Here is a 72,089-nt window from a genome sequence, read left to right as displayed (position 1 = left end):
GACTGACTCGTTAGACAAACACCCGTTTATCTTATCGAGTGTAAAATATGTTTTGATTGGTTGAAAAGGTTAATGTATTCACGTTATAAAAGGTTTGAACGTATTCACCTGTGATTGTCTGTTCTGAATGATTGGTGATCTCGTTTGAAACCTTGACTGTGAATGACTGATTGATTGATTGATGATTGGCCTATTATAAAATAGGTTTATATAAATATCCAGATCGTTACTTGATCCGGCTACAGACCCTTAGTCTGGTTTTGATAGCTTTAAACCTTGATTGATCATTTGTTTGAATAAAATATTGAGACATATAGTGTTTTTATTTATTTACAAAATCATATGCTGAGTTTCTTCTTCATGAAGAAATATCTATAATCTGTTTCTTCTTCAAGAAGAAACATTCATTGACTGCAAGTATTGAATGTAAAATCTTATGTTTCTTAATCATAAAGAAACAATATTTTAATTATATTCCATGAATATAAAATCCTATGTTTCTTAATTGTGAAGAAACTATATTCTTACTATATCCTTATGAATGAAAAATTATGTGTTTCTTAATTGGAAAGAAACATTACTATAATTCTTTGTATATTTAAAGCTTATAATTATGATCAATGTTTGGGCTATACCCCTGACTATGGTTTAAGCATATAATAAAATATTGACTTAGGCAGAACCCCTACCTTACAGGGGTATTCGAAGTTCTATTACTAAGGTTGATCGAGCAGCACTTCCACTCTCTATCGCATTCTACGGCTTAAACTGTTAGAACCTCAGAGCTTGGCACGCACAATGATGCTTGGCACGCAAAACGAGGCGACATATGGTGGTCGTCGTGTTGTGCACGTACTTCGAGATATATTGTCGGGTTATCTTCGATGACACGCACTTCGAGGTTTCGTCGGTGTATGGCACGGATTACGAGGTGACGATTGTCGGGTCGGCACGGAAACCGAGGTAGTGAGAGAGTAAATCTATAGAGAGAGACAATTTGGTGTGAGATGGGAAAGAGCCGTGACCCCTCTATTTATAGGCTGATCTTGCATCCCATCGCGATACGCGATGGGTCTTGGTAACCCCATTGCGTATCGCGACGTCGCAAAAATGACACCGCCATACTACAAGCTGACATGTGTCCGCTGACTCATCAAGGTCCATCGCGATACGCGATTACCTGTGCCCTAGACTCATCGCGTAGCGCGATGGGTCCCTGAAATCAATTTTTCACTTTTAGTCCCTTGTCTTTTGTTAGCTTGTCAATTCTGGTCTATCTCCCATTGTCCAGTGCGCCATCAAAGCGCCACATTGCGCTCATCGCCCAACGTCCTTCGCCCGTGCCCGTGCGCGTCGGGTTCTTCGCACCCTCTTCTAGGACCACTGGTGCATGTTAGGCATATAAGAATATTATAATGGAAATTCTCTTACTTATAAAGAGCTTCCATTTCTTTACCACTTTCCATGTGGGATGGAATCTAACTTTCTTATTTATATCCATGTGAAATGCTTCCACTTTCTTACATATTTCAATGTGGGATGGAATTTCCTTATTCATATCCTTAACATAAGATAACTTTATTTATGATATATATATATATATATATATATATATTTAATTTCCTTGTAGAATAATCTTGTTTTCTTTATTTAAATTTTCCCAATACTTATTATAGGGAATAATTTTGATCCTTCAACTTTACTTAGTTGTCAAAATATGGATCGAAATTTTGGGGATGTTACATCTTCCCCACATTGGAATGAATCTCGTCCTCGAGATTCGTTGTGAATGATTTCTTACTTCTCTATTTATGATCAGATTCTATCAAATCTGTTTCTTGAGTTTAACTAAAGTTGTTCGAATGATTTAGAATCATGTTTAGTTGTTAACTCACATCTTTGGATGATGTGTTCAATTAATAGTTCAGAATGTCATAAGTAATTGTAAATTGCCAAACACAGTGGCCATTGTGTTTAATTATTTACCTTATCTTGTATATTCTAAACTTTTACTAATGTTAACTCGATTGTATCTTGAATTCAATTTACTGAATCCTTTTAATTTATCCATCTCGATAACTTTCAAGATATCCATTCTTGAATCATGTAATCCCTTACTTCATGATCTTGACGGATTCCTTCCGTTTATTAATGATACCTTCAAACTTTCGAAGTTCGGATATTCTTATGTCTTAGTTTTTCATCTTTCTATTAGATGCTGATTGAGTAACAAAGTTACTTGTATTTCGAGAACTTTCGAAATTTAACTACCTCTTTTCCAAGTGTAAAGATAGTACATCTATGCTAATATATTTCTTTATATACATTAGGGATTTAAATACCCTTTTTCTATTACAAAACTTCTCGTTCAAACACGAGTTTACAAACAGTTACAAGAGTTGACTAACTATTTCTTATCCTCTTGTTCGCTTTTATACTTAGTTATCAGATGATCCTTGTTTTTCCTCCTTTTTATTGTTGATGTTGCCGATCCTTTCAACATTCACTTTTAAAATGTCCTTTTTTCTCCACATTTGAAGCATACAACTGCTTTCATTCTACAATCTTCTTCAAAATGACCGTTTTTGTTGCAGAAAGTACATGTGATTGATATATTGTTCTTGTTCTGTTTACGACATTTTTCATAATGTCGTTTATCACAGTTCTGACAGAGTGGTTTTTTGAATTTAAATGTTTTATCCTTGATAATCTTCTTTATTTGTTTGACTTTTCCTTTTTCTTTCTTTCTCATACCATTGTACTATAGGAAATTGTACTATAGGAAATAGGATTATACAAGAGATATTTACTGGGTTATTTGTAGTTTACATTTTTTTTTGCCATAAATAAGCAAGTGACTTTAAATAGTCTATTAATATTATTTGTCACACGGATGAAAAACAATTGTGTTTTGTCCCTGCAGCTTATTATCATTTGGTTTGAAGTTCTACATGATTTGACTTATCTTTGAAGCATGCCTTGAGGTGCGTTTGTGATTTTGATTAAAGTTTGGATTTATATAAATTTGGAAACCCGGACTGGGACTATGGGCAGACAGCTAAAGATCTATAGAGCCTCGTGTTTCTTCTAATAATCTTTCATCCTCTTAAGTTTTATTGTATCATTATTGTATTGTGGTTGTTACTAAAGTTCACAGGACTCACTTACTCACACTTGTATTATTCAATTGACTCATGCAATTTTAAAAGCTACAGAAAATCTTGATACACCTGAAATACTTGAGCAACACCATGACACTAAATTCTTGGGAACTAAATGAACAACTTTTTAGTGTTTTGATAACAAAACAAAACAAACCATTGAAATATATGCCTAAGTTTTTAGTGATTTTAATCACACATACATTGAGATATAGAAAAAAATTTTAAATAGGAAAACCATGAAGCATAAAATGGATTATAGGAGAGAAAAAAGATGTATTAGAAAAATAGGAGATCCGCCATTTGAAATGGCAGATGTCAACAAACATGTAGGGCCCATCAGATCTTGTCTGGTGAGGTGGACGACAACCAGGAGATCCGTCATTTCAAATGGCGGATCACGAGTATTTTATTCGTGTTCCGCCATATGAAATGGCAGATGTCAACTTTGGTGATCCGCCAGTTTGACTGGCAGGTCACAGATTTCAAGGTAGGCTGCCCCTATTTGTAAAAGTGAATTTTGTTGGACGTCCGCCATTTGAAATGAAAGATATCATATTGACATCCGCCATTTCAAATGGCGGATGTGAATAGTGATTTTGACAGACTTGACATAACAACAAACCAGTCCCTTTACAGAGTGGGTTGGGTTAGGTGTAAAATTAGTTTATAATATTTACCATTACAATTATAATTTTTAAGTAGACTTTTATTTTATTTTATAACTATGTATCTATAATATATATAAACGAAAACATAAAAATCCAACGTGTCGTGATGTGGTCACTCCCCCTTGTTTTGGAGTCACCAGATTTGCTTGATCTTTAAATGGAGGCTTCTCATGCATTTGACCCGAATTAATGGATATGGGTCTTACCAAACCCAGATATTCCTTAAACGGGTTATAACATGTCATTAAATTAAAATTATTCTCACTAAATTATAGATGTAAAAATCCTATAAAATAGGATATACTAAAATTAATATCTTATTTATTTTTAAAAAGATATATATTATTTAAATTAAAAAACCAATTTAATAGTAAAAGAAATAAACGGGTCTTGGGTCTCATCAAACCATAAGTATATTATAAACTTTCATAAATATTATTTATAATTAAAAAACCAATTTTATAGTAAAAAAAATAAACGGGTCTTGGGTCTCATCAAAACCATATAACTTTTAAACCGGGTTATAACATCTCATTTATTTGTAAAACAATTTATCATCAAACCATAAGTATATTATTAACTTTCATACAATAGAAAATATAAATTCAAAAAATAATTAAATATTAGAACAAATAATATAAAACAACCCCCGTAATACGGGGGATAAAAACTAGTATGTATATATACACATATGTATCAACTCATAAATAATATGTTTCTTTTAATTAAAAAGCATCCCAACCCAATCCATGGCCCACCACTCTGTCAAAAACTTGTTTTTACATATTCCTGTGAAAGAACTTCCCCCAAAAATTGTTAATCACAATAGGGTTAATAACCAAAAACTTATAGCTAGGACTCAAGAATGCAAAATAATATGTTATTGGAGATGGTTTTATTATTTATTAGTTTTCTAAATGTTATTATTTAAAAAAAATACAAAATGTAATATTCAAAAGATTTTTATTTGATAAAAAAACCATGTTCTAATATTTTGATGGACATCCGTCATTTGAAATGGAAGATGTCATATTGACATCCGTCATTTGAAATGACGGATGTGAATAGTGTACTTTCTGGCTGATTTGACAACACACTAACTTTTTCTTTTTTATTTTTACTTATTTTCCTAAATTAACAAATAAAAATTTAATATCAAGAAATATATTTTTTTTATTAAAATCACCTAATATATGTAATTTAAAAATACATTTTTTTATTATTTATTATTTTCAAAATAACATTATATAAAAAAATAAAAAATTTAGTATTAAAAACACTAATATATGTAATTTAAGAAATACATTTTTCAAACATCCGCCATTTGAAATGGCATATCTGAACAATAACTCTACTATCATTATAAATAGACTCACAATCAAGAAGACATATCAAAACCATACTGCAATGCTTCTCCATACTTAATTTCGTATGGTGATTTCATTGCTACATCACGTCCGCCCCAAAAACTACCTGATTATGACTTCCACTCTTTTCATTGTTGGAATTAGTGGCCTCGGAAATAGGATGCGTGTCCTCTGGAATAGGGACAACTGTCTGTAAGGGTTAAATCCCAGAAAACCACTACCGGTGGGGTAGAGTTTTTGCTAGAGTTCAAGTGTATTATATTTGTATTCAAGTGTAATTTATCATGTAATTTAGAGAAGTTGTTCCCAAATATTAAATGACATAAGTTACCGTTTTAAAGAAGTTGTTCCAAAAGATTATATTTGTATTCAAGTGTAATTATCATGTAATTATGTTAGATATTTTATATGTTTAAATAAAAATTACGACATACTTTTTAAACTATTTATTTATTAGTTTCTGAAACATCATTATTTAAAAAAATACAAAATTTAAAATTAAAAATATTGTTTTATTAAAAACACTAACATGCGTAATTTTAATATTTTGATGGATATCCACCATTTGACATCTTCCATTTCAAATGCGGATATCCTTCAAAATATTAAAACATGGTGTTTTTATTAAAAAAAATCTTTTTAATATTACATTTTGTAAATTTTTAAATAATGACATCTAGAAAACTAATAAATAATAAAGAGACAAACGTATTTTAAAAACGTTATTTGTTAAATACACTTTTTATTTGTTAAATAAGGTATTTAAAAAAGGTTATTAAGTAAATAATAAAAAGAAAAAAGTAAATAATATAAAGAAAAAGGGACTGGTGTGATCAAATCAGTCACTATTCACATCCGCCATTTGAAATGGCGGATGTCAAGATGACATCTTTCATTTCAAATGGCGGACGTCCAACAAAATTCACTTTTACACATAGGGGCAGCCTTCCTTGAAATATGTGACATGCCAGTCAAACTTAGAGATGGCCAAAAAAACCCGTTGGGGAACAGGTTTACCGGTTTAAACCGGAAACCGGTTTTTACGAAAACCGGTTTTTTAAAAACCGGTTTGACCGGTTTACAAACCGCCGGTTCGTCTTTCGGTTACAAGTTCTAGATCCAAAACCGGTTAACGAACCAGTTAATGGAAAAACCGGTTTTTTTTATTAACCGGTTATGGAAAAACCGGTTAACCGGTTTATAAAAAAACTGGTTTTTGACCGTTGTGGAAAAACCGGTTAACCGGTTTCTCCATAACCGGTTAACCGGTTAAAAACCGGTTTTTGAACGTTGTATAACGGCTATATGCCCGTTTTTTTTTGTTTTTGGACCGTTTTTTTTTTTACCATTTTACCCCCACAAACATCTATATATAGTTTAGGTTGGGTATTGGTTAGTTCACACTCGATTATACAACTCCAAACGCTCTAAACGTTTATTTCATACGCGATTATTTTGTTATCTCACGCTCAATTATACCACATTACCACTCCATACGCTCTTATTTCGTAGTCGTTTATTTCATACTCGAGTATACCACTCTTATTTCGTAGTCGATTATCATAGCCTCCCAAAGTGCTGCTTCATCCGCCAACATGGGTGCCTCGAACACGGGAGAAACGGTCGTTCGGGTCATCCCCACGAAACGAAACCATGATGTTTGGCAACATTTCGACCTATGCGAAATGTCTAACGGTAGCCAAAAAGCTCGATGCAAACATTGTTTGAAGTTTTATGACAAAGATGCAAACTCCACTTTAAAAGCGCATGTACAAAGGCCCTTTTGCAAGGCCTTGAAGGACGAATCGGGAAGTAGTTCGCAGCCGGAGATGACGAATCAAGGAGCGGTGTTTACGTACGACGTTGAAGCGGTACGTCAACAGTTTTCAAACTTTGTGATTCAACAAACACTTCCTTTCAACCACTTCGACAACCCTCAATTCACGGAGATGATGCAAAACTATGTTCAACCACGCTACCAACACGTAAGTCGTTCGACCCTTAGAAGAGATTGTCTTAAAGCATGGAAAAACGCTAAATCCGAACTAATTTCATACTTTTCAAACTTACAAACTGGTGTAAACTTAACAACGGATGTGTGGTCGGTACCTCATGGTTCGCCCGACTCATACATTTGTGTGACGGCTCATTGGGTTGACCCCGAGTCGTGGCAAATGATGAAACGAACCGTTGCGTTTCAATTGTTTGATTACCCGCACACGGGTAGAAATATTTTTCAAATCTTGGATAAAGTCATTCGACAATACAAGATTGAACATAAAATCTTTTCAATTTCGTTTGATAACGCGTCCAACAATACGGCCGCGGTTGGCCATTTAAAATTAAAGTATAAACCTATTTGTGATGGAGCGTTTTTCATAGCCGATGCATTGCACATATTATCAACTTGGCCGTGCAAGATGGGTTAAACGTGATCGAAACGCAAAGAAACAATTTTAAAAGAATGTTACGAGATGTTTTTAGCAACAATAAAACATTTTCAAGATACAAAAAATTTTGTGTAGAAGCTAATTGTCAATGGTTGGGGCCAAATTGGGATTGTCCAACAAGATGGAACTCGACTTGTAATATGTTTGAGAAAGCCATCCAACAAAAAGAATCATTAATTGCGTTTCATCAAATTTTGTCAAGTAGGGGTAAATGTGCACCGTACGATTCTAGAAACTGGTTATTGATTGAGATCGTTACGGAGGTCCTTCAAATTTTTAAATCTTGCACAACTAGTTTATCCGGGGTTTACTATCCAACAAGCCCCATTGCTTTACCAAAAATTGCTGTCATGTGCACAAAGTTGAGTGAACTTCATTGTAGGGGTGCACCTTATTTTGATATGGGTGTAAAAATGAAAGAAAAATTTAGAAAATATTTTCAAGAACTACCCGCTGTTTTGACATGTGCTGCTGCGTTAAACCCTTGCATCAATGTTGGTGGTGTTGAAGCTTTAATAGAAAAAATTTGTGATGAGCTAGGGTTAAACGACGATCAAAACCCCTATTATAGCCAAACTTTAAAGAATGATTTCAACACCACCTTGTCAAACATGTATGATGTCTACCTTACAAAATACGGGTCGTCTTCCCAAATTCATGACTCGTTAAGAGCTGTTGCCCAATCCCAATCCCAAACCGACCTTGAAATGGGATGTACTACATGATTTGGGAAGACGCCGGTAAACGTCAAAAGGTAAACACCCCAAGCAGTGAACTTGGAAGGTATGGTGGTACCAACTTTGTGAAACACATGACTCCGGATGAATTTAGAAGTCTTGATTTGCTGGCTTGGTGGAGAGGTAAGGAGGATGAGTTTCCGATCCTCGCCGCCAAGGCCAAAGATTTACTAACGGTCCAAGCTTCCACGGTAGCTTCGGAGTCTGCTTTTTCTGTTTCTGGCAGGGTTATATCGATTAGGAGGACTCGACTCACTGCACCAGCTATAGAGATGTCGATTTGCTACAAGGATTACTTGGACTCTTTAGATAGGGCACAACATCAACGCTCACTCGAGGGGGAAATGGAGTATGAAGCGGGCTTGTATGAAGACGAGGTCAATGAAGGACACACTCAACCAATGACCGATGAAGAAGCCGCGTACGACGATTACCTAAGAAATAGCTCGGGATCGGGTAGCGAAGAAAATTAGTTAAAGAAACAGCAAACATGGAGGCAAATCATGAGTAAGAAACAGCAAGTTGTTCATGTAATCGTGTCTAATCGTGTCTAAGCATTGTTCATGTAATTGTTTTAGTACTAATCAATAGGAAGTATTAAGTATTATGTTTATTTTCAATGTAAAAAAAAGTTAGAGATTCAATGTTCTAATTATTATGTATTGAGTAAAAAAAAAGTTAGTGGTGTATATAGTTGGTTATTTCATTGTTTACTTAGTATGTATGTAATAAGGAGAATCGGATCGTTTGAGCTACTTTCAATATTCTCATTTGTTAGTGCACGGTTTTGCGTCTAAAGTCTTTGTATTTATCGTTAATGTTTTATTTATTACTTAATGTAATAATTAATGTTTATTATTAACTAGTTCGTTAAGGTTAAGTCTAGTTCGCTAGGGATGTTAGCGAACTAAGACATTATAATGTATTCCCTCCTGATTCGTTTGGGGATGTTAACGAATCAGGGGATGGTTCGTTATGTTAATTTATGTAACGAAGGGGAAGCTGGTTCGCTAGGGGATGTTTGCGAACCAGATCCCCTTCAATATAGAGTGAATACCTGTTCACTTTAATGTAAGTCTTTGAAAAAGAGCTTTTGAGTGTTAATTAACCAATTGCTCTCTCTGAAGCTTCACCTTAACATTATTCATCTAATATATTGATAATATATACACGTACTTATAACACTGAATCGGTTAATTATGAGCGAGATCCTTAATAGTACTAATCGGATATTCATAGATCTGAGATTTGTTATTGTTCGTGATTATTGATACGGGGTCCAACAAGTGGTATCTGAGCCGTTGGTGCTCGTTTTACACTTGATTTGGTGTTTTAATTATTTCGTTATTGTTAGTTTTCGGTCAGTCCGTTTTGCCTTGTAGTTACCGTTTTGCCTTGTAGTTACCGGTTTGTTTATACTGTGAAAAAATAATGGTCTTCATTAAGTACAAAATATAAAAAACAAATATTCGTATTTGAAACCGCGAAATTTAAAAAAAAAAAAAAAAAAAAAAAACCGGTTAATAAAAAAACCGGTTAATAAAAAAACCGGTTTATTAACCGGTTTCTAAACCGGTCCTAACCGGTTAGACCGGTTAGGGTTTTGACAGCAAAAAACCGGTTATTAACCGAACCGGTTTTTTTCCGGGCAAAAAAAAACCGGTCCGGTTAATAACCGAACCGGTTTTTTTTAAAAAAACCGGTTTGTGCACCTCTAGTCAAACTGGTGGATCACCAAAGTTGACATCCGCCATTTCAAATGACGGAACACGAATAAAATATTCGTGATCCGCCATTTGAAATGGCGGATCTCCTGGTTGTCGTCCACCTCACCAGAAAAGATCTAACAGGCCCTACATGTTTGTTGACATCCGCCATTTCAAACGGCGAATCTCCTATTTTTCTAATACATCTTTTCTCTCTCCTATAATCCATTTTATCATTCATGGATTTCCTATTTTAAATTTTTTTTCTTGAGATATCTTACAGGTTATATGATGTTTGGCAGTAAGACAAAAGCATACGACTCATTCACATATACATATTACATAGTGAAGCGAGAAACAACTCCAAAAGATACCAATTAACACGTCGAAATGCAACCTTGCATAAACTTATTGTTCCCTACGTAATCGGCATCTCATCCAGATTCGGTATTCATGTTACTGAATTAATGTAGTTATATTCCTGTGTTAATATTCCCGTTCACCGGACGGATAAAATACTAGTTGAATGAGACGAATGCCATATACATATTTCACAGAAAAATGGTGATTAATGAATCTTGTGCTTTACATCAGATTACTAACCATTTAAATTGTTTTGTGAATTGGCTAACAGGAGACCCACAGATAATTAGACTTTTCGCAACACAAGACTATTATTATAATGGGCTAAATTAAAATAGATAAGGGTTTAATTATATTATTAGTAGGGATGGCGATGGGTCGGGTTTGGTTTGGGTTTAGGAATCCCATACCCGGTTATGAAAGTCTGTCTCAAACCCGTACCAAACCCGTCGGGTTTTAATCGAGTAATTACCCGACGGGTTTCGGGTTTTCCCGTCGGGTTTCGGGTTTCTTATCGGGTTTTGATAAAATACTCATTAGGTATACCCGGCTCAAAACCCGTTAGGTTTCTACCGGGTTTTGACAAAATATAACTAATTGATTACAAATATGGTTACCATAAAGATAAAATGTCACAAATAATTGACATAAACAAGTTTCGACAAATAAAATATTTGAAATATAATATATATATATATAATATATAATAAGCTATATTGGGTACATCGGGTATATAATCGGGTAAATGGGTTTATGTTATCGGGTATATTAGAAATCCCAAACCCGCGAAAAATTTCAAAACTAATCCCAAACTCATCCCAAACCCTAATGGGTCGGGTATTACCCGTCCCATTTATGTCATGTTTCGGGTTTTCCCATCGAGTCCGGGTTTCATTACCATCCCTAATTATTAGGTCTATGAGAGGACTAGACCGACAGAAGAAAAAAAATATAGAGAGATTTTATAGAAAAGGTGTCGGCAAGATTTCTTGAAGAAAAAGTTAGGGTTGACATTATTAGTTTATTTTTGGTTGCGGTTGGCTGACTAGGGAGATAAGTATAACCCTACATAAGGCATAGGAGTTGGAAATATTTTGAGAGGTTCCACGTTGAAATTCAAAGGAGGAAGGAAGCTGGTATACAAGCTCAAAGTCCACTGTTGACCTTTTGAGTTCGACAAGGAAAAAAAGAGAAAGGAGCAGGCTCACAAGTAGGTCAAGAAATTTGAAAAGAACTAGCACGTAGGTTGGTCAAAAAAAGTCTACGACGTTCGGAATTAAAGAAGCAAGAAGGCTAGCTCCTTAATTAATTTAAGCCAGCAGGCTAGTAGCTTAACTATTTTAATTCTTTTTCAATGAATCGTATTATTTATTTTATGTTTTTGAGCATGATTGTTGGCTAAACCTTATTTGTTATCTAGGCTTGGATGATGTTTTGTTGATTGTTTGTGGTTTTAAACAGTTTTCGGGATTTGTTTACGGGTTTTTGATTAATTAAAAGTCTTGATCAGATTTGTTGGATGTGTTCATGTGATTTTACTTCTGATTTGTTTATCAATTGAATGTTTCACATGCTTTTTGGTTGATTATTGATTGCATGTTAGGTCGTTTACTTTGTGTTTATGACTTGTTTCTGATTTGCTGAGCTCGTAGACCATAGGAACTGATTTTGATTTATAATTAAAAGTTTAATTACATACTTGCTTAAATAATCTACGGGTGATAAGTTGTCGGGTTTGTATGTGTTGTTAGGGTTTTAGGTTAAGTTGTTTGACTTTGCCTTGGTTTCATTGTTTACCTGTGTCCTTTAGACTGTTTCTAGACCACCACGTGTATTTAGGTGCATTGAGATAGTGAAACCGACAGGTTAGCTATTTTTTAGGGTAATTAATCATATTTGGTGAGCCGATATGTGAACCAATAAACCGGTATGTTTACACGACCTCTAGGATTTCCACTTGGGTGACACATTGGGAGTGATTAGGGATCCGTTAGGTTTTCTAGGGTTTCATAACTTTAGATTCCCGGTTCCCAAAACAGATAAAAGCCCGAGTTGTCACAATTCGGATTCTTTGCCTATGTAACCTTTGCTCATTCTTGAATTTGTTAAAGTCTCATTCGGTAATATAGTTTCCTAGTTTAATTTACTTTAAATAATAATTAGTCTTTAAATAAAATAAATAAAAATCCAAAAATAATCTTTTTCTAAACTATTAATTTAATTAGCTTTTAGAATTTAGTTTTGTTAATTTAATAATTATCTCTAGGGTTCAATATTTTCGGTCTTCCCATAGCTATACTGCACCCGCTTCACTTGCCTGTTGCTAATGATTTGGTTTAAGGTATTTTAGGTTTTTATTATTCGTTGTGCTTGATTAATTGCTATATTTTTATACGCAACTTGTTGCACATCAATCACCATATGGCCTATTTGGCTAAAAGAGGTGTAGTGATGGAGTTCATTCAAATCATTACCTCACATTTATCAACAAAAAAAATAAAAATAAAAATAAAAATAAACAAGCCCACCAATCACTTTCCACCTTTTCCCCCCATTCCGGCGCTTTGTGAGAAGGCTCTCAAAGCATCCAAGGGAGCGTTTGATGCTGGATCACGATAATCTTTTATTTTTATTCAAAATTCGAATTCCTTTATTTTGGGCTTTATTTTAGTATTTTACTATTTTAGTTTGAGATCCTTTTAGACTATTATAAACAGGGGGATTGTACACTTGAAAAGTCAGTTGATTATTTTTTGTTATGAATTAGAATTCAGTTTTTCTTGAGTTTCACTATGAGAATCTTGATCTAATTTGATTGCTAAGAAAAACTGCATCAGTTGGTATCAGAGCTCAGTGATGGCTCTATATGAAGACGGGTGTTTTCTTGTTCGAAGAGTCGCCGACCGAGACATCGACGAAAACAACATTGGTGGTTCACGTGCTCGTGGAGATCGATTCAACTGTGATCGTAGATCTGCCGACCGAGGCAACGGGATCAGATGTCGTGACCCACGAGATATTATTAAGATCAAACGGCTCCGACAACGAGTCCGAGATCTTGAAGAGATCAGCCGGCTCCGTCAACGAGTCCGAGATCTCGAGTTGAAAAGGGAGATGCGCAACACGGAAACCGAGTCGAGTGCCATCGTCTGGGACGAGGGTGACGACGGAGAGGAGAATCCGTTTGGCGATCACCCACCACGGTTCTATGAACCAACTATCTATCTGGAGTGTCCATTAGAAGATATACCAAGATTTGATGAAACTGTAATTGAAGTTGACGAAGAAGAATGTTTATTCGTGCAAGCGGCTATCAACAGATATTTCATTCGAGAAGACAATGAGGGTGATGCAATAGCTACGGAAAGTGAGCAAGTGATAGCAGATGGCGTACAATCAGTTGGAGATGATGGTCAACATTTTACCCCTATGAACAAGGAAAGTCAATCGAAAAAGGTTAAACTTTTTGACAATTTAAATTTAAATTTTATAAATAAGTTAATGAGTGAGGAGGATAGGGATCATGGTCAAGAGGAGGATAAGGTTGAAGGTGATGGTGGAAAACACATGCAACACATGCATCATTTACGTGGATTATCTGATAACCTAAAACAATCAGTTGATATTATGATGCAAATTCAACCACATGAGCCTGTTGTATTAATTGAGATAACGACTAAAAATGGCCAGAAAGTGGAGGATGAACAAATTAGGTTGATGTATGCTCCGTCTCATGTTCGTGTCAACAGTCATATATTGAACAGGAAATGGTTCAATGCTCCTTTCGATCCAGGAGGTACGGATTTGAAGTTGGGCGAAATGATCCGTAAAGCTAAGGTGTTTATACGAGTCATGATGATGATAATAATAAATGGGGATCGGGTTGATGTTCCTTTTGATCCAGGTGGTTTTTTTTTGGCGACAAAACTTGAGGACAAGTTTTTTTTCGAAGAGGAGGAGAATGATGCAGGATCACGATAATCTTTTATTTTTATTCAAAATTCGAATTCCTTTATTTTGGGCTTTATTTTAGTATTTTACTATTTTAGTTTGAGATCTTTTTAGACTATTATAAACAGGGGGATTGTAAACTTGAAAAGTCAGTTGATTATTTTTTGTTATGAATTAGAATTCAGTTTTTCTTGAGTTTCACTATGAGAATCTTGATCCAATTTGATTGCTAAGAAAAACTGCATCAGTGTTGTTCTCCGGCGCTTTGGAGGGGAAGCGCCCCACTACGCATGATCTAACATATAAAACAGTATGAGAAAGATAAGCGAGGAAAAAGTGAGAGATTATATTAACCGAATGCGTATTACAATGAGATACAATAATGTATATATAGAAGAGGAAAACTTAGAGAAAAAAACTAACATGATATATGATAACTATGGTAATAATAATATATATTTAGAAAAGGAAGTGCATAAACCCCCTTAAACCTAACCCCATCATCGCTTTGGAAAAACGAGAAATTGGTCGACTAACAATTGTAGGGTTTTTTTTTCTTGGAAGATTTGTGTGCCAAGGCATATTTTATTTCCAAACTGCATATTAGTTTTCTTTTTCTTGTTATTAGATCATGGAGCCAAAGCAGATTGCTTGTGATTGGTCATCTTGCACGCTCGCCGAATATGATTCATTTATTGCTCGGAACCTGGAATCTTATAATATACCCGGAATGAAAGAGCTACAGGGGAGACAAGTCCATGCATCTTTCCATGGCTGGGTGATCCTCTCCACTCCGGACCAAGTCTTGTGGCTCCTTTGGAACCCACTCACCTCTAAGTTGATTCGTCTCCCACCTTTGGTGTTTGATGATGATGATGATGATGATGATGATGATGATGATGATCTTACTTTTGTTGTTTGCCATCTCCTCCTGGTGAACAAGGTTCAGTCCTCCTGTTAGCACCCACCACAACTGATACCTTTGTTTTTTGTCGGCTAGAGTGTACAAGAAAAAAATATAAATGGACCGAAATGTCATATGCTGAACAGCTCTTGACCATGACCGGTGATAACACTGGCTTTGCAAGTGTAACTTGTTGCAATGGTAAGGTATACGCCCTAAGCTGGGACGTCTTTTATCCGTTTCTCATACAAGTTGACATTATGGTTAGAGGCAAAGAACTTGTCATAACTCTGCTGCCGTTTGTAGAACGACCTAAGTTTACCCTGGTAGTTACCCTGATGTGACTCGTTTTCTTATAGGATCTGATACAGAGTTGTTCTGCATTATATCATGCCCTAAGTGGAGAACGAAGACGACTGCTGATGTGTCTTTGTTTAAACTCAATGTTGCTAGCATGATGTTTGAGGAAATGGATGACCTAAACAATGCTGCATTTTTCCTCGATTTTACTAACGTTAGCTTTCCTTACGCGTTATACAAGTCTTCAGTTGCCTCAAACATAGAGGGTTATGTACACATTCTTGATGACATGAACCAAATATGCTCCTTCCGCGTCAAAGATAGAACCATGTCTCTACCTTCAAAATCTTGTATTGTACAAGAAAATCATGAGCTCATGTGGAAAATGCTTGCATACGGGTTTTGCTTCTATTTATTTTGAGATAATTGTTATCTGAATAGTGTTTACACTTTTTTCCCCATGTTTTGTGTAGGTTAGAAGCTCATAATTCTGAAAACATGCAAGAAAACGAGTACAAGGACAACAAGATATTAGTAAGACCGGTTAACCTTGAAGGTTATAGCACAACAAGGGAGTCCCGCCTGTTCAATATTCCGTTTCATATGTTGGAAACAGTTATGAAGCACTGCGTTGGTGTCGAATACTTGAAGTTCCGTGCTACATGCAATAGTTGTTGTTTAGCAGCACCTCTGACTCAATGGAGCTCCAAACCATCATTAAGGAGGCTGCGGACGCATTCATTAGTTTAACCTGCTTGGCTTCTGCTGTTTGATAATCATCGAGGCGTTATGACCTTTACAGATCCAGTATGCGGGGACAGGTATTATATAAAACCACCTCAAGAACTGAACAGGTACAACATATGTTGTTCGAGGTATGGCTGGCTATTGATGGTTAAAATCTTTTTCCCCATGGTGTTGTATGACCCATTTACAAGTGAGATCCGTAAGCTTCCAACGCTTCAGTATACTTGTGAATGTTATTGTTTTTCTGCACCGCCTACTTCCCCTGATTGAATGGTTGTTGCATTTAGTAAGATGTTTGTCTTCGTCCTCAATGTATCTCAATCTCAATCATCATGGCGTAGATACCGTTTCGGTTGTAAATTCTATTTTCACTTTCCAATAGTTAGTGGCCCGGATATTTATGTCTTGCGTGACAACAACAAAAGAATTGAAGCTTTTAGTGGCATGAACCATAATTTATCTAGAAGGATCGTTGTAGACAATGCCCCAAGCAGGTGTTCCAAATCTTCAAGAGATCAGTACTTTATGTCAAATTGTGATGAACATATTTTACTTGTTGTCGTGGGTGAGTCCGGAGGCTCGGTTGAGGTGTTCAAACTAAATGATTCTACAAAAGAGTGGGATAAATTAGATGGTTTAGGAAAACACATGATTTTTATTACCGATACATCATGTGTCTGCCTTGAAGCCATATTGCAAGAAATGGAGAACAAGATCTACTTTCCAAGATTGTTGCCTAAAGATGGCACGGATTTCGTGTTCTATTCTCTTGAAACATGCAGGTATCACACGTTTGATGAGAAAAGTATCCAAGAGAGTTTCGGTGGCGATTTACTGAAAACTATTAAGTATTGTTTCCCTCACGCATGGATTGAACCGAGTTGGCCGTTGTGACAACATAGACGTATGGCAATTTATGAGTTATTTATTCTTGCTTTATGCATTTTTTTAACGACCAACAAAACAACTTATATAAAAAACGCTAGCAAAAAGCTAGACGCACCACCACAAGTACAAACAAACAAGCACCAGAAACAGAAAGGCCGTGCAAGCGGGCCAAAAATGAAAAAAAAAACATAAGGAAACCGCACACGTCAAATACTAATCAACACACTACACCCGGAAGCCACGTCAATCTTGCCAAGACAAACCAAATCTGCGCAACCTGTTGTTAATCCGAAGGAAGCCCATCACATTTATCTCCTCTAAAAGAGTCGTGAGTTGAATAGGAGACCTGCTATGGACTAGCGCATTCCTCCTCTTTCACAAACACCATAACACGACCAAACATATTGCTTGGAAAATTTTTGTTTTATCTTTGTGCACCGAGATAAACGCATGTAAATCCACCAAATCACGAATAGAAAAGATAAACTGCATATTTTTTTAATATTATCTCATCTACTTAACAATAAACTAGACTTTTGTTCATTATTTTAAATATTATAATAATAATGTGGAATGTGATGATTAAATTTGTAAACTTTCGCTTACTAGATTCAGATGTTGAAAATAGAACCTCATAAAATCATTTTGTACGATGCCATTATGTTGTCATGGTCACATCTCCTTGTCACATGCCAAGGTCAACAACAATTCGGACAATTTTCATGAGGGTTTGAGGACACAATCCATTACATATATCAATTTATGTGTCCGTACCATATGTGACTCTTTTTGAGTTGGCCGAAACATAAAGGACATTTGTAGGAATTAAATGTTTAACATGTCAACCACAACTCTAAACTTCTACTCTATTGGCAATAGGTTACAAATGATCATGTATAACTGATGTGTCTGTGGTAACCCGTGAAGATGTATGTATCACCGGTCACATGAGTAGTTGATCCAAATGTTATGAACCAATATGTAGGGATTCAGAACACCTATGTACTCGTTCTAATTAATGACAATATATTACCCTACTAACTAACCTCCAATCCAGTACTTCTCGTTGGATATGCTCAATCGACTTTGTAATTTTGATTTTTGACACTCGCTGTCTCGCTTAGTCGAATTGAAGTCGTTAAATAGGTAACAAATATGCTTTTAAGCGTTAGTCAAATGTCTAAAATACCCTTCAATTTAAAAAATTCTTGTATACGGTCTCAAGCAGATTAGTTAAAGGATTTTAATGATTCTAAATTCTATACCTTTTTTTGCTATATGACTTTAATGGTTAAACTTATGCCGTCAAATTCGCATCTCTTGCATATTCTCTTCAAATTTTTAACACTGATTATTTTTCCTAAATTACACTAATTCTTTGTATAGATTATTTTAATTTATGTCAAACATTTAATGTATTTGTATCAATTCGGAAATTCAAAGATGTTCATTTGACATTCAAAATCCAAGTTTCCGCTTTCTAAAGTTAATGGTGTGGATTGCTGCAGGTGTTTTAGGTGTCTGCAGCAAGTGAAACATGACTATGAAGCCTTGTTCAGGGTACGTTACACGTGTAGTCGTCTACTGCTAAGATAATGATTTACATTATTACCCTTTGAACCGATTGAATTTACATTTTTACTCTTTGCATATGATACAGTTGGAGCAACAAATCTTGCAAGCTGGTGGATCGGTCCCCATGGTGGAATAGGGTTGTGACTTCCAAAAGTCCAACGCTTTGTTATGGAAATCTAGTTTGAAGATATCATGTGAAAGCATTACTGTTGTTTTTCATCTGAAAGTTTGTGTTTTGTGCTTTAGATATCAGTATTTGTTAAAAGAGCAACACTTGTGGGTTAAAGGGTGGTTTTATTTGATCCCAAATGGGTGGTTTGGAAGAGATCATAACCAAAAGAGACTTATAAGGAAATTTAAGTCATACTTGGTGGCTTTTAAGTATATATGTTTCCTTATTTTATAGGTTAAGAATTGGTGTAAAATATTTGATTCTTATTAGCTAAGTTTCCTTACTACTTAAGTTTTGTTAGCCTATATAAGACTTGTAAGGTTTAGTTGTTGAAATCATCAAGTCTATCTTGTATTGAGTATAAGTTTGTCTTATATCTACTCTTTATTATTTTCAAATAATAAGAAAATGTTCGTGTTTGAGCAAATATTGTTTGATCGTGTATTAAGTCTCGGATTTTTTTTACCGCTTCACTTGTTTTAAACGTAACAATATCAACTAATTGTTACATCTTTGACAATTTAAATAATAACTTTTGTGAATGGTGTTTTCTTTCACGTGGTGGTGGCGGGTGGCGGTTTTCTGGTTGTTTTTGGTGGAGGGGTTAATGATGATGGGTTGTGATTTTGAAAAATAAGTTTATTATTTGGTCATGATAAAAACGTGATTTTGAAGTTTAATTTTATTACTTGGTTTACAAATCCTTTGACAAAACTAGTGAAAAGAAAAAAAAATACATACAATGGTTCTCACAAAATGCTTCAAACACCTTTTAGGGTGGCAAATTGGAATTTGTTAAAAATATTTGGAATTTGAAGGAATTGGATTCTGATTGAAATTTGTGACACAATGAGCTTATGTGACAATCACACAGAAACTGAAATCTATCATTCACCTCCCAGTTTCCTCCTTCACCACCAACAATACGCACTAGTGGCCGCAAAGATTGATAGATAGTGGCAATTATGTAGGTGGCGGTGTGGGCAGCAACACACAGTTAATATTGATACTTGTTCTATTGCTCACCAGTTACTTATGGATTATTGGGTGCAGATTACTTCATATGTGAGTTAATGCTTCTCAGTTCTCACATACTTTCAAATAGAAAAACTTTTGATTTAAAATTTGAAATTATTAAAAGATGTTTAAAATTGAGGATGTTACATTTCACATAGAAGGTGGACAGAAACGCAAAACATTGAAGTGGTATATAACTAGAAGTATTTTAAGGATATTCTTTCCTAAGCCATATCAAGAACTTAGAGAGTGTGAAACACCCTCACACACACTTGTGTACATACTGTGGGCGATGGTAATGTGCGTTGTGATTGCACACATTGCACTTCACATCACTGCGGGCTGTTTGAGAGCTGCCTTTCATGTATATGACGTTTGGCTTGGCTTGGCTTGACTGCTCAGTTACCACCGAAAGACCTGTCAACACGAACTTCCTGCTAAACACACTTGCCATTGGCGAGTCAGATGCAGTCATTGTTGGAAGTTTTGGATATAAGTGTGCAGTGGTGAAGCTTGGACGAAGATGTCGAGGGGCCGGATGAACATACACATTAAAAATAACGAAAATTGTGGCTTATTTACGGAAGATGATTTACTTATTTTTGGATGATTTATTTCTTTTATTTTCTTGCCTTCATCTTCTCCTGTTAGTTCGCCTTTACTTAAGGTCTTTCTTTTTAGCTCACTTATATTTATAGGGATGTTCTCTGATGTTTTTTATATGAAGAATATCAATATACGTAACCATTTTCTTTGATTGCTTCTTTGCCATAATAATTTTATTATGGTATCAGAGTCATAAGAAAAGATCCTGCCAACTCAAACCAAAAACACTAATCACCATTCATCATGACTGGCGATAAAGAAAATAAAACCAATAAAGGTGTTGTTTTCAGTGGAAAGAGAACTTCATATACAACTGCCTTAAGGCTTTTGTACCCAAGAACCGAGATCAAAAAACAATCTCAAAGCAAACCACAAAAGGATGGACAACGAAGTGTTGGAGACCAAGTGGAATATTGCAACTTTTGTGGGAAAGATGGTCACAACAAGGATGAATGCTTCAAACGTATTGGGTATCCGGAGTGGTGGCTGAGCAAAGAAAAACAAGGAAAGACAAAGCCTTGGGCTGCTAGTGTGCAAGGAGAAACAAGTGAAATAGAAGGGTTGACAGCAGAGCAATTCCAACAACTTGTGAAATTGGTTGGTGCTATCAAACAAGAAAACACACTTATTTTGGATAACATGATAAATAATGGGGATAAAGGAGATATATGGGTTATTGACTCGGGTGCTACCGAGCACATAACCCATGATGATTCTTTTCTTAAAAAGAAAATCAGAAGGAATTTTGAGCCACCTGTCATCATACCTAACCGTACCTTCATAGCCGTTGAGGGACGTGGAGACTACATCCTACCCAATGGAATGAAAATAAACGAGGTTCTTCATGTTCCCAATTTTAAATGCAATTTGTTATTTGTAAGTAAATTATCAAATGATTTAAAATGTGTTGTAACCTTTTTTCCCGACTTCTGTGCCATGCAGGACTTGAAGTCAAGGACGTTGATTGGAGTGGGTAATTGCAAGAAGGGTCTATATGATTTTAGTCGTGCCATGTGGGTTGTCAAGGACGTTGATTGGAGTGGGTAATTTCAAGAACTTGATAATTTTAGCCGTGCCACGTGGGTGTTCCTCCTTAAACACAAGGATGAAGCAAGCACTTGTTTGGTATTTTTTTCATAAAATGGTTCAAACACAATTTGAGAAAAACATAAAGTGGATCCTTTGTGATAATGGAGGGGAGTTTACATCAAATCAAATTCTTGACTTTTATGCTAAGGAGGGAATTATTTTAGAAACAACCTGTCCACATACACCACAACAAAACGGCGTAGTTGAACGAAAGCACCAACACCTTTTAGAAATGGCACGAGCGTTAAAATTTGAGGCAAACTTACCCACAAAGATTTGGATAGAATGCATCCTCACGGCCACCTACATCATCAATTGTTGCCCTCCGATGTTATTGAAAACAAGACGCCCTATGAAATATTGTACGATCGGCAACCTGAGTATGAACACATGAGGGTTTTCGGTTGCCTCGCATATTATAGAAACACGGAAACAAAAGGTGATAAATTTGAACAAAGAGGAAGAATGGGGATATTTTTGGGCTACCCAACTGGCCAAAAAGGATACAAAATTTTCGATGCGCAACACAAAAAAATTATTGTATCACGTGACGTGAAATTTATTGAAAAGGTATTTCCTTTTGCAAAGGTTGGCACAACACAAGAGGAAACACTGGGTTAACGACCAGTCAAACATTGAAGAGGTTGGCTCACACCCAACCCATGAACATATTATTCCACATAAAGATGCCTTGGGCTAGCCAAACCAATTTTATCCAGAGAGGGGCCTCTAGCAAACGAATACCCAACTGCATAAAGCTCATCTCCATTTTAAACATCCATCCAACCCAAACCACAAATGAACAAGCACCCAGCAAGCCCAAGCTGAACACTCTACTAATGAGCCAATTATAGAGACTACTAGACCATCGGTTGAAAGTCCGCAACAGGAAGATGGTCTGAATTTTTTTTTGATGAATCCGAATCAACTGGGCCACAGCTGATAATGTTGAATACTCAAAAAGAACAAGATCTCGACCTAAACATCTCAATGATTATGAAGTCCAACTTCCCCCATCTATAGACCATGAGAAATCCACGTCCAATCAAGCGTCCACGGTACATCCTTTAGCACATTTTATTTCATACGATAAGTTTACTAACACTCATAAAGCGTTCTTAACGACCGTCACGTCAAATGATGAGCCAAAACACTATAAACAGGCTGTAAAAGACCCAAAATGGAGAGAATCAATGAAGAACAATATCAAAGCTCTTCAAGAGAATGAAACTTGGTTGCTTGAAAAGCTACCAAAAGGAAAACATGTTATAGACTCAAAGTGGGCGTATAAAATCAAGTATAAACCAAGCGGAGAGGTTGAAAGATACAAGGCGCGTTTGGTTGCAAAAGGATTTACACGGTTAGAAGGCATATATTACCACGAAACCTTTGCGCCGGTAACAAAACTCGTGGCCTTTCGAACACTTTTGACAGTGGCTGTAAAAAAAGGGTGGCACATTCATCAACTTGATGTGAATAACGCTTTTCTACATGGAGATCTACACGAGGATGTCTACATAAAGATACCCCAAGGATTTGGTAAACGAGATGAAGATAGAGTTTGAAAACTCAAGAAATCACTCTATAGGCTCAAACAAGCATCACAGAATTGGTATAAAAAATTTACCACATCCTTGCTTAAAATTGGTTTTAAACAAACTGAAGCTGATCCTTCTCTGTTTATTTTTAAAGAATAAGATGTGTTTTTTGTTGCGCTTATTTACGTCGATGATGTAATCATCATGGTTAACAAATCAAACAAAATTGAAAACACAAAGATTTACCTTGATAACAAATTCAGTATCAAGGACCTTGGGCCACCAAAATACCTTCTTGGCATCGAAGTGGCTCGAACATCTGAAGTCTTGATACTAAGTCAACGAAAATACATCCTTGATATCCTCTAAGACACATGTATGATGGGTTGTTGTCCAAACCAGTTTCCAATGGAACAAAACTTAATATTGGATAGGTGCGAGGAAGAACAATGGGTTAATGGCCAGCAGTACCAGAGACTAGTTGGAAGATTACTTTACCTACAGGCCACGAGACCCGACTTCACCTTTGCCGTGAATGTCTTAAGTCAGTTTGTAAGTGACCCAAGAGAAAGCCACATGGAGGCTGCTAATCGTGTTCTTTGTTACCTCAAAACTACTCCGGGACAAGGTATTCTTCTTCCTAAGGCAGGTGGAACTAATCTCATCATATACAATGATTCAGATTGGTTAGGGTGCTCGTTCAAGAGAAGGTCAAGGACCGGTTATGTGCTCCTATTGGGTGGGGCTCCCGTGTCATGGAAATCAAAAAAGAAGTCAGTTGTTTCACGATCATCGGCCGAAACCAAATACCGGGCTATGGTAATCATTGTTAGTGAGACACTTTGGATGAGATGGCTCTTAAAGGAGCTTGGAACTCCTCCAGATTGGCCCACATAGGTGTTTTTTTTTACAACAGGTGGTACGACATATAGCTAACAATATGGTGTATCATCAACGAACAAAGCATGTCGAAATGGACTATTATTTTGTTAGGGTACGGGTCGAGTCAAAGGAGATCCAAACCATGGAAATTGCTACAAATATGCAGGTTGCGGATATCCTCACAAAGCCTTTAGTAACACAATTACTTCAGAGATTACTTGTCAAGTTGGGCGTTTGCGCTCTTCATGCTCCAACTTGAGGGGGTAACGGAAATTGTGGCTCATTTACGGAAGATGATTTACTTATATTTGGATGATTTATTTCTTTTATTTTCTTGCCTTCATCTTCTGCTGTTAGTTTTCCTTTATTTAAGGTCTTTCTTTTTAGCTCCCTTGTATTTATAGGGATGTTCTTTGGTGTATTTTATATGAAGAATATCAATATACATACCCATCTTATTTATTGCTTCTTTGCCCTAATAATTTTGTTATGGTATCTGAGCTATAAGAAAAGATCATGCCAATTCAAAACAAAAACGCTAATCACCATTCATCATGACTGGGCGATAAAGAAAAATAACCAATGAAGGTGTTGTCAGCCGAAAACGGGTAAATTAACATTATTGCGCAAAAAACGGAGGGGGCGGGGCCACCTTTGGTCCCAAATATCCTTCGCCACTGTAAGTGTGAATGCATGTCTTAAATATAAAAGTGGTAAAAGTTTGCCCTATATCGATGTGAGAACAAAATGAGTAGTTGTTTATAAGGTAAAGTTTTTACTACTCCATTGAAGTTTTATGACCTGTTTTACCACAAGTCCTACGCAACTCGTGCAGCACGTGAGGACGGATTTTTTAGAAGATTGAGGAACCACCATGTGAACATACAAACATGGATTTGAAATGTAGCTGATGCAATACAATGATTAAAGGTAAATATAAAATCATTAAATAAACTTGTAATTAACTTCTCTAAAATACCTCTAGATTGTGTATTGTTTTATAATTAACTTGTAATTAAAAATTGGATTCAAATACGAGTTAAAAATAGTTGAAATTGAATGAGACATTTTTATTTTAGTTCTGTGGCATTTAGATATTTTGATGTGGTTACATGTTACAGAATTTACGGGTTAAACTTAGTAATTATGGTTTTTAGAAGAAACAAAAGCGAATAGTTGGGTTGACTAGGTTGACCGGACCGTCAAAGCTAGCTGTTTTTACCATTTAAGTATTAAAAGGGTTTAGGTAAAAATAGTGGGAAAAAAAACATAAAGAGTACAAACATAGTTTAACTTAAGCTGCCCAAAATGTTGCTCTTTAGAAGATTGTTGGTAATTTTTTTCTTAAAGGATTGTTGGATGGGTTATTTTTGCCTTAAAGATCGACTCCCTAGGCAATTTTCTCTTGAACGTGATAAACATTATCGGGTATACAATCATAGTTGGTACGTTTAGTAGTTGTGGGATTGGCGATGACCTATTTAAAGGGGTATTGAGGCTGCCCAATTGGCCAAGATGCTACTTAGAAGAGTGAACATTCTTTTCTGATGAATTTTGATTAACCGGATTCCTACTCATTCTAATCTAATTATTAAAGGCATGGATGTTCCTTCAGTTCTATGCCACTTTGTGATGTGGAGATAGAAAGACTACTAGATGGTTGGATTTAGCTTTATCGGCTTCAAAAACGCGAGTTGATCTTTGCTCTTGGTTGCTTTCCTTAAATCGTATGCGAATAAATGTTTGGTGGAAGTTGTTGCTAATTTGTTATGATTACTTTGTAGGGGGTGGGGGGGGGGGGGGGGGTTGTGGCGACTTTGAAACAATACTAATTTTCATGTTAACACGATTGTGAAGGAACAATTCTCGACTCTATTATTAATTATTTTTTTTTGTGATTTGCCGATAAAAATCATAAGTAAAACATTAGTTGTGTAGAGTGGCTGCCTAATCTTCTTTTTCACTTGTAACTATATTTCTTTTCTACTAATCTCTTACTAGTCAGTGTTTTATATAATTCTATCATTAAAAAAATATATTTATATTGTTAATCCAGAACCTATAAGTGTTATAATTGATTACTTAATTCTATCATAATGTCTACATTTTCTAAGCAAATTAATTTTAGTTATTATTTACTCCACATTTTGTATAAAAAAAAGCCAATTTAATTGGAAAAATCAACAATACCTCTCTACCCACTCAAAAAATAAAATAAAGAAAAAGTAATAATAGTTTCGAGTCACGATTTAGATGGCCCAGTGGCTAGGAGTGTTATGGGTTGATTTTGAAAATTAACTGATATATCGGTTAATAGACAACCATAACCATAACCGATCAGTTATGTAGGTTTCAGTTAATCGGTTATGAAAGTTATAACAGGTCGGTCATGAGTTAGGTAACGTGAATTCGGGCTTAGATAAAAGTTGGTCAAAGCAATATAATTGGACATTATATAGGCCTTAAAGTTTGTCCTTGAAATTATTTGACAATGAATTAAGTTGTTATTAAACATTTATATATATTACATTGCATTAAAAAGAAGACATAAATCTATAATATTAAAAAAATACAAATAAGTCGTTTGATTTTGGCGGTATGGGAACCTTGTTACCCACAACCAAGCCACTATTGATGATTTTAACAAATCATTAAACCAGCCCGCGGGTTTTAGGTATGATTCGGTAATATTGGTTCGCTTTCATTGGTTTTTGTGTACCTCTATCAGTGGCAGAGATAAACTCTCTTAAGCATCCAAAAGTCGTGGGTTCGAGTTCCACAATATATATCTTAATCTTAAATCTTAAATATATATATAAGGGAAATATTTAAAAGCTCTCTGGTTGATACATACATTCTCTTAAGCCACTAGATTGTTTTATCTGTAAATGGAGGTTTCTCATGCATTTGACCCATATTCACATGTATGGGTCTCACCAAACCCATATAGCCCTTAAACGAGTTATAACGTACATCTCGTTATATTTTAAAAATTAAACTCAACATATATTTGATAAAAACTCCTACAAAGTAGGAATATACTATAAATTAATATCCGATTTAAAAAAAAATCTTTTAAATAATTATAAAACAATTTTATAGTAAAAAAATAAGCGGGTCATGAGTCTCATCAAACCCATATGGTTTTTAAACTGGATTATAAAATCTCATTTAATTGTGAAATCATTTCATCATCAAATCCTAGGTATATTATTAGCTTCCTTACAATAAATAAAATTAAAATCCAAAAAATATGTAAATATTATAAACGAATAATATAAAAAACCTGGTAATGTGGGGGGGGGGCAAAATCTAGTGTATATATATGTAACAACTTGGATTTTAATTTATTATTTAATAACCGTGACCCGACCCGTTTCGATGTCGGGAAATTTTATCAATAAAAATATCGCATTTATCGATTAATTATATTTTATTTTTAATTGTTTATTATATTTATTTATTATATAAAAATTAAACTTTCAAACATATACATTTTTTGACCTTAAAATATACTTTAAACCTATTCTGTTTACACCCCTATCGTTCAGGGACTAAACTGAAAATAATTGAAAGATATATTATTCTTCTTAAACCCGTTAACCCCTTTTACACATACCCGTATCCATGTGCAACCCATGACCCATTTAAATCCCTTGAACCACAATTCTCGTTCTAATATAGGAATTGATCGGTGATTCTTGAATTCTCATGCCTTATACGTTCTGGCCGACACTCGTTAATATGTTAATTCGATCAAATTGATACGTATTGCTTAAATATACTAAACCGTATTTACTTGTTAAAAAATCTATAACATAACGAGCACCATAACACAATTAATATTGGCTGCACAATCCTTATTCCAACGACATCAAAACCCCTAAGTCTAATTTGATTATAGCAGCCTTAAAATACCCTGTTCGTCATCGTTCTTCGTCGGCCCTGTTCTTTCAAATTTAACCTCCGTTTAATCATCGTTAAGGTAATTATTTTATATGGATCAGTTCGTCTAAGAGTCTGGATCATTAAACCTATGGTTAATTGATCGTATATGAATGGGATTAAACGATTGATTTGTTATGGTTCATTTAGGTTTCTGGGTTCGCATATGTATGGTTAAAGAGAACTCGTTTCAAATTATAACCACTTAACACCCTAGCCCAGATGGCTAGGGTGGTGGTGTTAATGGTTTGAGCCGCTGGGGTGTTGTAACATCCTATTTTTGGTTATAATAATAAAATAAATTTCGTCTATTTTATAGTGGGTCGTTATCGGTTTAGATAAATAGAATATGAGTGGGGCGAGTGTTGGGTTAAATGGATATGGGTTATGGGCTTGGGTTATGAAAGAAAGAAGGAAAGACCATGGGCTTAAGCCCATGATCCCATAATTATATAAGCCATTAATCACCCATTTAATTCATTTTACACACTTTTCATACACCTCCCAAAACACATACTTGAGCTCTCTCTCTCTCTCTAGTATCTCTCTAGCCGAAAGATAGAAGAAGAACCGATTCCGGCCTAAGGTAATGATAGTATGATATTGTATGAGCTTAAACCGTTAGATATAGTCACGAAAAGACGAGCCGACACCGTTAAACCGTTTAAGCCACGAGATCCAGGTGGATTCAGGTATAAACCAAACCTAAGATGAGCTTAGGGATCACCCTAGCTCAGATCTGGATCAAACGGGGCGAAAAACAGTGAAAAAAACGAGTCAAAACTCGTTTTTTCGGCGAAACCGCGTTTTTCCGGCGATGGCGCCAGAAAAGATACGAGGTTAAGGGAATGTCAGAGAATGTTCTGACATTCTCTGACCTAACCCTAGTTCGTTAACGGAGGATTAACGAACTAGAGGCAATTCGTCAGCTGATTCGCTAAGGAAAGATTAACGAGCTAGCTTTAGTTCGTATCCAATTCGTTAAGGGGAAAAGATAACGAATCCCTTGATTTGTTATAGCCAGTTCGTTAGAAGAGATAACGAATTAGATGAACTAATTCGTTATATGGACTGGTTCTCTATGGACGGATTCGTTAAGAAGTCCAGTTCGTTAAAGGGGTCAATTCGCTATGAGAACCAGTTCGTTATGATAACCCAATTCGTTAAGAATAAGTAACGAACTAGAAGTTTACCAAAATGACATAATGGCCCCTGAACTTAGAAAAAGAATGATTTAATTACAAATAAGCCCTTGAACTTTTAAGTTAGCAATTTATTAATGATTCAAAATTCTAATGGAAAATGTGTTAAGACGGTTAATGGAAATAAAATTTTTCCAAGCTGACCTGGCAGCTTGACCCCAGCCAGGGGCTTTGCCCCTTGGACCCTGCTAGGGGCTGCCACCCCTAGACCCCTTGCCAAGGGCACTGCCCCGGACCCCCGTTCGTTGAGGGTTATAATTAGACCAGAAACGCGAGATGAGTAGTGATAGTTAATTGATGCATGTAATTATTATACAGTTAGCCATGCCCAACTGAAGAAAGGAATAACTATTAACGGTGAACGTAACCGACTTCAGGTGAGTTTCTAGCCCCACTTTCTTGTTATGTTTTCGGGGCTGTGTGCATACTCGATGTGATAGTTAATACACTTACTTTAAGTGGTAAGTGTATGCCTTGTATGATTTATGTATGATGATCGCTTGACGGTGCGTAACGATCTTCGGATATTGCATGTACCGTCAGGAGGTAGTTAAAGATATGATTGATATGTATAATGTAAGATATGATGTATGTATGAATATATATGATATATGCATAATGTATGTATGATATGTTGATGGTACGTTAACGCTCTTCGGAGATTGCACGTATTGTCAAAGAAAGTATGTAAGAACAGGTATGGGTTGCATGAAACAAAGGGACCAGACCCTAATAGTATCTGTGAGGATAGGGACCAGACCCTTATAATATCTGTGAGGATAGGGATCAGACCCTTATAATATCTGTGATGGTAGGGACTAGACCCTAATAATATCTGTGATACTTGGACCAGACCCTTATAATATCTGTGAGGTTATAGGGCGGAAGGCTCTTTATATAGTATGGATAGTTATGCAAGTAAAATAAAGTATGAATAATGTACACACCTTCGAGAACGTGTGCAAGTATGAGGACAGATTGTATGTTGTATGATTAACTAGAACTCACTCAGCGCAGCTGACTTTTAGTATGCACGCAGGTGAGTAGAATGAGGAAGATCGCTTGAGGGGAGGCACATGGCATGGACTTGAAGAAGCTGGCATCTCAAGGAAGTGTTATGTTATGATATTTAAAAGACAATGTTTTATGTTTAAATAATTTGAATGTTCGTTAAGACAAGGATTTACGGTCATGTAATGTAATGGTTCGAATGTTTATAATATTTCGCGAATGTTTTTATTAACTCTGATATTTAGAACGATGTTAATGAGTAAATCCAACGTTAAAGTAAGGCACCGGTAACGGGGCCTTACAGGTGTAAGGTCCCATTGCTGATGCCCTACATTGGACGTTGGATTTACTCACAAACATAGTTCTAAATATCAGAGTTAATAAAAAAACATTACGCGGAACATAAAAACTTTCATAAACATTACATAATAATCCATAACTTTGTCTTATCGGACATATTGTCTTTCAAATAAAAAACATTAGTTATAGAACGTCTTGAGTCTTCAGATGCCAGTCTCTTATTCATGTGCCACGTGTCCCCTCAAGCGAGCTGCTTCATCCTACTCACATGCGTGCATACTAAAAGTCAGCTACGCTAAGTGTTTTCTAGTAAATCATACAACATACAATACATTAATAACTACGTTCTTTCATACGTACCTTATACTTTCATATTTCATTCATATTATATATACTCACCTTCGTACTTTATTCTAATTTCTACTTTACTTTATTCTATTATGCCTCGGATATTATTAGGGTCCGGTCCCTTTTCTGCCTTGAGTATTATTAGGGCTCAGTCCCTTTCTGCCTCAAGATTTATAAAGGGCTCGGTCCATTTTCTGCCTCGGATATTATTAGGGTCTGGTCCCTTTCTACCTTGAGTATTATTAGGACTCAGTCCCTTTCTTCTGTACATGGCTATCTCTTACATTTATTCATAACATACGTACATATCATTCATACATTATACATAGCATTCATATCCATAATCATAACTTGACAGTGCGTGCAATATTCGAAGATCGTTCACGTACCGACAAGCAATCAATCATATCTTTCACATAATTCACATAAGGCATACATTTATCACTTAGGATAAGTTTATTAACAAATCACATCGAGTATGCATACAGTCCCGAAAACATAACAAGGAATAGGGCTAGAAACTCACCTGGATCTTATTTCTTTCTCCGTTAATAGTTAATCCCTTCTTTAATTGAGCTCGGCTAACTGTATATAAGTTACACGTATTAAAACTCGTCCTATTAGCATTTCAGCCGAAAATGGCTAAGTCTGGTGTAATCTATTGATATTGTTTTAGATTACTTTATACTTAAATTATTTTATTCCTTAAACCCTAGCATTTATGGTTCTCATTTACTTTATCATTCTTTCTCTTTCCTTTCTTCGGTGTACGTAAGCTTGGTTTGTATTAGATTACTTTAACGTTCTTTTTTTTTTGTATTCCACTAGGGTACAAGTCTATATGCAAGTTCATTGTTCAGGAATTGTATGCAAATCATCCATGTAATTGTATTTACATGTAAGGATTTCATTTGAGCCTACCTTAGTGCTCTGAGGCATGTGTTGTGTCCGAGTCCTCAATGTGAACGAGTCTACGGATATAAGCGGGTTTAAGCATGTGATCGAACACATATGTATACGAGTTCACATGATGTAATCGAATGTGTATAAGTACTCGAGTTTGGCACATGCATGCAAGTCATATAAATGTATTTGGGTTATCTTATTGTAATCGAGCTCCATTGTAAGCGATTATACAATTGTAACCGAGTCTTTTTGTGAGCAACTTCATCATTGAATGAGAGTTTTCTAGTGTAATCGGGTTTATAAGCTGTGAGCGAATTAAAATGTGATCGAACCCTTATGTAAGCATGTAATCGAGTAAGCATGTAATCAATGTCCATACTTGTAATCGAGTCCCAATGTAGTTGATCAGATGTATGAAGGCAGCTTGTAATCTCTCTCAATATTGTATGCGACACACTAACGTATGCGAGTTATAAGTAATCGATTTCTTCATATAAAAGTGAGAGAAGGGCAATATAATCGGGTATGACTTGTATGTGAGTGTGTGTGTGTGTGTGTATATGTATGTATATGTATAATTTTTTCAAGTCCAGTTTAGTGTAATCGAATATAGAGGAGTCGAACACATTGTAATCGATAGACATTGTAAACGAGCTGATCAATGTAAGCGAGTCTATATATATTTACATAAGTATTGTAATCAACCTTACTGTGATCGGGTAATATTGTAAGCGAGTTTGTATATATATATTGTAAGCGACTATATCCTTTGGAAGTGAACGAGCTGAACAACCTTGGCCACGGGTTGGACTTGTTAACATCATTATTTTACTCGTTTTTTACTCTAGCACCTTATTATGGTTTGGTAACATCTCATATCCATTTCCTTGACCATTTTCGGTTAGAACTTAGCCTATTCGCCCATAAAGTTTGAGACTTTATGAGTTAAACGTGCTTAGGCTAGATCTAGGGTTCTTTAAACGAGTCGTAACCCAAACCGGGTTCATCTTGTTCATTTTAGACGTCAAGTTTGTATTTTTAAGGCTTAATTGTACCCGATCTACTCTATGTCTAAGTTTCAAGACTAACCGTTCATAAAAACGTAAGCTTTAAGATCAAGAACATACCTTTACGTGTTCGTTTGGTCTCAGTTAGCTTGGTTATGAATCTTGAATCTTGTATCTATCTTGTATATTGAAGATCTATCTATATTTGCTTGATTTTGGTCTCGAATTCCTTCTTTCTCTCTTGCGGTCGTATATAGTAATATGTGTGTGTGTAGAGAATATGGAAAGATGGAATAAGGATCTAGGGTTTTAGGGTGGTTTATGGGGATATTTATACCCTCTTAAGCCCATGGACCTAAGGCCCATCTCATCATTTATTCCATCTTTAATTATCCAAATCCATAATTCTTTCTATATTTAATATTAATTAAATATTAACACATGATTCGAATCATAGACTTTCTTTTATTTATTATTAAAAATTTAGAATGTTACATGGGGGGGGGGGGGGGGGGCATGTTCAACCCCCCCCCCCCAGCCCTATTCTTTTGGAAAACAGTTTTATTATGTTTAATTTATGATATTTAATCATTATTTAATATATAAATATCATAAAACTTCATAATTAATCTATATTTTGTTAAAGCCCGACATACTAACTAGTTTATTTTTGAACCTCGGTTAAAAACCATATATATATGTATGTATGTATGTATGTATGTATGTATGTATGTATGTATGGTAGTGTTAATGTAAAAAACAATAGTTTTGTGAGAAACATAAGAATAAATGTACACCATTGGATCTAGGATCTAGTGGTTGAGATTGGTAGTTTCTAAAAGTTGTATAGTTTCATATGTACATGTTATAGTATCCTATTTAGGCGGTGTACTTTATTTTAAAGTCTTCTTACACTTCTCACAAAACAATTATTTTTTATTTGAGCTCTTTATATATATATATATATATATATCATAAAACTTCATAATTAATCTATATTTTGTTAAAACCCGACATACTAACTAGTTTATTTTTGAACCTCGGTTAAAAACCATATATATGTATGTATGGTAGTGTTAATGTAAAAAACAATAGTTTTGTGAGAAACATAAGAATAAATGTACCCCATTGGATCTAGGATCTAGTGGTTGAGATTGGTAGTTTCTAAAAGTTGTATAGTTTCTTATGTACATGTTATAGTATCCTATTTAGACGGTGTACTTTATTTTAAAGTCTTCTTACACTTCTCACAAAACAATTATTTTTTATTTGAGCTCTATATATATATATATATATATAATTATTTTTTATTTGAGCTCTTATATATATATATATATATATTAGATTACTAAAAATTGATAAAGGTTTTTATAATAAAGATTTTAAAAAGATTTTTATTTAATATACATAATATTATCTCGTTATTTAACATATTAAAATATAGTATATGTTAAGCATTTTATAATAGATTTTGGTTTATATAAATATTATTTATTATTTACATATTTATTTAAAAATAAATCGTTATTAATAATAAAAATATATATAAATACATTAAACGTATTTTTAGTTTAAATAAACATTTAAAACAAATCTTTTTATATAGTCTATCCAATATTTTATAAACATTTATTTAAGTATTTTATGTATTTTATATAATCATATTATTGATGATAAAACTTTGATAATAAAATTAATAATTAATCATGTAATATTTAACTTTTGCAAGGTCACACTCGATCATCAAATCCCGAACCTCTATCTAGTTTAAGGTTCGTTGTTGAATTCATATTTAATTTCCGTAATTATTGTAATTAGGATTTCTTGTCGGTAATTACCGAAGAGCTTGATCTACCTCTTTTTTTTAACGAATCATTATCTCTTGCTTAATTGCTAAGTTGAGTATATCACTCCCCTTTTTACTTATTTTAAATCTTTCGGGGACATATGTGTAAGTTACCTCTTTAATTATTATATAGTATTCAACTGCAACCGTTAATCCTTGTGTGTATATCAGTTTATGCATAACTTGCTATTTGCTTACTTGCTTTATTTTACCGCATTCGAAGAGGTCCATCATTAATAGTATGATCATACTACCGTCTTAGTGTCCGACGTCCAATTGCATGACAATGGTTTTACCGACAACCCATATTTGGTAACCAATGCCCGATTCGCATGGCAACGGTTTAGATCTTTCTTTATTATGTGTGTGAATTGTTTATATGTTATGGCTTAATTGTTTATCTCACAGGAACAGTTTGTGTTTTCTCTTATATATTATTATTGTAGTGTCAAAATCTAGTGTTATACTCACTCAACCATGTGTTGACAAAATTATTTCTACTTTATGCGCATATGCATGTTATCGTATGAATTGAATGCAAGTTGGTGAAAACTTAGTGATGAACTTACGTTAGAAGAATTTTAATCAAGATCATTAGAAATATAAATTTGTATTTGTTGTTTTTAATGGATTATGTACTTGTTTGTATTTGATTTATTTGAAAACTTAATTAAATTTAATAGATTTGGTCACCTTTAATATTGCATGATAGTACATTGAGAGTTGTGAACAATCAACTCATGCTCTGGCATTTCCGTCTTAGATTGGGGTGTGACAATATATATATATATATATATATATATATATATATATATATATATATATATAGGGGATGGTTCAAGAGAAAATTATATTACTGCAAGAAATGCGATAAATAAATATAGGCCACTGGTTTTGTTTTAAGTTTTAAATACTTAAATCTAAATAAAGAAAGTATTAATCATTATCTTTCTTCAATTAATATAACTAATAAACCATAATACTTATATACTTAATTAATATAACTAATTAAGTTATTATAATTGGAAATATTTAAGAACTCATTTATTTTTATAACTTATTTTGTTTGTCTTGAATTTTTATCCTACACAAGTATAATTTATTCATACATTAAAATCTCTTTCTATCCAAAACTAATTTCTTCCAGCTCAATATATTAATATCCATCAACACATACTTACATTATAATGAATAATACCAAAAAACTATTTTACATGTGTTTGCATTAGATATCAACAAAAAACATACAACCTACACAAAAACGTATAATCTACACTTGTTCTAAGAATAAGACAACATATAACCTACACACAAAAAACATATAACCTACAAACAACATCCATCATCAATAAAATACACACGCACACAAAAACATATAACCTACCCACAAAAAACATATAACCTACAAACGAAAATTTTATCTTACACAAATACAATTTATTCATACATTAATTTCTTTTTATTTAAAACCAATTTCTTCAAACTCAACATATCAATATCCATCAACACGTAGTTACATTGTGATAAATAAATACAAAAAACTATCTTACACATGTTTGCATTAAATTTCAATAAAAAATATACAACCTACACAAAAACATATAACTTACACGTGTTCTAAGAATAAGAAAACATATAGCTTACATACGAAAAACATATAACCTACGCATGTGTAAGATATGTGTATCTTTGTGTAGTTTATATAATTGTTGATGTCGAATTACATATGTAAGTTGTATGCTTTTTGTATGTTATACGTTTTTATTGCTCAAAACAAGTGTAGGTTATATAACTTTGTGTAAGTTGTATATTTATTGTTTACATTTAATGGACACATTTGCATGACATTTTTTTATTATTATTTATGACAATAATTTTTATAGACATACAAATTGAAAAAACTATATATATATATATATATATATATATATATATTGTGTTTTGATATTTAGTGTTAAAAAACACGTTGATATATGCTAATAAATTGAGTGGAAGTTATTTTTTTAATATAAAGAAATAGTATTATATAAATAAATTGTATTTATGTTGAATAAAATGAAAAATGTATAAATAAAAAATAAAACTAAAGTAGTGTTTTTATATTTTTAGTTATTACAGTTAATTAGTTAGATATATTAATTAGAAAGAGATTCATTATGGTTATATTAGTTGTATTAATTGGAGAGAAAGAGAGTGCATTTATTGTTGTATTTACATCTTTTTTATTTATTTTTAAATATTTAAATCTAAAATAAAACTAATGTCTCATATTCACTTCTCTCATTTCTTGCAATAATTTGATTTCTTTCTTGAACTTAAATATGTATATATTTGAGTTTTAAGAACTCGAAAGAACTCAGTGTAACGATTTTTTTTTCGAATTTTTTTACACATGCGTAATATATGTATGTTACATACACATTAAAAAATTACAGAATTTTTTACGCACCGAGTCAGATTTTTACACATGTGTAACGGACGTAAAAGTTAGTGTAACCACTTACATATTTATTATCTCTCCTACTTTGACTTTTTTGCTAGATTTAATCTCAACCACATATTTCAATCCATTTAATTAAATGTGTGGCCTAGAATTGAGTTCTTAAGTTCTTAAAACTCAACATGGTTCTCAAAATATCCCTCCCCTATATATCCTTTTTCTTTCAACCTTTTTATATGTTATTCTTTACCAAAATTTAAAAACAAAATAAAAAATGACGGTCGTAATATATATGTAATAAAATAGTATTATATATGTAATATTGTTATATTACATATATAGAATATAACAATATTGTTGTACTACATGTATCTAATATTATTGTATTACAACAATGTTATATTACACTTATGTTATACAACAAGATTGTTATAATACGTATATGTAATATAACACTATTATATACATGTAATATGTCAAATATTGCGATCAACTTTTTTTTTAAGAAAAGAAATGAGTTTTTTTTTAAATATATATGTTTAGGTGGAGTTTTCATGATTCTTTTAGCGATCTTTTTAAGAAAGAGCTTTCTTTAAGAGCAGATTTTCTCTTAATTATAAATTAGTATACTTAGAGAGTTTTGGTGTCACAAAGTTTTTTTAAGATATGACTTTAAGTATTTATGTAATTACTTTCAAGTATTATTTTAATTGTTAAGTTAGTTTTATGGTTGATGGAATGCTTCCTAATTCTTAATTAATATAGTTAATCATCCAAGTTCAAGTTCCCATTATAGCAACTTTTTATCTGGCTTCCTGTTGTATTATGTTTTTTTAATTATGATTTATTTTATTTTTTTTAAATATGACAAAATTTGTTTTTTAGGTTTAGTTCTCGTACATGTAATGAACCTAATTGACACCAACATAATTCGCATCGAGTCGTCGCCGTAATTCCAATGGTTTTGTTGTAATAATGTTAACTTTACAAATTTTTTGGGTTTAGTTCCGAAACGTAACAATCATAGCTGATACCAACCAAATGCAACGATTGTGTTTACCGACCGAATAAACGTTGTTTTAAATATGTAATTTTTGTGTATCATATATTAATACCAACAGAATTCGTGCCCATCACCGCAACTGGCGGGTTGCTACCTAGTTTAATATAAAATATAAAACTTAACGTTTAAGAAAAGAATATTAGAAAGTTAGTTATTGATTTGAATCATTTGATCATTAAATAATTGATTGTATAACAACCATGCACGGTGAAATCTCACCGATAACAATACTATAAGGCTGTGCGTAGTGGGTAAAATCTTTGGGCGAATTGTGGGCGACAAGGGCTACAATACCCCCCCCCCCCCCGGCGAAATGTGGGTCGAAATGGGTGGGGGCAACTTTTTGTCCTGCGAAATGTTTGTGTGTTTGTGAAAATAATAATTAAATATTATTATATATGTTTTGTGTGTGGTATATATATATATAAATATATATATATATATATATATATATATATATATATTAGCCTACAACACCATTACACCCTAAAACAATTTTTTACCCTGTGCTAACTGGATGTCACGTGTTACAATTCGCCCAATTTGTAAACCCTCCACTACACATAGCCTAAGCAGAGTTTTAGAAAGGTGAGATATAGTCAAACAATATCTTATCCCAAAAAATAAAGTGGTTATTTAAAAAAAACTCAAAACATTATACTTTTAAACATCAAGACAATAAATAAATAAGTACAGTAATTTTTATTTATTGTAATTGATTGAAAAGGATACATAAATTATATATTAGTTCAGTCTACTCTCAATATATTACTTTGTTGCAAGGTTGAAACAACATAAAAGAAAAGAGTAAACAACTTTTTTTTCTTTTAAGATAGGACGAGATCGCTTGATCGACTACTGGTTTATTTACATGTTTGAACATATACAACAAGCTAGCCATATTTGTTCAAACATGGTTAGATCAAATATGGTCGGATTTAAGACTTGTCATGCGTGTCAATTTTCTAAAAAACTATACAACTACTCAACTAGTGATGTGGTTTCTAATTCAAAAAAAAAGAAGAAGAAGAAAAATCACGAGTTTCAATGATGATAATCGGTTGAACAAAAAAAACTAACTAAACAATTAGTTTGTTATGCTGGCCGGTTTTTCAAAATATAAACAAATTTAACATGAGACATGGATGTTGATTTAACACTAAGTTAATAAAGTAATAACAATTATAAAAAAGTAATGTACACGTTGAAACGGAAGACAACAAACTACGTCGCTAGACCTTGAATACTAACAAAGAGTTAATATATACATTAATCATCATTATAATCAAATCAATCATTACAAATCAATTATTATACACTCCTGTTGAGTAACAATATAATAATCACCAGAATATTTTTTTTATTAAAATTAATTAATAAAACAAATAATAAATAATACTATAAATATAAAAATATATATAGAAAGAGAACAAAATAAAGACCAGAACAGGGGTTGTTTTCTTTCCTCATTCCCTTTCTTTCTTTCTCTGTCAAGAAACCTTCGTATTCTCTTACCCTAATAACCCCTTTATTATTATTATTATTATCATTACCCAAATTCATTGGTTTTTTCATCTGGATTTTATCTTAATTTGAATAAAGATTGAAAATTTTGAATCTTTTCTAGGAAATATCAAGTGGGTTATGAGAATTTGAGGTGGGTCTGAAATGGCGACTGAAGAATCAATTGAAGTCAAGTTCAGGTTAGCTGATGGCAGTGATATTGGACCTAACAGATACAGTCCCACCACCACTGTTGGATCTTTGAAAGAGATTATTCTTTCTCAATAAGGTCAAATCTCTCTTTATTTTAATATTATTATTATTTTATGATTTACTTGCAATTTGATGTGTTTTTGTGCTTCAATTTTATCTTTGTGGGGTCATTTTAGTGATGGGTTGTTCTTGGTATGGATTATAAGTTGATGTTTTTTAATTCAATTTTTTATTTTATGAATTGGGCATTTTTTTGTGATTCTTGAATATTGAGTTAAGTTATTGTTAATTGTTGAGACAATAATTTGTGAATTAGATTAGTAAAGTTGCTAAATTTTAGGGATTTTGCATTTCTTTGATGAAATAGTTTTTATAGCAATGTCCTAGAATGTGCTTTTGATAACTTTGGCCTTTTATCCGTCCGCATCGTTTTCATCGACTAATTTTCGTTTTAGGCATTTTATTAATATGATGTGAAATGTGATACAGAATAACATTGACAACTTTAATCAACCAATATTGTCTGATTTGCCCATGAGGAACTGACGAATTTGGTTTTTGGTTGCCTACATGGAAGGGATGAATATGTGCTCACAAAATATTATGAAAATGAAATAAAATTGCATAAAAGAATAGTAATTTACGAAGTTAGTCTTATTCGTCATTGCTATCGGTGAAGTTGATAAGTACCACCGATTAAAGTGGGCCTTATTGACGTTTTTAATAATTGTATTATTAATACAACCAACTACCCTTTTTAGAATAGGCCACCGCATCCGCAAAATAATGGAAAAACGAAAAAAGTTATGTAAACTTCGTCATTTAGACGTCAAAAACACGAAAGTTATTCAAGATATGTTATATATCAAAGTATATTGGTTATATAGTGTGATCAAATATCAGCTTTATGTTATTTCTATATATATAGAAAAAGGTTTATATAAAAAAAATCAAAGTTTCCTAAGTTGTAGGAAGGCTTAAAATAAAGCCTTCCATGTAAATAGGACACTATACCTCTTATTATAGGACACTATACGGATTTTGCACACTATAGATCTAAACCATTAACTACTTTGATGAATATATTTTGACCGTTTATGTATGTATAATGTCTTAATGCCTATACTTATATTATTCTTATGATCAGGGGCGGACCCACATAGTGTGGATCGGGGTCCCGGGACACCAATGTTTTTTAAAAATTTATTAGAAGCGGTATATTAAATTTTTTGAGGACCCCATAAGATTTAATACTTGGAACCCATACTATTAATGTTGATGTGGTCTGGTGGAAAGTCCCTTGTTTTATCTTTGAAAGGTCATGGGTTCAAGTCTTACAAGGCTCAGTTTTTGGTTTTTTGTGTTAATTTTTAGTGTTAATCAATCATTTGATTGCTAATGTTGCAATGATAACTTTGGAAACATTCAAACACCTCTAAAATACATATCATTGTTTTCAACTTTATGCATGGTTTTCTTTAGAAACATTCAAACACTTTAAAATATCAGTTTTATTTTTCACTAGTTTAAGTTAATGGTTTTCAACACATGCTTATGAAAGGGTGGATCTAGGTTCTATCTCAAAAATGTTTAAGAAAGGGAAAACAAAGTGTTTATATGTCAACCCGACCCATTTTGACCCGTTCAGGTAGTGATGATTGAAAAGAAAGTTTTATTATGATATTGTTTTTTATTATGTTCTTCGCCTCGACCCGACCTGAACAACGACCGACCCGAAAAATTTGAACACCGAAAATATGGGACCCCATTGGCAAAAAATCCTGGGTCCGCCACTGCTTATGATGAATATATTTGAGCGTTTATAGATGAAGAAAGTGGTCCTAAGAGCATAAATGATATGAAACTTATCAATGCTGGGAAGATTTTGGAGAACCATAAAACGCTTGCGGAATCTAGGTCTCCGGTGAGTGAAGTTCCCGGAGGTGTTATCACTATGCTTGTTGTCGTGCGCCCTCCCATGCCAGACAAAAACAATGGTAACTAACTCTTCTATATACATTGATTAGATGTTTGTTATAGGTTAGACGCAATATGTTACATTTTGGGATTTCTCATACCAAATGCTAAGTCGCCTCTGTGTTACGGTCACTTGCCCAAACGAGACTAGCTTGAGCTCGTCTTAGCCCAAGTTGAGCTTGTTTAACTTACAAGAGCTTGAGTTCGTGAGTAGCTTTTCAAGCTCGAGCTAGGCTCATTATTATTTTTAAGTAATTTGTATACAATTTTTAATTATTTTGTATACATATATTTATGATTAAAAATTTTGTGTATAATATAATATAGACTATTTAGTTATTTTTATCATAATATTATAGATAACAAGAATAATCATATAAATATATTAAATAAAAAGTTATATAAATAACAGGCTCATAGGGTCGCGAGCCAGCTTGAGCACGATAAGTGAAGCTCAGACATTGGTTTGTTTAATTTTAACAAACTTGTTTATAGGGTTCGAGCTCATGTTAGCTTGCTATTCGAGCTTTTAGTGAGCTCGTCTCGAGTAGCTTACAAGTGGCTTGGCTTGTTTATGTGATCTCATCAATGACCGGTCCCGTGAGTTTTCCTTACCATGTTAAAGAAAGAAAAACAACTGCATCTAAGATGCTAAACAGTTTTAATTGGTAAAATATTAGAAGATAGATCAATGGCATTATATGTTGATACTATATCTCCCAAAAATAACATGGTTTGACTTTTGGAGTCAAGTATGTTACTTGTTAACTTAAAATATATACCTCCTATATTAAAGAAAGATAACAACATGGTGCTTGTTCCATTAATTATGTTGTATCATAGTTTTGGCTTTTGAATATCCAAAGAATTCAGTATGATACATGAAGGTCAAATTTTGTAATTTTGACTTTTAAGTGCCAAAGACTAACATGGATTTATGACAGACACCTTGCATGATGGCTCCTCAAAGCAGAGCAACTGTCCATGTGCGATTCTCTGACCGCAAGACGAACCGGCCTCGTTTAGGCTCGTGTTATGAGAATTTCAAAACTAGATTTTCAGTGTTTCTTGTTGCGGATAAAATCATAAAATATGGAAAATGGGTCAGTGGTCATTTTGACTTCCTTTTTTTTTTTGGTGTTTGTTTGTAAGTTTGACTTGGAATCTTAAAGGGTAAAGAAAAGAGGAATGTATGGTTATATGTTTGAATGTGTATATAGAAGCTTTGTAGACTAAAAGCACTTCTTTTTTCTTAAAAAAATTTTCATCTTTTAATGTGGAACATCAAGATAAAGTATGTTATGGTATTACGTTTAAATTAAAAGCTTAAAAGGTTCCACCTTGTTGAGAAATATTTCATTCCTGGTACAACCGTTACGTTGCTTGACAAAGATCCGACATCAGTGGAAGGTTTCGAGTAGGGCTTGGATCGCAATCCGATTTTTTTTGGTTCATCTCTAATGTTGATTGTGGCCAATGGAGAGAAGTTATCAAATAGAAACTTGACACCAAACTTAAAATATGTAGAACAACTTTATTCCAACCTTTTGAGATTGTAAATCCATTCATGTATAAAGTAACAAATATAATGTATTTGGGTGATCACAAAAATAGCATAGACTAGTTAACATTAGGTTTGCCAAACTCACTACTATTATTGCAAGATGTATATGATCACTAATAAAAGAATATAATATATATTTTTTATAAACATGAATACCAAAGCCAAAAAACAAAGAAAACATCAAAGACCAAAAACATGGTTAGATTATTTTAATAAATAATTTGACCCTTTTGTAACTAAAGCAATTTACACCACCCGAAAACGCATCTTCTACTCGATGACCCTGCAGCTAACACCAAAACATATTCACAGATTCTGTTGACCTTTTAACGGCTCGGTTGACTAACTTTGACCCTACCAAACACTATCATCAAGATTATCTCATATTCTTGACTGTCATCATAAGTTGCTGTCTCTCCCCTTCAACCTCTGCAAGTTGAAGGCTTAATTGGGTGTAGCGCGCATGCATTTCATTCAACTCGGTTTCCACCTTTACATATTTACCCTTGATCTCCAATGTGTCTTTGATCAACTCATTGATGTCTCTAAAGCTTCTAAAGATTGCTTCTTCATCACCGTGTTGTTTAAGGAAAGAACTGAAAAAACAAAAGATTATCATGTTTGACGAGTGTTCTATCCGAATGACAAAATTACTATTTTGACCCTTATGACTACTACCTTTGGAATTGAATATTTGATTTCTTCTTCATCATAAGTGCTCCAGCAAGCTCGATTTCCAAAGCAAGAACCCTCCCTAACGTGTTTCCATCTCCCATGAAATCTTTGAATCTTGGGTACATACCCTCGAGTTCTTCATTCGCCTTTAGTAACAAACTAATGATTAGAACTATAATTTCTAGTGCCCGTGTTAAATTGGCCATTTTCGCGGGTTGAACACGAAATTGTGTCAGACGCATGGACCTGAACACGACACGAGTTTCATGGGTTGACATGAACACGACACCGTTAATCCATTTATTTTTTTGTTTTTAGCATATAAATACACTAAAATTATAGACTTTGACCAAAAATGCAAATGTAATTACGCAAAACATGACATTTATTTCACTTTATCTTTTACATTTAACTAATCAAACATATACTTTTTAAAACGTTTAAAAATAAACAGGTCAACCAAATCTTGTTACACACATGAACCAGACTATGACAAGAGTTTTATCGCCGGTTGACATGAAATAACTTGTTTGATCTGAATTTGTTTATTTTAGCTTTCGGCATATCGGCACTCTAATATTATAGGCTTACAATCAAAAATGTAATTTGTAAAAAAGGATTACGTTTAAACCATAAAACTGACAATTATTTCTCTTTCGTTTTTTACATTTGGCATAATAAAACATATTTTTTATAAGTTATATAAAAACAAATGGGTACCCGAACATGGCGCATTAAGCTAAATGAGTTAATGGGGTTCGACCCAAAACTGACCGACCCGTTTAGAACAAGCCCAAACCCACGGATTTAGCGTTAGATTCGCGCCGTGTCAAAAATTCACTCCTAGTTTTATGTATATTGAAAACCAAAGCTCAAATTACCTTGTGTAGTTGCACAAGTTCCCTCTGTAAATCTTGAAAATTTGAGTCATAATTCATCAATTTAAGAATCGATCTCTCGTTTTTCATCTTTTCCAACTACATTTTAAAGAAAGAAACAGTTAGGCCATTTACCATCCTTATAAAAAGTGATCTATTTTAAAGAACAAATAATATCATCATAAGAAATTGTTTACTTTACCTCAATAATCTGTGCAACAATCTTTTCTTTTTCTTCCTTGCAACATTCAAGATTTAACAAAGCACAATCAAGTTCAGTCTGCATCGACTCCAAGTCACCTTCCAATCCCCCGACTTTAAACAACAAATCATCAATCTTTTTCAAATAAGAAGCTTCCGATTTCTTCCGTATCTCAATTTCATCAAGGGCATCTTGTAACTTAATCAAAATATCATCACCATGCCTTTTGGAAACAAAAAGCCGGTGCTTTAATTCTTGAACTGTCGTTTCACATTGTTCTTTCATAAAGGCTAACCTTAAAGATTCTGATGGCTTTTCGGGCTCGTTTTTTTCTTGAACAGGTTTCAAACTTTGTGCATATTTCCTCACTTCTGATAATCCTTCTTCCAGAATCAGTGAGTACACATCTAAGTATAATAATCTTACACAACTTATCTCATAAAGTTGATCATCTTTTGGAGCTAATTTTGGGCAACTTTCAGAAGAAAATGTTTGTTTAACAAGGTTTTGATTGGTCTCAAACATGGAAGAAACCTGGGCGGCTAACAAGTCAAGATTTTTCTGCAATTTGGTAACCGCAATCGAGTAATTTAAACGACCCCTTTCGAGCGCTGATTCTAAAGACGTTATCTTTTTCTTGAGTTCTGTGTTAGAACAAGTTAAAGCATGTTTTTCTTCAGTTAGTTTCAAGATTTGTTTGGTCATGTCAACTCGTGTGGATTCAGTCTCTGTTTTGTAGGCAGAAATGGCATTGCCACATGTCGAATGCTCGGTTTTTAGGGTCTCAAAGTCTAAGAGGATCTTTTCCCGGTTTTCCTCAAACTCTGAAACCCTTTTTCCAGATTTTAGGATTTGATCTTCCATATCATCGCGTACCGATTTGGTTTCAGATTTGTAGGTTAAATGCTCATCTTTTAAGTTTTGAAACTCACCCAAAATCTGGTCTTGTTTTACCTCGAGCTCTTGAACCTGTTTCTTGAGTTCCAAGTTAAGACAACCCAAATCATGCATTTCTTTATCAAGTTTTAAGATTTGATCTTTGTGGGTCGAAATCATGTCACCACATGCCGAATGCTCGCTTCTTAGGGTTTGAAACTCGCTCATAACATCTTTTTGTTTCTCTTCAAGTTCTTGAACGTGTTTCTTGAGCTCCACGTTTACACAATCCAAATCATGTCTTTCTTTTTCAAGACTCAAGATCTGGTTGTTCATATTATTTTGGGTCAAAATCCTGTCACCACATGTCGAATGCTCGCTTTGTAGGCTCTTTAACTCACCCAAAATCTGTTCTTGTTTTCCTTCAAGTTCTTGAACTTGTTTCTTGAGCTCCAAGTTAACACAACCCAAATCATGACTTTCTTTTTCAAGTTCTAAGATTTGGTTGTCTATGCTTTCGTTGGTCAAAATCACGTCCCCACATGTTGAATGCTCGTTTTGTAGGCTCTTTAACTCAACCAAAATCTGTTCTTGTTTTTCCTCAAGTTCTTGAATCTGTTTCTTGAGCTCCAAATTAACACAACCCAAATCATGTTTTTCTTTTTCAAGTTTTAAATTTTGATTTTTGTGGGTCAAAATTGTGTCGTCACATGTCGAATGCTCGTTTTGTAGGCTTTGAAACTCACCCAAAATCTGTTCTTGTTTCTCTTCTAGTTCTTGAACTTGTTTCTTGAGCTCCAAGTTAGCACAACCCAAATCTTGCCTTTCCGTTTCAAGTCTCAAGATTTGTTTGTTCATGTTTTCATGCGTCAAAATGGTTTCGCCGCATGTCAAATGCTCGTTTTGTAGGCTTTGAAACTCACCCAAAATCTGTTCTTGTTTCTCTTCAAGTTCTTGGAGTTGTTTCTTGAGTTCCAAGTTAATACAAACCAAATCATGTTTTTCTTTTTCAAGTTCTAAGATTTGGTTGTTCAAATTTTTGTGGGTCAAAATCGCATCGCCACATATTGAATGCTCGTTTTTTAGGCTTTGAAAATCACCCAAAATATGTTCTTGTTTTTCCTCAAGTTCTTGAACCCTTTTCTTGAGCTCCGAGTTAACACAACACAAATCATGCCTATCCTTTTCAAGTTTCAAGATTCGGTTGTTCATATTGTTCTGAGTCAAAATCGTGTCACCACATGTTGAATGTTCGTTTTGTAAGCTCGTTAACTCACCTAGAATCTCTTCTCGGTTCTTCTCAAGCTCTTGCACGAGTGCTTCTGCAGTCTTAACCCTTTTGTCAAGTTGTTCCTGAACACACTCCAAATCATGCTTTTCTTTAGCAAACTTTAAGGTTTGATCTTTCATATCACCGCGTATCGATTCGGCCTCGGCTTTCAAGCTCGAGATAGTATCGACACATGTCGAATGCTCGTTTTTAAGGCATCGAAATTGTTCCAATATCTGTTCTCGGTTTTTCTCTGCCTCATGTACAAGTGACTCAGCACTCATAACTCGTTTCTCGAGTTCCCGTTTAACACGCTCCAATTCTTGTTTTTCTTTAGTGAACTTTAACATTTGGTGTTTCAAATCATGGCGTATTGATTCTGTCTCATATTTGCAGGTTGAGATAGTGTCGTCACATGTCGAATGCTCGGTCTTGAGTCTTTCAAACTCGTTAAAGATCCGGTCTCGATTTTCCTCGAGTTCTTGCACGAATGCTTCGGCAACCATTACCCGTTTTTCGAGTTCCTCGTTAACACAACTTAAAGCAAGTCTTTCTTTCTCAAATTTCAAAATCTGATCTTTCATACAAAGACGTATCGACTCGGTTTCAGATTTGCAAGTTGCGTGCTCATATCTAAGCTTCTGAAACTCTACAAGAATCCGGTCCCGGTTTTCTTCAAGCTCCTGCACGAGTGACTCGTAATAACACTCCATTTCATTCATCTTCTTTACAAGATTCCCCCTTTCGGCTTTTGCTTCGTTTAATTGACACAAAAGTTCCAAACTTTGACTGTCTCCCAAGTCAACAACTCCTGTAACTCCCGTTCCCTTTTCAAGATTCTGCACAATACCAAGAATCATTTCCAAATCCGAGTTTATAAAGCTTATATCGGACTCATGGAACATAAGAATCTTTTTTTGGAGCTCGCGTATTCGACCCTCAACAAGAAAAAGCCCTTTGACCCGTTGACTTTGCGTTTTATCCATAAATTGTGACCTCAATTTTATTTCACTTAACTGTTGTAACTCATCTTTGAACTTTGAACATTCTGATTTGAGCATCATAACCTCTCTTTCTAGTTTTAGGCCCGAAGAGATCTCGTTTGTTAGATGTTGTGTGATCTTTTGTGTTTCAATATTCATCCCGTTAGCATAGTTATGCAACACGTTTAATTCTTGTTTAAGATCAAAGATGAAAGATTCAGCCATTTGCAAGCTATTTCTGAGTCTTTGATTCTCTTCAAGAGCAATTGCTAAGTTGTTTGAGTAATCTGTGTTGTCTGTTGACTGACTATGGGCTGGCCCGTTTAAGTCCCGAGATTCAGCATTATAACCTTCTGAGTTGTCACGCGGGCCATTATCTTCAACAGGTGAATCTGAAAAATCTTGATCCGTACCCGTTTCTTCCATAATTGGTATAAGTTCTTTAGATGCTGATCTGAAATGTGCTCTTGCATTAACCTATTTAAAGGCCAAAAAAATAAGACAATTAGTGGTTGCGATATAAGCGATTGCATGTTTTAATAAACAGGTGTTTGAATGTGCTTGATGAAAGTTATGATTCCCTGTTTTTTCATTGCTCAAGGATATTTTAGACTTTCAATAGATAGCTGTATATAGGGCTGTTCAAAAAGGTCGCGGCTCATTTAAACTAAAGCCCAAATTTATAAATATATACATGTGTGTGTATTAAAAAGTAGTATGACATTTTTTAACGAAGAAAAAAAAATGAAAATTCTCTTAATATTAATATTCTCGTTTGGATCGTATACAGGTAAACCCCAAATTGTAATATATATAAATTGTAACTCAAATTATAAACCAAATTTAAAATATATATATACATCATGAATTCTAAAGCATATAAATTCCGCATTATGTGTATGCTACATATATTATTTTTAGTTTTTATTTATACTCACGTGTAGAACATAAAAAAATCATTTTTTTAATTAAACGAGCCGGCTTAAGCCACAAGCTAGCTCGAGTTTTTGACGAGCTCAGCTTGATCTTAACATTTCAGCTTGTTAAGATAAATGAGCCGAGCCCACCCTGGCTCGGCTTGGCACATTTACAGCTCTAGCTGGAAAGACAATCAAACCTTATTTTCATGATAATCAGAGATCTGCAACTCTGAAGGTGATGATGTGGCAGTACTAGGTTCCACTTCTCGGCTATAATTGCTGCTGCTTTGCAACCCCCTATCAAACTGCTGTTCAAATTCTCTGTTTGAAGAAAATTTTTGGTCAAACGTCTTAAATGCCATTCAATGAAGTTAAGGAAAAAAATCAAAGATTCTAGACCCATATCATTGTATAGGTTTACTTATTATGACATAATTAAACATATAAAATTTCTGAAGAATGAAATGTTTAAGTTTTCAAGATGCCATACCTGAATCCAGTTTTAGCTGTCAGCAACTGAACTGTAACCTGAGACCAAAACGATTATATGGAATATAAGTGTTTGATCTAAAAGATTCTTAATTAAATATCTTGATCGTCTATTTAAAATGAATATTTTATCCAAACATTCTTGAGTTTTCATCTAAAAGATCGATGTCCCAAACTAATAGTGCTCGGTTTGGCTTAATCTAAATGGGTTCTGGTCGAACCCGCTTACGTGTTTCGCTTAACGGGTTGTGTTTGGGTCGACCTAACGGTTGATCTGTTTAACTCGTTTAACTTTATACTTAGTTAAAAAAAATTGTATTATGTTAACAGAACATAAAACGTATGGCTATATTATGCCAAAATTTAAAAAATGAAATGAGCATCAAGTTTTTTACTTTAAAAGTAAATATTTTACATACATTTGTATTTCTGGTTGTAATAATTTTAGACTATTAATATGCAAACAAATAAAATATAAATTTCAGGTTAAACAGGTTTTATTCGTGTCAAACTGGAAAAACTCGTGTCGTGTTCAGGTTCATGTGTCAGGCACGACTTTCAAGTCTGTGTCAAATTTTCACTTTGTTTCGGTTCAACCAGCCAACCCGCAAAATGTATCCCTGAAAAATGAAATTATAAAAGAATATTCCTCACATGCAAAATAGTTCCTTGGTCCGATCCATGAAGAGGCAAAGAAATAATAAACGGGCTTAACGCGTCCGCATAATCCGCAAGATTAATAGTAGCCTCACCAAGTATGCTCGCGTGTGAAGAACCCTAAAAGACGAAAACAGCCTCATTTAACAAACAAAACTTCAAAACGGTTAACTGATTTCAACATAACCAAAGCTTACCATCCCCACAATGAGGTTATATAACTTATCGTCATATCGCTTGTTTCTAGAATCTACTAGGAGCCTTGTAGTTTCATAAATAGGATCCGCCCACTTGCATGTTCCGTTTCTCACATTCGCCTTGCTCGTTTTTGCTATTATCTTTCCCGATTCGGTAGGTATGAAACAAACAAATAATTTATCCCATCCACCTTGTGGAATCTTGTATATTTCAAGAAAACATATGATAAGGTAGTTTCATTTGTATAATAATCATATTTGTTAATCAAAAAGATTAAAAAAACGTACATTTGTAGCATGGAATTGTAGCCGAAAAACGACTTTGACTTTAGTTTTCTCAAGCTTCCACTTGGTAGTTCTCAACATTACTGCAAAACCATGAACTGCAAATTCGTGGGGTCCGCCAGTTATTATATCAAGATTGCTGCAAATACAAAAGGCCCATATTGGATAAGTGGTTAATTTCATGCATGAAAACGAATAGAACGTTTAGTAAACCGTTTGGCGTGAAGTTTGTTTAGGTTCGTTTAATTAATAAACAAACAAACATGAACAAAAAACTTTGTTTATTTAGTTAAACGAGCAAACATGAACACGCTCATTAGTTTGTGAACTTTCGTTTATTTAAGTTCGTGTATGTTCGTTAGTTTACGTTTATTTAAGTCTGTTTGCTTATCAACTGATGTACTCATTAGACTGTTTTCGTTCCATTACATTTAGTCTAGTATTATGAAATCCAAATATCACCGACTACAATTTAGTTTAGTTATTAATTTTTTAGCCAAACAGACATTTAATTTTGATTGTTGTTCCCTCAATTATGTTCATTCATCTACGTTCATTCGTTTGTGTTTGTGTTTGTGTTTGTGTTCGTGTTTGTATTTGTTTACGCACCCGAACTGTTCGTTTATATTGTTAACGAACGAACATATCTACATAAGCATCGTCATTTTCTTAACGAATGAACAAGAACAAGAAAACTCACTTCGTCTAATCGTTCGTGTTCGATCGTTTTTTGGATTAAGTTAGACGAATAAACATAAAGATGCCTCGTTCATGTTCGTTCGGTTCGTTTACAAGCCTAGTTAGTTTTAATTAATTTCTAATTATAGACCGATTTTTATTATAAAAGAATATATAGTTAAATTGAATTTTTTTATTTAATATTATGTGATTATCAAAATCGCATAAACACTCTCTCGTATATATATTCTTGAAAGCATTTGTAATATCAAAAGTATAGATCAATCACCATCACAACAGAAAGACTACTTAGTGTAGATTTAAGAAAGTATTAAATTAGTTAAATGTCTAAAAGGCCCTTAGATAATAAGAAACAAGAGAATCTTTTGAATATAAATCAATAATATCAATGCCAATGATTTATAAATAAAAGCAAGATGCAATTTATGAAACTTAGCTTACAGTTATGTTAGAACAAAAATGGATTAGATTTTCATGTGTCAGCATCAATGAAGACAAAGAAAGTTAATAAAATAGCATTTGAATAATACCATCTAAATCACATCTAAGAATCTAATTAATAAAGTCAATGCTTGAACCAAAGTCAACGCTTACCTTCTCCAATTCAACTATGAAGAAGACTCTGGTCTGAAAGACTGAAACCCTAAATACCATGAACAGGAAACTGCACATTAAACAAACCAAAATTAAAAATAAAATAATATTAATATTAATAACAATCCTTAAAACACCCAAAAAGGAAGAAAGTGATTGCACTCTCAAACTATAAAAAATTAATAAAAGTAATAATAATAATAATAATAATAATAATAATAATAATAATAATGACAATCCTTAAAACACACAAAAGGCAAAAACCCCACTTGAAAAAACCAAGAATTTGGGTCAAATTAACAACAAAAACCAATAAAAATCGAATCTTTACATGAAATAAAAGAAAACCCACTTGAAGAAACCATATTCCCAAGTGGGTTTTAAAGGATTAAGCATAAAAATCAAAGGTTAATTAAAAAGATTAAGATCAAGCAGATGAAGTGTATTAGTATTACCTGCTGCAAATGCAAGATCTGGGTTAGGAAACTTGCAGATGAAGCAACATTTGTGGCGTGAAGAAAGAGTAACTGGAAATGTAATGGGTGTTGTGAATATTATTATTATTATTATTATTATTTGTTTAATTTTAATCAGATGGAATGAAAAGAAAAGAGGAAAGAAGAGTAGTGAGAGTAGGAGTGGACAAAATGACAGCGTGAAAGCCTTGATTGCAAGTGCACTGAAGGTGGTCCTTTATGACTATTATTATTTACTAGGTGTGTGTGGTATGTTTTACATAAATAACTATATTTTTATGATTTATTTTTAGAATTCTTTGTTTCTTTTTATTCTATTTTATCTTTTGGGTTGTTAAAGTAATAAATGTGGTTGGCTCCTACATTTATTTTATTTATTTATTACAAAAATAAATGCTTTGGATTTATTTTTACTTTTATTTTTTATTTTAGGCCCAGTAAAATGACAAACTATTAGTTTTTAACTTTTTATTTATTTGGTTTTTTTTTTCAATTAATCATCAATTTATTAGTGACTTCATAGAAACATCCAAACGATTTACAATGAAGTGGCAGGTAAGCGGGCAACAAGCTGCGCCGCAACCCCCTTTTGGATAGCAAACTCAATCCGACTAAAAATAAAGTTTTGATTCTTATGGACTGATACGTTACTATACACAACTTTCTGAACCCTATTCAAAAGGTCCACGGCATCCGGAGCTAAGAAACCAAAAGTGTTAAAGGCGAAGGGGATAAACACGTGTTGATTCTCCAAACAAGTTCTCTCGTGTTTAGCAACCTTGCCCGATGTCGCCTTCAATGCGCCTGGCCTGCTACAAATCCAGTGTCCCTAATCCCAACAAGAGGGGACACTCCTGTGAGGTCGACACAAACGTGTTTTCCCCCTACCCACCCAAAAACAAGAATATCGGCCGGTCGTAATGTAGATCTTCCTTCTTGAGGACCCGTAAGAAAGTTTATGGGGGCTTCCTTTTTGGCCGAAATTCCGGCTCGTTTAAGAACATCGCATAGAACATCCCTCACCAAATCATGCCTGTACTTAAACCCAGGCAACTCTTTGCAGTGAACTGCATGCTCGCCAAAAGAATCCAAACAAACCTTACGGCAAACTGGGCACGGCTCATCTACCGAAAACAAAGGGATTATTAACCGATACTTCATGATGGCCCGGTACTCCAAAGCCGACATATGTTGGCCCAATCCTTCAATAGGGAGAACACTTAAGAAATCTTGAGCCCGAGGAGCCCAAAGACACTCAAACACCGCTTTCTGACGAGGGGATAAATCAAACTTCATTTCCAAACTCTTGATGATTCCACTATAAAGGGCACTCGCCAAAGCATGTTGGGCTTTGGGGGGGCGGTGTCTTTATTAGAGAAACCGCTAATGTCAAAATCGGGAAGTGAAATGTGCAACCGATCTATCGCACTCCCATAATCGGAGTCAAACCCATCAGTACCACAACCTAGAAGAATGTGGTCTTGCAATTCCCAAGATTGCGTCTTCGAGGCCACAAACGCATAAGTAGAAACTTCTGAAGCAGAACATAAACCCAAACCTCCAAAACGAGTCGGAAGTGATGCCAACCTCCATTGAAAATCTCCAAAGAAGGGACCACCACAAACCACGATGTCCTCAAACGCCCCCCGAAGGCCATTGTCAAACACAGAAACTGCTTCCCCTACATACATAGGTTGGCATGTTCTGAGACCAAACAACAACTTTCCAACTCCCATACATGAGCGGAGCAAAAGGAGCTCGCATTGAGGGTCCCGCAAATGCGGGAGATAGCTCATCAACTCCACAGCTCGCGAAGCCCTTTTCATAGCAAGTTCACTGATGAACCCGGCATCCCGGCTAACGGCTCCCCCGAGGAGTTTCACACCTAGCACCGGTCTTCCAATCTCACAGGGAAACACCCCCTCCTGCACCTTAACCCCATTGCACGACGGCCAAAATACTTCGGTTTTCTTAATATTAAGTTCAAGGCCCAGGCGGGGACCCTCCGACCTGATAATATCTAAAGCTTTAACAATCTCTTTAGAGTCCCCAATAATTGTACCATCATCTAGGCACCAAGCATGAAAGAGAAGCTTACAGGAACTCTGGACTAGATGAATAAGTGGGTGTAGAACTAAGGCGAAAAGAAGAGGTCCCAAAGGGTCCCCCTGCTGAACCCCAGTGGTGGACCAAATGTGGCCATCCCCCACATATAGCCTGGCCGGTTGCCCATATAAAAAGTTCACCCATAAGGAAATAGATGGGCATCGGGCTCGAACCTCATTCAGAAGGGCAGTCATGTCCACCAAGTTGAAGGCATTACAAAAATCAATAGTAAGCATAGCCAATGACCCATCAGAATGGAACTTACTTAAAAACCTGTTCGCGCTAAGAAGAACGGCCTCTGCGCCACTAGGGACTCCCACCCCAAACTGAAAGTCGCACAGGTATTTTGTAATGTCTATCCCAACACCCCTCATAGCCACCTTAGATATCAATCTTCTCCAAATGGCAACTACGGCAATGGGTCTAATCCCATTGTCCTAGCCGACGCAATGAACTCTGCCAAAACCCTTGGGCATCTCCCCCCCCAAACATAAATTAACCATCGCAGTAGTAGCCTTTAGTAACCCAACAGCGATCGGCGACCCCTCTCCACAAAATGCATCCAAAATATGTTGTGCCCTCAATCCATCTCGTCCGCATGACGTTCCTTTAGGGAAGGATTTAATGCATCCAAGCACACAATCCTCATCAACAACAAGAGGAGGCTCAGAAAGCAATGAAGCAGGCATAACCGGCGGGGGCAAATTGGGATGCTTAGCCACTAACGCTTTCAAAGTGTCATTGCCGAAAAGTGCAACCCCTGAAGAGCATAATACTTTAATGGCGGCAGTGAAATGCCCGTCCGCCACTTTTCGTAAACATTGTTTCACATTGGCGCATACCGCAACATCATCGTGCTTAGCGAGAGGCTCCTCATGACTCGAGTTCACCCCTATAGGTGTGGCAAAAAGGGATAAAATAAGCGCATCAAAACCATCCTTAGCACTCCAACTTGCTAGTACTTGTTGAATACTATGACATTGCAAAGACTTTCTATTACTGGACCTGCGCTCCTGACGTTTAGAAGGTCTGAAAACACGCAACGTGCACCGCGGTAACAAGAAAAGTTTCACCCACGCCTCAACAGAGTCTGGCATAGCAACCACCTTACCCAGAGCCGCAGTTAACGTTTGAGCAAATGCCATACGACAATTATGAGGGATGATCTTAACAGTTGTGATAGGAAGAGAGAAGACGCGGTCAAGGAGAACCTTATCCACCACTATCCCTCCCAAGGGAGCAACATCCCTTATAACATGCGGTTTATCAATTCCCACAATAAACTCCTCCACAGCTCCCACACCCTCGTTGTACTTGGTGACTCCATGAGCATGATGACATGTCCGTTTAAGAGCATTTGGACGCATACACACCCCACATAGCCACTGGTCCGAGGCCTTAAAAGCCTCCCCAACCGAAATAAATAAATCACAATCCGTGGAAATGGCGTCGTATATCTTAGAAACACCTATAAGACGTTTCACTTAACGAAGATGTGTGTTTTATGTTCGGTTTTTCAACGAAAAAACTACACACAAACATAAGTGCACACAACACTTGGAATCATTTTATTGTGTTAAAAGCCTCATCATCCTCGCCCCTGTGTCAATGTCACCGCCAACCGAGAAATCATCTTTGTTGATATTTTAGAAAACCTAAAGCTGGACTTTGTTTTGAATTTTGAGCAAATAAAAGTCTCAATTTTCTTATGTAGGTGATGTAAGATCAACCACTTTAACTAAAGTCTTGTCATTATGATACTTAAGAGTCGGTGAATGAAGAGGATGTAATAATAACTTAGATGATGTGTATAGATTCTTGCAAGTTTTATGAACTTCTAGATTCACCGCTTATCAACAAATTATTTGATAAATTTATAAAATAATTTATATAAGTGTTTAAAATGTAAGAGAAATCACCGTATAAAACACAATGGTTCATAATGGTTTGGGTGGATTAAACTAATCCAGCACATGTGCACTTCTTGATCTTCATCAACATTCAAGAGTTTTGTGTTTATTAAAAACAGGTCCCCACTACAACATCTCGATTGTAAAGTAGCTATCTTCTTGTCTCATTAGGCTTGGGAATGATCAACTGTATCTTCACTCATCACCTTTACAAATTTACCATGATATTAATATGGACCACCACTCACTACTATGATGCATATTAGACGAACTTGCTCACCAATAAATGAATATATATGTATATTTTTTTATAAACATGAATACCAAAGCCTAAAGGTAAAGAAAACATCAAAGCCCAAAAACATGGTTAGATCATTCTAATATACAATTTTACTCGTTTGTAACTAAAACCATTTACACCACCCCACATCTAATAAACAATGGTGGCGTGTGTGGCGGATACACAATGGTTAAGGAGGTGTTGCTACCGTAAGTGGTGGTGACGACCGCAAAGTAGGTGACGTTGGCGGCCATGGTAGAATAGCGGCAGCAACCATTAGGTGGTTGGAGTTGTGGTGATGGCAGCAACAACTGGTTAATTGTCTCACAAACTCCAATTCATTTGGTATATTCCAATTGCCTCAAATCACATATTCTAATTCCTCTGAAAACAAATCCTTGAGCCATACACAACCTATGACTTAAAAAAGTGTTGTATGCGTGTAGGACCCAAGAATTTTTTTTTTCATGAAGGGTTAACCAAAATTTTATGGAGAGAGATCGAGATTTTAGTGCATAAATAACGCTTTTTTTGTGGACAGTTGCCCTCGTTCTTGCACTGTAGTTTGCCATTGCTTGTATCAGTTGTATGGCAATACACTACACTAAAATTTTGGAGTTGAGAACTAGACATATAAAAAGAAGAGATGGAAATTTGGCCTCTAGAATTTATCAAATATGAATATAAAATGTTGAGTTATAAGCTTTAACTTAATAAACAAACAAAATCATCTTCTATAAGATTTGAATACACAGTGAATCTGAAAATGGTAAAATAACCTTTCAATATTATTACCTGGTAAAAGTTGTTAATTATATGGGCCAAATGATGTTAAAATGACCATATAATATAGGCCCCCCACAAATAAATTCCAACTATTAAAGTTGGATTAGGTGAATACCAAACTAAGATTTGACAATTTTCATAATTGGGCTAGGAGCAAAATATTACATAGAAACCAACGATAGTTTTAAGATTGTGTATACACCTGTACTTCAAGTAAATGCAAGTGATAGCATAAGCCAAACCTATCATTATACAAACCAACATTCATCCAGATTAAACCTACCCTACCATCGGAACCAACGATAGCTCATACGAAAGTGGTCTACTAGTTGGACCAGCACTAGTCTGGAGAAAGCGTATTTCTTCGCTTGGACAAAAGGTGGTCCGTTACAAAGATAAAGACGTTGCATATCATTAAATATATCCTAACACATCTCATATCCAGAATTAGATCAATTCAAATTATGAACCATCTGTAAAATATATGTGTATCATAAAAGGTGTACCTTCTTTTAACCATTTCAACAAATTTTCTGCTTCACAATACATTAAGAGTACTCAATCATAATCCAACAAAGAAACATAACAACTCCAATTGTGAGATAAGTTACAAAAACTAAAGTTCTCACTAAAACACCTACAAAATCCTGCACCCAAATCTGGGAGTTTGACAAGATACGCCTACAAATCTTGACATCAAAAGTGCTCAAATAAAGCATTCGGCTTTTGATTTCGATCACTTTCTGACATTTTGTAAACCATTTTCACCTTCAGTCATAAAACTGATCCGATAATGTATCATCGTTTCCTTATGAGGTTTTCTCAAGAATCACACACCAATTAGACTTGTCATAAAACCGATCCACAATAACTGCATTCTTCATACCAGAAACCAACCTAATAAAAAAAACACAGGTTGTCAATAAATTTTTAATTTTGAAACAATACGAGTCAAAAGGAAGCTATACTAGAGGGCGATAAGATGTGCAACTTTAAAGTGATTAATTTAGGGGTGTAAACAAGCCAAGCCGCTCAAGGACTACTCGAGATTGGCTCATGAAAAAGCTCGATCGAGCCGAGCTTAAAGCCTTAAACGACCCCCACCTTCACTTATCGAATTTAATCCTATTGTTTATAGGATTAGGATCATGTGAGAACTATTTTGAAATTGAGAACTTTGAGAACCATTTTAAACCACAAAAAGCACTCTTCTTAAACAAAATAAAAAAAAATATAAAACAAAAAACAAAACGCGAAAATAAAAAAAGTAAAAAAAAACCCAAAAAATTTATTTTTCATCCCGGTTTCATATAAATATTTGAAAAAATATCGGTTTAGTAAAATTATACACATATGTATAATACTTATTTTTTTAATTTTATACATGTTATTTCTTTATACACATATGTACAATTAAGATAAATGATAATGTACACATGTGTACATTATGTAAATCGAGATTAAATACAAATATACATATGTGTATAATTATGTGGGTTTTTTTTATGAAACCGGGTTGAAAATAATTTTTTTTGGTTTTTTTGCTTTTTAAATTTTTTTTGTTTTTTTCGTTTTATAATTTTTTTAAAGGTTTTTTTGTGGCTCAAAATGGTTCTCAAAGTTCTCAATTTCAAAAAGTTCTCTTAGGTTCCTCACCCTATCTATCTCTCTCTCTCTCTATATATATATATATATATATATAGTTATAAATGTATTAAATTAATTATTAATTAATAAATAGTGAACGAGGCGAGCTCAAGCTTGAAACCTAGTCACGAGCCAAGCTCCAAACAGCCGAACTCGAAATCGAGCTATGTGTAAGTTAAAAGAGACCAGCTTGAGGCTAGTCGAGGTCAGGCTCGGTTCATTTGCTCCCCTAGTGATTTTTATGACCCACCAAAATCAAGATTCGGTACTAAGACTATTTTGTATCAAAAGTAAACGGTCGTTAGATCACTACGAGGACCCTAAAGATAAAAAGTTTGTTTAATTTAGCCCGTCAAAAATCATGACTTGATATCAAGACAATATTTGATCAAAAGTAAAAGGTCATTAGATCACTTGTACACGACTTTAAATAACAAGATTCGGTATTATTATAACCCGTCAATAATAAAGATTTGGAATTAAAACAATATTTGATCAAAGTAAAGGGCTGTAAGATCACGTGTATACGACTCTAAAGATCAAGATTTGGTATAATTATGACCCTAAGATTAGTTCTTTTATAGCAACTACATACCGGCTTCTTATAGTAATCGGTATGAGCATCCAAACACCCTATCAGGCCAAAAATCTAATCTCTTGAAGCAATCTTTACACTAACAAACATTCCATAATCAATGAAAACCTCAACCTAATATCTAAACTACACAACTATCTATGTTGATAGCGAAATATTAACAAACACTAACACATGAATAAAAATATTACCTTTCAAGTTCACCTTCACCAAACACATGATAATATCTATCATACACGATCGCGCCTTTGACATCATCTTTCCTCGCAAACCCATTTTCAACCGCGCCGACCGAAGCCCCACTCACTTCCGCCCGATGGTAAGGCAAATGCCAAGGCACAAAATACTCTTGCTGCTTATCATCTTCAACTTCTTGTCGACTCACATCATCAAAATCTTTAATTTCCTTAACCTCGGTTTCAGGAATACTTTCCAACGTAACCGAAGCCGAGCTACGAACCCGCGGACTACCCGGACTCCCGGGCCCAATCCACTCTTCCAAATACTTCCGCGTAAGCGGGGTCCACTTATTAAGCAAAGATCCATCTTCCTGCTCAACCGCCCACACGGTAATCAAAACATGGCCACCAATTTTCACAACCCTAACCAACTCATCAATAGCTTTCCTCCTCCTATGTTCCGTACTCAAATGATGCAAAACAGCAATCGAGATGGCGGCATCACCGTACCCGCTCCGGTACGGCAAATTAACCGCGTCGGCAACCAAAACCTCATGACCTCTGTCACTACAAATCTGAATCAACGGTGCACTTATATCACACCCAATAAAGAAACAGTCAGGGTTTAGCCCTAAATACTTGCCATTACCACAGCCAGCATCAAGAACAACAGACCCAGGTTGCAAATTGTTCAAAAAGGTTGAAACTTTAGGCCATTTGGCGAACCGGGTTGCACTGAAATGAGGTGCGATTGCATCGTAGACACGATGGACGTACTTTTTTTCGATTTCTGGGGTTGATTGGACGCTTGAAGACGAACAATTTGTGGGTTTCTTGGTTTTGATTTCTTTCATTGGACGTGTGGTGGTGAAATTGAAATTGTTGTTATGAAGAATTGAAGATGGGTATTGAAGGGTTTTTGATCTGGTTAGGGTTTTGAGCATCAATTCGATTAGCCGTCAGATTGATTGGTGTTTGACGATGGTTGAAGTTAGTTACACCCTAGCGTTCGTCGGCGCAAAGTCGTCCGTCGTGTCTCACTATTACATACCAAATTTATTTATTTTGTATTTTTTTAAATATATTTTTGATGATGTGTAATTTTAGTCATGTTAATGGTGTTGGGTTGACAGTTGTAAGATAACGTTAAATGATTAAGAGAGTTTTTTAAATACATAAATGGGTTAACCAAACCAATTTTTTTTTTTTGGAAAATTCTCAAAATAACTTAAAGAGGAGAGAGAAAAAAATAATCCTAATTGAAACAGATTTTCAAAATAATCCAACAAACTTATACCTAGGCGACGCTTTGGAATTATAATCGACGGGATTGTGGAACCAATTAAAACTTGACATTTGACATTATTCTGACAAACCCGACGAGATTTTTAAAAATCTTGGGGTTTTCGTCCATATTTCTAAGTTAAATGATTTTCTAAAAATCAGTCTCTCCAGACGGTTTTTTATGTTTCTTATATGGTCCGTTCAAATTATTATTTATCCTAACTTCTTCATCTTCATCTTCATCTTCTTAATCTTTATCTTCATTTCTCTCGTGAGTGTCTGAATGCTAGCAACCGTTGATCGGTGGTTTAATTGACGGAGGAGGTAAATTGTGGATTTGGCTTCTCTTAGATCTATCTTCTTTTTTTTAATTCCAATTTTTATGTTTCTATTTTTTGAACAGACTAAATTGTGACAAGAATCTTTTGTGAATAGTCTTTACCTTTACTTGATAGTTTTGTTTTGAGACTTGTTGGATGTTAATGGTTATGGTTATTAATTTTAGGGTTTCTTGACAGGTTGGTTGTGTTGTGTTGATTGATATTAAAATATAAGGGTTTGTTGTTAGATGGAAGATGAAGATTAAGATGAAGAAGAAGATGAAGATAAACATGAAGATGAAGGTGAAGAAGTTAAGGATCATCATAATTTGAACGGACAAGGTAGGAAACATAAAAAAGACAGTCTAGAGAGACTGCTTTTTACCAAAAGATTTAAAGAAAAAATTTGGACAACACCCCCAAGAATTTCAAAAATATGGTCGGATTTGTCAGAATCTTTTCACGTGTCAAGTTTTAATTGGTTCTACAATCTCGTCGGTTATATTTCCAAAGCGTCGCCTTAGTACAAATTATTGGGTCATATTGGGCAAGTTGGAAATTTTTTGGTCTTTTTTTCTCTCTCTTAAAAATGATCATTTAGGGAATTTTCCATATACACTAATTAATAAATAATAAACGAGCTCAAAACGTGTTTTTCTTCTTGTTTTTAAATGGGTCGTGTTAGTGAGCTCAAAACATGTTTTTCTTCTTGTCAGGTTAGAGTCGTGTCAACAATTGTCAACTCTGGTTGTAATGATGATCTTAAGGTCAATGGCCTCAAGCAGCGACTTTTTTTTCAATTCCTGTAACACTGATCTACTCATTCGAGGTGGCAAGGATAACTCAGTTTACCGAATCTAACTTTCCATTGAATATATAAATAAATCTGAAGTAAAAGATATATAACTTTATTTTCTCTTCCTTTCAACTCTGTTACACACGAATTAAATCATTTAATTTTTTATTTTTTTTAACTTCGAATAAATTACATATCTTTTCACTTCTTATCTCTTTCTTTCTCTCATTAATTTTATTTCCCTTCTTTACTTTCATTTATTAAACACAGAAACATAACATTAGGGAAACGTATAAGCATACCAACTTTTTTAGAAGCTTATAACGGTAAAATTTAACGGAACTAACGATAATAAGAAAACGAATCACCTAGGTAAGATGACTTAACGGGTATAGGATGGCTCAGGTGCTAACAAGTGTTTGAAACCGGCTTCTAAAGATGAACTAAGATAGATGAAATCAAGGCAACCAGGTCCCTACGGTCAGTTTTACCCAAAAACCCTAACAACGTCTATTTAGCTTTTAATTTGCGGGTGTTTATTTACGTAACTGATGTGCGAATATATATATATAAATAAAACACAAGTCGCAACTAAGCTTTAAAAACCAAACAATCTATCCTAGTTCACACAAACGGCAAGTGTACCGGTCGCGTATAGCACAGATGAGGAAAGTCCGGATATCAAACTCGAAGACACGTGAAAACGTTTATAATTACGAAACTCTAACCAAGACTCACCAAAATATTTAATTAATTTATTTTAGAATTTATTTAACTACTTAACTTAACTGAATGAAAACTTTTGACAAAACTTTGAAAACTTTGGTTTAAAATCAATGAATAAAGACGTCTACCTAGGAATGAATCATGTGGATAGAAATAACATGACAACGGATTGAAAATATTCACGACACCGGTTATAAAAGATGACACAACTAAAACTTGTCTAAGAAAGTCAAATTACCTCTCAGTCTTTCTAACAAACTCTAACTTATTTTAGTTGATTTTAAAGAATAAACCGGAAAAACAATTATTAACGTGTTCAAATGACGACTCTCCTCTCGGTCTCATCGACACACTATCCTAATGGAGACAAATACTATGTCACCAAGGATAGAGGAACAATTTAACTTAACCCAAATTAAACCAACTAATTGCACATAAACACTCAAACTCGACAAGACAAAAACCCGCTCTCGCGCGGTCTTAATTCTAACAAGTAAAAGCAACGAGACAATATTACTTCTTATCACCTCTCGGTCTCAAAGAAGGTGTATTTTAACTGATTTTAGATGATTTATATTACCCACTTATCCCTACGGTTGTACACCCCGCAAATAAACCCTAAACACCAAGTCAAGAGTCTAACAAGCAATTAATTAATCAAAACTAATTCAATTAACTAATGCAAGAGGATTATAAGTAATAAAACATAAAACACAGCCATCACACACAATCTAATTTATGGTTTAGTTAAACTTTACATCAATAATTCAAGTCTTGAACATTAACAATCCATTATACAAGTCTAAACTACTCAACAATCATCTATCCTAGGTAGAACAAGCAAGTTTAGCCTAACATTGATTTTGGACAGCTATGTATACTTAAGAAAAACATCACAAACATCATCATAAACATAATCAAACTCATTCAAGATTCAAACACAATCAATCATAAGTCAAACTATCAATCACTTGCAAAACAATCCAAAGCAAAAGATCAAATCAACAAAGTTAGGGTTCTTGAACAATAACCAAAGTTTAAGATCAATTACTTAGGGTTTATGGCTGAGATTTATGGATGTTTAAGACTCCTAGAAGCTGCACAAGATCCCCCTTGATGTCCTCCTTGATCTCCAGCCGTCACAGCCGCCGACAGCCTCCTTCTTTCTTTTTTTTCTTCTTCTTTTCCTGCTGTCCGATCGCAACCTTGCTGCCCAAGTTAGGGTTTTTATTATTTTCGGGTTTTAGGCTGAATAATGGCTGAATTCCCCAATAATTAACTTCATATAATATTATAAAAGGCTTCTATGATGTGGGCTTGGGTCGGGCCTTGACTTATAGGTTGGAAAGTTGACCAATTAAGCCCCTAATGTAAGTCCCTGCGGGGCGTCGATGATCGATACGAGATCCGCACGAGGTCTAGGAGTGCGGAATCCTCCTAGACTCATTTAATGGTGTAGAAGACGAAGAACACGATTACACACAAACACATACACGAACAAACACACGAATGGAATAAACACATCTGCAGATCTTTTCATAATAACCGAAACACTTACAAACCAAACATGAAAACAAATGACGGCCGACCCGAGGTGAGCTCTACCTCGGGTCGTCCCACACGACTCACTCTCTCGGTTTCTCTCTAGACTAATAAACTGATCACAAAAACACTCTTAATTTCTGGATACACAAACCTAAACAAGACACACATATATATATATAAACTTCGCGGGCTTGGGCCTGTAGGCGAAGTTGTTACAACTTCGCCTATGGCGAAGTTGTTCTAACTTCGTACTAATTGTAGGTTCCCAGCCGGATCTACACGAGATATTTCGTTCTACGTAGGTGCGGAATCCTTACGTAAGATGTTACGAGCGTAGAAGACGATACGATTAAACACACGTTACAATAAACACAAACACGTTATATTGCAACCGGAAAACACGTGATATCTATCACTAATACTGGACTCGTTACATGTAAACCGAATACACTGATTGAATTCCTTCTTTTTCTCTAAGCCGTAACATAGGACATATATATCACGACAACTTCGCCTGGCATGTTTAGGCGAAGTTGTCACTAACTTCGCTTAGTTCACAAGTTCGCCTGTATCAGCGAACTTGTGAGCTAACTTCGCTTACATACAAACACAAATCCAAACGACTCGATTACAGACACTAGACACTGAACTACTGACATCATGTACCAACAGACTCCCCCTTGGCAGTAGCTTCATCTCTTTATCTTCAAACACGTGTCTTGTAATCTTCAACAATCTTGAATCTTCATCTTTAAGCATTCACTCCTTCTCGTACACATACCGAAACAACTCTTTGATATTTCCTCGCTTCGTCTTTCCAAGCAGGAATATAAAAGATTTTCTTCTCATTCAGCACCTGCAGATTAGCTCGAGACAGGTTCACTAGATGCATCGGATCATAGACTCTCAGCAGCTCTTGTTCATCTTCGTCTTCCATTACTGCTTCAGCTGTCTCACAATCTACATACCACCACTTCAACTCTTTAAGCACATCCTTGGGCATTTGTTTCATCGGCACTTCTTTCAAGCACCGGATCGGTTTATACTTCATAATCATCCAAGGCTTGCCATCTGCTCTCAACCCTCTATCTTTGTCTTCGATAAGTTTACCCTTTTGTGGTTTCAACAGCTCAAACTTCTTTTCCTTTATACTCTCCTTCCATACTATCTTCCCGATGACTCTAGCCATATTATCATCACTTCGATTTATCAATCCCAATCTGGCTAAGTCTTTCACTTCACATTCTGGCAGTGTGTTCAACGATCTCAACATTCTTTTGAAGTACTGAATACCATCATATCTCTTAATCACGAAGAGCCTCAACTGCTCATCGTATATCCAGCAAATAATCCCTTTTCTCGCTTCAGCATAGCCTCTAATGTTGTAAGTCTTCTTAAACATAGTAGGGACCGCTAGTTTCTTCGTTTTGACGAACCACTGAGCATAGCCTTCTTTCCATCTAGGCTGCTCTTCCCATTCAGTCTCATCATTTCCCATCTCTTTACTCATATCTGCGTTATCGACTTCTGGAATCTCATGCTTTACATTCTCTTCTACTATCTCTCCCTCTTCTATCTCATCATCAATCACAATCTGTTCACCAATCTTCTCTATCTCATCACTCGGTAATACATCATCATCACACATAAAGTCATCATCCATCTCCTCAACCTCCACTACCACCACATCATCACCACCAGCTGCAGTTGTCGACTCCCCCTGAGTTGTGGAAGTCCCAAGAGCTTGTACAGTTCTTGGCAACTCACCACCTGCACCTTTCGATGCATTGGGATCATCGTCTCGATCATTTCTCCTCTTGGTCCTCAACTCATCGCCTTTTCAGCTCGTCTCCCCCTGAGATGCCAAGAACTCCTTCAGAGCATCTATGATTTTTCCATGTTCAACCAGCAGGGACGACTGCATCTGATTCTCTGCAACTAGGCGTTGAATAGCCTGGGTCTGGATAAGATTAATCCTTGACTGCTCTGCCATGACCCGTTCAAGTGCTGCTATTCGTTCAGAGTCTGATAGGGTTGCATCAAAATCAAACCTCATATGAGATATATCGTGAGTGTACTGAGGAGGGATTGCCGATGTAACCAGGACATCAGAAGTAGACGTAACCGCAGGTGGTATCGTCACCGATAACCCTGCAGTGGCCACAACCATCGACTCAATAAAATGTGCCACGACCTCCGTTGGAGTAAGAGTTGGAGGTGGCAACGAGACAATCTCCGGAGCCGATAGTTGAAATGAAGTGAGTGGGAGGCCAAATGAGGATGAGGTAGCCACCACGGGAATGTCCGTGGTGCTTGGCCTTGTAACCTGTAATGATGAGGGAACCATTGTCATACCGGACAGTGCGGGTGGGGTGAAACGTACCACCCTCGAGCTCTCACCGGCTCCCGATCCTGCACATATCCGTTCCCTTCTTGATCTACGGATCAACTGTTGAACTTCTTCTTCATAGTCTCACTCGCTGTCATCATCAGTTCTTTTTCTTTTCCCATGAGTCCGTTCATGTGTTACCAAAATCCGTCTCGCTTCGGCCAATTCATCATCAGAATCTGAGTCAGCCACCGTTGTAGCTGCCCTAGTAACATTCACACCCGAAGCTCGTTCAACCGAGACCTGTACATTCTCCTCTGGATCAACCCTCTCCATGTCAAAAAATCCCTGACCGCCAAACTCTGCGTCAAGATCTATGTTCTCCTCCGGTGACACAACAGGAGCAGCAGGTATAGCTTGAAGTGCTCCTGCCTGTTGTGGCGCCGGGTCCCGAAACTCGTCCCCTCGAGCAGGCACATACCCCGGGTTGATTAAGTACCCGAATAGTGGAGTATGCCGAGGACGGAGCTCAGGTTTGCTCCTCGCACTGGAGGATCTGCATTGGGCAAAGATCCTTTTGCTCACACTTTCTACGTATCGGATTGGGCGGCGCTGAGGTAGCGTTGGAGCAACATGATTCAAGATCATTTGGAGAAATCTTGGATACATGATAAATCTCTCACGCGCCACCGCTCTTCGTTGTCGATCGATCTCGTAGAAGACCATCTGACTAAAGCTGTAACGCCTGTTATAAGTCAGAGCAGTCATAGCCGACTGCATTGTCGCGCCCATGCCATCAGTGCCCGCCTTTCTCCCTGACATGCATGAGAAAGCGCCACTGGTCAAGCAAAAATCCCTTCCTTCTCTGGGTATCTCCCAAGGGACCTGAGTATCCCATCCTCAAAAATGCTCTATCACGGAAAGGAGCTACAAAATCTGTCGGGTCATCTCTTGTCTCATCTCCAAAACGTAAAGCCGCCCGGATTTGTTCAGATGAGAACTGAACAATGTGATTGTTGACTGTTGCTCGCATCACCGGGGGCTCGACCCTACAATCATATTCCACAGTCTGTCAAAAATCCTCAATGTTTGGCAAGGATATTGGCAGTGTTGTCGTAATCGCGTGGAATATACGCGAGCGTAGTAGGAATTTGATGATTTCGTGGAAATCATCAACTCCGCTTGCCTCCGGGTCTAATGTTATATACATGTTGTGACCCGGGAAGAACTGTCTTTGGTTATCACCACCGTCATCACCGCCTGCACCACCTATAGCAGCCATATCTGCACCAAACAGACTAAGTTATATAAGCGACAAAGCAAATCATAAGTTCGCCTATTACCATGAGCGAAGTTGTGATCTTTTCTGTATAGGCGAAGTTAAAGGTGGGGCGAAGTTGGGAAACAACTTCGCTTCAACTTTAACTTCGTCTGTTAACTGTTAAGTAAAAAGGTCCAGGCGAAGTTAATGGTAACTTCGCCTAACCACAACATCGCCTCATAAACTGTTTCAAAAATAATTATCAGGCGAAGTTAAACCTCAGGCGAAGTTACGGACAACTTCGCCTAAACTGTAACTTCGCCGAATATGAAACGGAATCAGTTAGGTTTATCGAACGACGTGATTTGGTCAATTTTGAGCTTTCGGATCTCGTAAAACTTGATTTAATGACGATTTAGACGATTAGATTGATTATGAACACGTAAAGATACGTTTGAAAATCGGTTGTTAAGGGTTCGAAAAACGAGGACGTGAAACGGGTCGAATCGACCGATGATAAACGTTAATGAACATGATTAATTGATTCGATTACCCTACACACCTTTAAGCACGGATTAGAAACTGGAATAAGAACACAGATGAAGATCGATAAGTTCGCTGTGGGTTTAGAGGTTAAGTTCGCTGATAAGTTCGCTGGGTTTTGAAAATAATGAACCAGTTTGACCTTTAATTTCCTTTATATAGGGTCAAAATTATACAGGCGAAGTTGTGGATAACTTCGCCTATTGCAGGCGAAGTTATGGACAACTTCGCCGATATTAAAATTTTCAAAACAAACCCCTATAATTTGAACAATTTGCAATTAAGTTTTAAAAACAACCTTTAAAGTGTTAAATGATACGATCAAGACCAAGTAACCAGGTATAAAAGCATACAACTACATAAGCAGAAAAAAGTTTAAAAATAAAGTACACGGGATCAAATTTCAGTCTCGATAGGGACTACCATGTTTTAGGAAAGATCCGAACAGGAATCCTACTAACTACGTGACTGTCACATAGATCCGTGTTCAGCTGTATTATGACATAAAGAAACAGGTTGTAAGCAGGTAATTAACTTAAAATGGTTTTCATCGTTTCTGTGATACGGGTTCGGTTCAATTAAGCTCAAAACTTAAGTGGGCAACAACTCAGAGATTATGATGCCTCCTATCTATTCTCAAAGCATATTTGGCTTTCCCCAAGTCACCCCGAGTTGACCTTGACCCGTAGTGTCTGATTAAATAGTAGGAACTCTTCGATCTTTGGACTCTGCTTTCCGTTCTCTATCTTGCATTTTGATTGAGAAGTCTTATCATTATGAACTCTATAATGTCTCAATAACTCAAAATTTTTTATTTATTTATTTATTTATTTATTTTTTTAAGTATTTACACAGACTTCAGAGTAGTAAACTACTGCAAGTCCCGAATCTGGATCACTGCAGTATCTTGACACGCTATCTTCATGGGAATCAGAACACTCACGGGCTCGTGTATGACTGGGTAATCGCTTTTCTGCCTATCATTCGGAAAGATATATATGGAGACATGCACAACTGTTAAGAAGTTTCCACGTAAAATCGAGTAGATTTAGTTAGTATCACTTCTACTTTTACGCACCATAAAAAGCTACCATGACATACAATGACTGTTCTAAAGTCTTTAGGCCTAATAACTTCACTAGTTAAGCACACAGAATCAATATATCTATCACTTTCCAAGGTTGGATCAATTTTCTGTTAAACATAGTAAAGGAACTTCTTACGAAGTAGTAGACTTGAAAAATAATTTCATCTCCCGAAAAATTTTTAACTTCAATCGCCCCGATCAAATTGAAGTTTTCAGGTAAACGGCTATCCAGAAGATCCAAAGGATCAGCTGGACCGACCACATACAAGTATGCGTCCTTATAACTAAGTATGATCGACTAATTTTCAGCGAAAGAATAAAAACACATCATAAACCGCCCCGGTCACTTTCAGTCTTCTGGTTAATGGCTATCCTTATATTCAACAAGTAGAAATGAGGACCAAACATATCCGAAGATATGTCCTTCAAACTGAGGCAACCGACATAATTCTAAGCGATAGTGACGTTTTTTTTTAATAAAGATAAAAACACGGTTACTCGGGATTGATCATCCCATTCAGCTCAACAAGGTTTTGAAATCTAGTTTTGTCAAACGCTTTCGTAAACATGTCAGCGAAATTATCTAGCGTATCAACCTTTTCGAGCACAATCAGTTTCTTCTCAGCACAATCCCGTATAAAATTATGACGGATGTCAATATGTTTAGTTTTACTGTGTTTTACGGGATTGTTAGTTACTGAGATAGCAGCAGTATTATCAATGCAAATAGGAGTATGAGTGAAATTCAGACCGTAATCGCGCAACTATTGTTGAATCCAAAGAACCTGGGAGCAGCAGTTGGATGCTGCCATGTATTCTGCTTCACAGGTTGAAATGGCGACTGAGGTCTGCTTCTTGCATTGCCATGACACTAATCTGCCTCCGAGAAACTGACAACCACCTGTTGTTGACTTCCGACTCTGATTCAGTTGCTTTCGACAAAACGACACGATTCTTCTGTGGCCATCTCAGTCGACCTCATGTCCATTATATACGTATTCTTTTCTCTTGGAGCCTTCATAACAATCCAATCCTCTGGTATCTTGAAACCAGGATATAGCACGATCGCTTCATTCTTGGTGAAATGCATGGTATAGTCTTTGTCACAAATCTGCGAAACACTCAGCAGATTGTGCTTCAGTTCTTCAACAAAATTTACTTTCTCTAACGTCATCTTTCCGTTAGTCACCGTCCCAATTCCTGTAATCCTTCCACCGCTCTCTCCAGCGAAACTCACTCTTCCTCCCTGAACAGGTTTCCAATCGTGTAACAAATTCTTGTTACCCGTCATGTGCCGGGAACAGCCGCTATCCACAACCCATTGATTGTTTGCAGCCCTGTTCAACTGTTCCTGCACGATTAAAGCAGATGATTAAAATCTGGGGACCCAAGACCTATTGGTCTTGGGTCGATACATCCCGTACCTTGGCTGTCCAAAGTTAGTATCAGAATAATTTCTGTAAGTCCTAAAAGGATACTTTCTTGGAGATTGACTATGAGGCCATCCAAACCTTCTAGAATTAAATGAATTATTTCTCATGATTTGGTTGTTAACGGGGAAAAACTGAGGTTGATTTCTTTGAAAACCTGGATTAGTCCAATTTCTGAACTTTGAAGAGTTTTCATTTTTACCATTATAGTGATTAGTTCTATTCTCAGTTTTTGAAGGTCTCATACCTCTGAATCTCTGCTTCAGAGGGCAATCAGCTATTAGGTGTCCTAATTGATTACATCTGAAACAACTCCTGTGTTCAACTTTCTTTTCAATAGTTGTTTTAGATGATGAGGCTGCATTACTGCCCGTTTGTCTCACATATGGTGGGACATACGGGTTTAGTGGAGATTTCTTTTCAGTTGTTTTATGTTTCTCTCCACTTTTTGGTAACATTGCCTTTTCTTTTGTCTCACTCGACTCTGATGACTTGTCCGAGTTTGATGAGACAGGACTAGGAGCAGAAATTTTCACATTAGACACATGCTTACTCGTTTCGCCTTTACTAACTTCTGGATCTGTACTAGTTACCTTAACCGGAACTGTCTGACCA

General features: G+C 35.3%; 2 protein-coding genes and 1 pseudogene across 2 annotated transcripts; 1 reads left to right on the top strand and 2 right to left on the bottom strand.

Annotated features, from left to right (window-relative positions):
• Window positions 1–23,650: 23,650 nt before the first annotated feature.
• LOC143634880 (secreted RxLR effector protein 161 pseudogene) lies at window positions 23,651–24,139 on the top strand (annotated as a pseudogene).
• A 19,461-nt stretch (window positions 24,140–43,600) lies between these two features.
• On the bottom strand, window positions 43,601–51,374 carry LOC143634879 (uncharacterized). Its single transcript, XM_077102847.1, has 9 exons — window positions 50,885–51,374; window positions 50,597–50,797; window positions 50,397–50,519; window positions 49,744–49,781; window positions 49,451–49,574; window positions 45,205–48,810; window positions 45,006–45,101; window positions 44,128–44,270; window positions 43,601–44,045 (listed from the first exon to the last, which is right to left on the bottom strand). Exons 1-9 carry the CDS (start codon window positions 51,062–51,064, stop codon window positions 43,826–43,828), a joined length of 4,731 nt encoding a protein of 1,576 aa, XP_076958962.1. The 5' UTR covers window positions 51,065–51,374; the 3' UTR covers window positions 43,601–43,825.
• Window positions 51,375–58,268: 6,894 nt separating this feature from the next.
• LOC143634895 (tRNA (carboxymethyluridine(34)-5-O)-methyltransferase-like) lies at window positions 58,269–61,228 on the bottom strand. The gene is made up of 2 exons (XM_077102859.1): window positions 60,166–61,228; window positions 58,269–58,629 (listed from the first exon to the last, which is right to left on the bottom strand). Exons 1-2 carry the CDS (start codon window positions 61,095–61,097, stop codon window positions 58,542–58,544), a joined length of 1,020 nt encoding a protein of 339 aa, XP_076958974.1. The 5' UTR covers window positions 61,098–61,228; the 3' UTR covers window positions 58,269–58,541.
• Between the last annotated feature and the right edge of the window lie 10,861 nt (window positions 61,229–72,089).

This window comes from Bidens hawaiensis, unplaced genomic scaffold, assembly GCF_021521415.1.
Source record: "Bidens hawaiensis isolate Kalapana, Puna unplaced genomic scaffold, B.hawaiensis_p1.1 tig00007270_1, whole genome shotgun sequence".
NCBI classification, from domain to species: Eukaryota; Viridiplantae; Streptophyta; class Magnoliopsida; order Asterales; family Asteraceae; genus Bidens; species Bidens hawaiensis.
This window is presented reverse-complemented; position numbering and strand designations above follow the sequence as displayed.

Excerpts from the sequence above, each read along its gene's own strand:
- LOC143634879 (XM_077102847.1), bottom strand. The coding sequence starts at position 51,064 with ATGAAATTAACCACTTATCCAATATGGGCCTTTTGTATTTGCAGCAAT. Across the intron at positions 50,798-50,884 it reads TACAATTCCATGCTACAAAT|ATTCCACAAGGTGGATGGGA; the intron begins GTACGTTTTTTT and ends GAAATATACAAG. Across the intron at positions 44,046-44,127 it reads TCAAATATTCAATTCCAAAG|TTCTTTCCTTAAACAACACG; the intron begins GTAGTAGTCATA and ends TTGTTTTTTCAG.
- LOC143634895 (XM_077102859.1), bottom strand. The coding sequence starts at position 61,097 with ATGCTCAAAACCCTAACCAGATCAAAAACCCTTCAATACCCATCTTCA. Across the intron at positions 58,630-60,165 it reads GGTGAAGGTGAACTTGAAAG|GTTGGTTTCTGGTATGAAGA; the intron begins GTAATATTTTTA and ends TTTTTTTATTAG.